Here is a 72,089-nt window from a genome sequence, read left to right on the forward strand (position 1 = left end):
AACCTATTCAAGAAGAGCTGAAAGCAATAAAAGCCCCTCTAGCTAGATATGTAATCACCATGTTGTCTTTTGCCATTTTGTTAAGGAAATTTATGGTAAAAGGCACTTGGTGGGAGTCTAGATGAACTACTGTCAAATCGAATAGGTGCACCCTTTTTGGTTATTTCTTCTTGGAGCCATTGTAGTTTGGCTCCAAGGACACAGTTTAAAGATTTATTTTATCATAACCCTTCAAATCGTGGGAGACTCATCAGATTTTCAGCTGCAGTGGTGGTTTGACTGTGTCTCTTGGTTCCCTGAACTACAAAGAAGTTTCTTTTCTTGTAGAAACTGGTGATTCTAAAATATGTTGATGATTCCTTTCAGTTTATTGAGGTGATTTTTAAAACAGTCTCTTGTTAGATCATATGTATTAATCTGGTGTCTGCAGAGACAGCTGTCAGGAGCATGGTTATTGTTTCTTTAATATTCTAGGGATGCACAGCATGTATTTGTGTCACACAGTACTTACTTATTTTGCACCTGCTTGTGCAAAATACTTAGAGAAAACATTCTGTAGAAACAACTTGAACAGCATCATCATCATATTTCCTACACCACGGACTCTGCAAATGTCTGCGTTGCTCAACCAGTCCCTGAGTGTGACTCCACAGGGCATACATGTAAATGTGTGGTAATAATAAATCCTGGTGAACACAACGCGTTTTCTTGTCTTTCTGAACTCAAAGTGAGAAATCCTTCTGCTGCTCTGCCATGCAAAAATTGTGAGTGGTCAATGTGAAAGCGTGCAAAGAACACAACCTTCAACTGACCTTTCTGTGTGTCCATAGCATGTGTCCATTTGTTTTGGCAGCTGGTATTTGTGTGGAATGCAGCATATAGCAATGAAAACAATGTCATTACTAGTTAGTAAGATCTACCATACACGACTCCACACACACACGTTTCCCCTCTCTCAGTCTGTAAAGACATGTTTATGTGAAACATTATATAAAGTTAGCCAGTAGCTGTACACATGAGTAAATCTCTACATTCATACAGCACAGAATTCTTTCACATTTGAAATGTACACTTATATGTTACAAGTATTCAGATCTTCTTTAATTGGCTTGTTTCTCCCATGCACATAGAAGGTGGACCTCGACATCCCTCTCAACATTTCTGTGCTTTATCTTTTTGATTTTTTTGGGAGAGTGGAATGCCAAGTTATTTGGTGGGGCTAGCAGGCTTGGTTAGCAAACTGCATTCATATACTGTATGGATCCTACGTAACAGACTAATAAATTACTGAAAAAACCAAGTACACACTTCTTAAATGGGGTGTACAACACAGCAGACCATATTGCTTGTCATGAATTTCCTTTAAAATGTTTCTAAAAGGCAGCAACACACAGTCAGAGTTAAGAGTTTCTATCTACTCATCATGGGTGAATGTCATTGGGCTTTTTATGATTTCTTTGAACGGTTCTTTTTACATGATGGAATGATCGTACAACACACACATTTTCATTTTAATTAGCTGCAGAAGTTTGATACCATTTTATGCCACTGGAAAGTGTCTCTCTCACTGGCAGAGCAATTCTTGTTATCATAGGAGGCATTTAGATGAGATTCTGCAACCATATCTCCACAATCTGCAACCGAACTCTGTCCTCCAAGATGAGAATGCTAGCCCCCGCAGAGCTAGCGTAATGAAAAACTACCTCCAGCATTTGGGAGTAGAAAGGATGGAATGACCTCCCTACAGTGCTGACCTCAAACCCATTCACCTCCTGTGAGATCGGCTTGGGCGTTACCAACACAACCACAATGGCAGACTTGTGACAAATGCTGGTTGAAGGGATGCCGTCCAACAGCCATGTGTGACCAGTCTAGTGGCCACTATAAGGACCCCCACGGTGGCTGTAGCTTAGGAGGTAGAGCAGGTCATCTGCTAAATATATATGTATATTTTTGCTAATAAATATACATATATTTATATATATGATATATATCACCTGCTAATTGGAAAGTATGAAGTTACGAAGGTGTCTATGTTAGAAATCACTTACATATCTTTACACTGATTGCCAAGAAGCACTGTAAGAACAAAGAAATAGTTGAACAAACACAAATGTCCTTAATTTCTGTGCGAAGTACAGAGAAGTACAAAGCCCACAAATCATCTTGACCACCATAGGTTGGTGGAAATTTCCACCATGCTGTTCATCCATCCATGAATTAATCCATCCATTCAGTGTGGTCTGTGAAAGCTCACAGCCTTCATGGAGTCGGTGTCTTCAGCAGCTTCTGAAACTGGTTAAAGCTTTGTCAGACAGCGACAGAGAGCATGATTCTGTGATTTTTATTTAGAAATCTCAGTTGCAAGAATAAAACAATAGTGGTGTGAGCAGCTTCTTAACCGAAACTGTAAAGAACAATGTCCAGTATACATCTGTCCCAGGCCTCATAAATCATGTCTGTAAAAATGTATAAATGCTTTGTCCCCTCCAACTTCTGGGAAATCCATCTCACCATTTTCACCGATGGTTGAAAAATTTGCAAATACTAAATACAGTTTTAATAAGAGGCTACAAGATTCCACATTATTTGCAGTGGTTTGTATTACACCAGTTTATATGATCCACAATATGGGCCTGTACATTTTTTATATTGTTTACAGTACAATGCATTATGTTATCTTTGTCAGTGAGAGATAAATCTGCTGTGCCACAGTATGCCCACACCCAGCCTCTTGGCATGGAGACACACTCATGAGTGAAGCTTAGTCATGGTGACAAGTATGCTCAAAAGTTATGTGACTGCCGACTCACTGATCCTGAGGGATGACTTACAATGTTAGAGCTGTTTCATTTGGCTATTTTGTACATGTGTTGCTACAGAGAGGTGACAAATGAAAGAAAAATAGGATTAGATATGTTCTATGTGCTGCTAGAACAGTTTGCATTTGTTTAGATTTTTTGAGAGTAAAACGTGATTTTTCCTCAGTTAATGTTTTGATGAAGCTGCTTTTTGCTGGCTTGAAATCTTTGCTCTGAGAACAGAAATGTTTAATAAGAGGATAAAGAGCATTTTTGTACTTTTGTACAGCAGACCCAAACCATGTCAGCACAAGAGGCCCACTAGGTTGTCGCCTCTTTTTCTTAACTTTGTGTACTTCTGTGAATTCATCAGTAATATCTGGTCTCAGAATTTTATTTTTTGCTAAAATGTGTCATAAAAAAACAACCCCAAACGAGTACAATCATTTGAAAAAGGCTTTACTTGGTGCTTTGTGACATACTGCTGACAAAGGCTTTCAGACAAAACCACAGGAGACACCCCCCCACCCAAAAAACCAAAATCCTACATTGTGCCATCTAATGATGACACTTCCTCAAATGACAGCCAGTAAATAGCTAAAAGTGGGCTTTCCAGTGACAGGCACTGCTATTAACCACACAGATGACTCAAAATAAAGACTGTGACAATATAATGAATGACAATAAATGAAGGATGTTGTTCCATCTTTTACTTGAGGTTCTCTGGTGACTTAGTGGCAGGTTAAATTTTGGTAGACTGTCATGTTTGGACTTGTCCACAGCTGACTGAACCTTTTCTTTCTGGCATCAGTTTGAGAACCACTGAACTACCGGAACAAATCCTCTGCACTGTGAAAAATATCCCCAACAAAAGCTTTGTTTCTTTCTGTTTTACATGAAAGCTAAAGCTGGGAAGGTGTTTGCCCATTTTCAAATTAAAATATGCAGTAGTGCAGAAGTAGATGTTATGTTTTACATCATTTAAATCTCACTTAACTACAGGTCAATGTACTGATGCTAAAATAATTTTAAAAAAGTACAAAGTATGCGTATTAGCGTATTAGTTAACATTGTGTTCATGAATAATGCATTTCAAACAGCAGACATTCAGTTGAAAAGGGTGGAGATGCAGCTGTGTTATGTCTTAAATTAGATCTCTCATTAATGACTAATAATATGTTTTGGAATGTTCAATCAATACATTGTTCATTATAATTACAGTTACAGTTATAGTTGCAATTATAATTAGATTACAACTTGGTTTATGACAATAAATCGGTGAAATGACAGATTTAAGGAGCAGCCAGTGTGTCCATCTGCATCCCCGACTCCTGTACAGGAAGTGTGGATTCGGCTCTCTGATAAGAACTGTCACGGTCCTGGGTCGGTGACCCAGTGTTTTGAGTTTCTTGTGTCTCTGAGTTTTTGTATTATGATCTTAGTTCTCTTTGTTGCCCCAGTTTATTCTTTAGTCTAGTGTCTTAGTTTGGCTTTCTTGTATTCTCTTTAGTTTTCTGAGTATTTAGTAGCTGCCCTCTGTGTCTCCTTGTTATTGTTCTCTGTGTTTCTTAGTTGCTCTGTCTCCCCTAGTCAAGTCTGCATCTATGTTACATTTCCTGTTTTACTTTGAAGGTCTGTGTCCTACGTGAATGTATTGAGTTCCGCTTCCCTTGGGTCTCATTATGTCCGATTTCTCCCAGCTGTGCTCCCCTTCTGTGTCTCATTCCCTTCGTTATTTCCCAGTGTATTTCAGCCCTGTGTTTCTCTGTGTCAGTGTCGTGATCTCCCTCATAGCTGTGTGATTCTCCCTGTGTTTTCACGTATGATTTGTTTGTAGTTTTCCCAGTTTAGTTTTGTTCTTTGTTTCCCTTGAAGCCCGCAATAAAGCAGTGTTTTGAGTTCACTTTTGTCTCGGTGAGTTTTGCATTTGGGTCCTTCTCTTGCCTGCACACAGCCGAAACATGACAAGAACTTCCTAACCTCCGATCCTATCAGTCTTACCCAGGAGGCAATGCAGGGCTGGGTGAGGAGACTCTCCCACTACTCGTCCAGGTGTCTCCCCTGCTCACTCTGATCAGATAAGCAAACACCTGAGTCGCCTTGCAGGTCAAATCCTATTAGTCCCATGTGTTAGCGGTAGCTCCTCCAATGATTGTGGCGCTTCTTATGCCTGGGCTTAACTCTAGTGGCCTGGAAAATAGGCCCCAAGGGAAGATCATAATTACAGCACTAGAGTAACCTGTAAGAGCTATTTGCACTCACAGGTTAGAGAAAGGATGAGCACAACCAGACCTGCGGATGCATTTATGCTGCGGTCCAAGTTGATGATAATCACCCAGTGGAAGTATGATGTATCCTGAATGAACCATCTAACACAGCTCAACTGGAAAGTCCAAAAATATACAACCAGTTTGCAGGTTCACAGGTTCTGGTGTCACTTTCAGCTGTGGACGTCTTAGATCCTTATCTTGCAGAAGAACCCTTTCTGTCCCCTCTCTTATTGGACGTCACTTTATTAATGTCTACTCACCTAATGTCCATCCAGTCTCTGTCTATCAGACTGACATGATTTAAAGTTTAAACTTTAAAATCACTTTTTTTTTCTTTGTCAATCTTAACACAGAAAATCCGTCACATTTAAACATTGGCTCATACATATATAGAATTCACTTCATGTTTCATTCAGTTTATTTAACTGTACTTTGACACATTTATTGTAACATAATCCCTTTTTTAACAGATGAATTCTTTTACTTTTTAAAACTGTGTTTTTGTCAATCACAGTTTATTTAATGCAATTTCTTTTTATTAAATCAAACGGTTTACAAGTCAGACATTCAGAAACTGGTGTGTGTCTTTCATCCTGCACCGCAGACACACACCAAGGTCAGACTCTGTGCAGGCTCTCAGTGGCTCCTCTTATCAGAATCCCTTCAAAATATTATCTTATTTATTGGATGTAGTAAAATTCCCATTCATGAAACACTGTGTTATTTTCTGATCAACGTTAAGCATAATTTAGTAAAATTCACATATGAATTTCTTTCATGTAAAATCATGTATGATGGTCGTCTGGTGACAGAGTTCTTATCTTCTCACATTCCTACTGTCACCACTAATCTGCCAAGGCTGAAGCCCGATCATGTACACGCACAGACATGTGAGCAGTCATTGTTACTACTTGAACACATCTCTCTTTTATGCATTGATCAAACTTATATTTATCTTTGATTAAGAATAAAAATGCTTTATTATTAGAAAGGGGAAAAACTGTGTTTTAGTACTCTGATCACTTTTAATCACCTGCAGCTTTTACCCCTCTCAGCTGACGGGGGGGAGGGACCACACTCTCTCCTGACCTCACAGCACCTGATAGGCGATAACTTTATGAAACCAGATATCAGAAAGAAGAACCGTGCAGCCAACACAATTTTCAAGCTTGGCAGAGAAAATAACATTTTGGTTTTGATCATTTTCTTGGAAACAGAGAAGCAGGATTGTTTCACAAGGCAGCAAAAGGAGAAGAGAAAGATGCAGAAAGCCTTTTTATTCCTGTGCCTTTGTTTTCTTACCAGATAATTTGATTAGCAGTGAAAACAATGATAGGCATATTCAGAGCAGTGTTTCACCAGCCCTTACAGGGTTTCTAATACTTCCTTATTTTCTGTTCCCTTGAGTACCATGGTCACCTCGAAGTAAAGCAGTTTGTATAGCTCTTTGAAGTTGCTGCTGTCCCAAGAAAGCTGGTTTTACCTGCTCGCCTTGATTGAAATCATCCCAGGGCAGGTTACAGACCTGTGTCGTCATGTTAACAAAAAGAGGAGGAAGTTATATTACAAGAGGAAATTAGACAAAAGAGAAATTGGATAAGGAGTGGAGATGAGGAAACGGGTAAGTCTGTGTTGAAAAACAGGTTGCTGTGTCATGATTACCCAACAGAGCAACACCTCACTGACGTGAGCCAGGATTTACACAAGAGGGGCTGCAAGAAGCCAAACTCAGGGTGAGACAGCAGTGCAGAGAAGAAAGAAAGGAGAGAAAAGTTTGGTGATGTCAAAGGGTAGACAGCCAGGCAGGAAAGTGAGACGTAAGTGAGAGAGATGAGAGAGAGGGAGGGCAGAGTGGAGGTTGGTAGGTGGGAGGAGAGAGAGATAGAGAGAGCGGCCTGCCTGGCCTTTAGTCTTAACTCAGAGTTTTGTAACTTTCAGTCACAAAGACTGAGAGACCTAACCTGAGCCACACGGGGTGTCTGCAGTCACAGACAGCGCATTCATAAAGAGAAGAAGCGTGGTAGGCACTGTGTACAGAGATGACTGGAAGCTCTGCATCTGCTCACAGAGAAACTGCAGCAAATGGACACAAAGTTTCCTCAAACGGGACAGAACTCAAGCGTGAAAAGGACAGGAAGGTAGAACTGGGGAAGAAGGTGACCCTGCTCCGAGGCATCTCCATCATCATCGGGACCATCGTCGGAGCCGGGATCTTCATCTCACCGAAGGGAATCCTGAAGCACTCGGGCAGTGTGGGAGTGTCCCTGCTGGTGTGGATTGCCTGTGGCGTGCTGTCCCTCTTTGGTGAGTTGGAATATGAGCAGAGGAGTTCTGCTCTTGTAATAAACTGGTGGAGGTTCAGAAAACTGTTTGTGGCTGTAGAGATTTAACAACAGACATAAAAAGAAGTCAGAAAAGTAACAGACAGAAGTCCATCATTTGTTTTCTGTATAAAGTAAGATTCAACAATAAGATATGGAACCATCACTGCCAAAAACACTGTCAGTACTGAAACCCTCGAGTAAGCTTCCTCTGTGCTAAAGCTGCTATTTTACAGTTCACTAATGCAAATATCAGAAGTGCAGTGATGATGTTAATATGAAGGCTCATCTCACAGCCACAGAAATCTGCTTCAAACCATGAGTACTTATCAGAGTAATGTTTTATGGCAGCCATCAGGGCTGAACTCACTAACTTGGGTCTGATGTTCAAGTCTCAGTCAAACTTCAGTCTGCTTCACAGCATCGCTGTAAACATGGCTACACATACACAGTGACCTGATGACTCACTGCTGGAGACTGTCACACAGCATCAACACTTATAAAACTTTTTCCTGCATGATTGCTGTGACGCTGCGACTCATTCTGAATATTCTCACACTTTGTGTCTCGCTCCAACAAATATGGACCTAACTATGTGTATTTGTAGCTTTGTGTTCAGCACCACAGTGGATTTCAAATCAAACAGTCAGGATATGATTGAAATACAGAGTTTCAGTTTAATTGAAGGGTTTAACAAAAACATTGCACTGACTGTTTAGAAGTTACAGACATATTTATGCACAGTTTCTAGAAATTTAAATGGACAAACTCATTTTACACATGAACATAACTCATTTGCTGTCAATGATTATCTCGAGTATTGAAACCCAAGGACCATTACTGCAGCACTTTCACCTGTTATCTGTGGGTCTGTGCTTTCACTTTTCTCTTCATTAACTGAACAGCTGCTCTGTTGGGTTGGGAGCAGATGACTTACACTTAGCATTGGCTCGTTATCATCTGCTCGGTGAAGCTCTGTGTGACCATTTCTGCAGCATCAGTCTGAATGATGCCGGCAGTATGGCTCAGTTCATTCTGCTGCTTCTGTTAGCACTCACTGGTAGCATGGTTCAGCCATGCATGTCCATGCCAAAATGTGGCCTCTGCCATGTTACACAGAGGATGTGCTATGCCTACAGGCTGTTTAGTCAGGTCAGAATCTGCAGTCTGACCAGTCAGAACTGAATTCAGGATTAGAGTCTTATTGGGAACAAAAAGACATAAAAAAACACTGGAGAAGAGCAGAGTTTGTTGTTGAATATCCACAGCAGTGCAAGTCCAACAAAGGAGAGCTGAAGCTCCACTGCGGTCTTTGCCTAAAGCACATGCAGGCCAGAGGTCAACAGAGATGGACACGGGCGAACACAGACAAAACCTCTGCCTGGGGGCTCTCCTGGCTCCACCTTCAACCGTCGTGCAATCCTTCACTTCCTGATTTTAATTGTGTGCAGCTTTAATTCTGTGCACTAATGATTTCTCAATTCATTTTCAAATCTTTGAAAAAAAATGACAGATGTGCTCATGGATTTATTACCTTGTGCAACATGTGAATATACATAATTGCTTGGTTTCTTTGAGAAAGATAACACTTGAATTATGTAATTTCTCAGACTCTCAGTGAACTTAAAAACCACCAGGACTTACGAGATATATCAATTCTGATTTGATCATTAACCACAGGACATATTAGCCAATCATCCTGACATGTAACAATGAACACCACAACTATTGCATGACCTCCTTTGAGCAAGCAGGAAGTAAAAACGTCCTTTTAACATGAAGAAAGCTCCGGCAGAACTGGGGGTGGGGGGGGTACGTCTGGTTGGGGTTGAGGGGAGGAGCACAGGACAAAGACATGCTGTGTGAGAGAGTCAGAGATTAATCCAGTCCCAATAAACTTTAAGACCACTTGAGAACTGGCTAAAAAATCCAAAGTTCCAATTAGAGCTTCAACATGCTACAGGAAGAAACGGGAGTGAGACAAAACCTTTTTTTGAACATGCAATTTATTGAAAACAACGCTTCAGCTGAAACAGGCTGTTTTACAGCTGATCAGAAGTTTAGGACCACACCTCCAACAACAGAAATCACAGTTCCAAACGCAGCTCCACCGTTATCGTTGATCACTTCAAAATTTTGTTGCAGCATCCTTGATTCTAGTGTTTCCATGAGGTGAGTGGGAACATTTCTCCAAGTGGTGAAGACGGCCACATGAAGGGCATCTACTGTCTGAAGCTGTTGTCCATTTTTGTAAACTTCCCTTGCCATCCATCCCCAAAAGTTCTCAGTTGGATTTAGATCGGGAGACCACACAGGATGGTCCAAAATAGTGATGTTATTCTCCTGGAAGAAGTCCCTTGTCCTGCAGGCATTGTGTTCTGTAGCGTTGTCTTGCTGACAAACCCAGTCGTTACCACACAAACGAGGGTCCTCAGTCATGAGGGATGTTCTCTGCAACATCTGGACAGCGTTTGATGCCTCTGGACCTCCTGAAGCTCCATTGTTCCACTGAAGGAAAAAGCACCCCCAACATTGATGGAAACAGAGCATGCATTTGTATGAGCATAAATTAATGCAGTGTTTTGGACATTATTCAAAGAAAGTGAACACTTTTCTTAAAGGTAATGCAATGCGTCATTTAATTATGCCCAGGAGAAAGTAATATGTTATTCTACTCATTGCACTATGACCTGATGAACTGAAAATGACCTGAAACCCACTCTCACATAATCTCACATTTTTAATATAAACCTACAGGCTACAGCCCCACATACCAACACAAATGCCTATCCTAATGAGGACACATGTGATCTTTCCCTTAGTATCTAGGGATGACCACAAAGTTGGCAACACAAACACTGTGTCGGTCGCTTTGAAGTCTCTGTGCTGCTTTTCATCTTTGCTTGTATTGTAGAAATATGAACAGGTAGAAATAGAGGCTACAGCCTTACATCACTGCCTTTATTACCTGTTGAAGTCTAGGATTTGGCTGCTGGGCTGGGGTCAGCATTCATTCAGCTTTAACATCATTCTGGGTTCTTGGCTGGCATGCGGTCTGTGCAGATGTTTCCAAAGAGCCAAAGTTGTGTTAGAAGCATAACGCAGTTGTTTGTGACCTGGATGTCCACTTCACTATTGCATTCTTGTTCTTCTGTGCAATAAAGGTAATCTCCAGATTCACACTGTAGACTGTGCCAATATTTTCCACCTCTGGAACACATCCTGAAATCAGCTGATTGTAGCACAAGTGGAGGTTGAACCGATAAGTGGGATCGATAGTCAAGCAGCTGAACAATTCCAAAAAATAGAAACGCATTTCTAGTGTTAACTGAACTTCCAAAACAGAGCTACCGAGATCACTTAAATTACACAATTGAAAGCATGTGTGTATTGTTTGTGTATTTATACACAAGCACTCATTTATATTCAAATAATTTAAAAAAAAGTTAATTTACCTGTTACTACCACACACCATATCCGGGCATTGGTACTTCCTGGCTTGTGTATCCACTAGGTAACAAAAGCTCAACACTGCCCCCTAGCATCCTGGAGCACTTCTGTTGTGTTTTGTAGATGTTTTGGAGTTTTTACGTGTTTTGGAGTTTTTACGTGTTTCGGAGTTTGTACGTGCTTTGTCTCTCGGGGCCACCGTAAATATACTTTTATTTATTCACTCCACATAGCAATGTTTGGTTTTCTTCCTGAATACTATCGTTGTTTTATAAGGAAAACGCTCCAAAGCACTCTCCGCCTGTGAGCAAAAACAAAACCAAAAAACCCCACCCTTTCCTATTGGTCGAAAAAAGTACCATGTTGACCAATCAAAAAATGATATGGCAACATGGCATTTAGTTGTTTAGGAAGGGGGGAGTTTTAGGAGTGACGGCGGTGTTTTGAGATGTGAGAGATTTGCGACATTTAGCGCAAATCTTGTGTAGTTAGTGTGTAGTTAGTGTGTAGTGTAGTCAATAGTTTGTTGTGTGTGTCAGAACAATGAGGCGACTGCTGAATGTTACAGGTGTTACAGCAGTGATACATCTCCTGTTGTCAGGCCTGCAGGTATCAGGCTGTTGTTCTCCTTTATCTCATAGTGGACAGAAATTATTTTTTGGAAATAAAAAAAGAAAGTTGTGTTTTCAAAATTGGAGTTCAAGTTATTTTTACTTCCAATAGTGTTAACATACTACACAGGTCATGAACAAGATTTTTTTACATTTTCATTGTAAGTGGGCTAAAGCAGTTAATTAAAAGTAGTCTAACATAAATGTAAATGCTGTGATTTGATTATTTTAATAAACCATGTAACTTGGATGGATTAGATGCTGGCGTGACCACAGTGCACACGTCTGCTGTTGCTCACAGTGGTCCAGGGGACCGCTCAGGGAGTTTGTGTGTTCGCTCACACACATGAAAAATTAGAGGGAACATTGGTTGTAACTAAGTTTAAGAATATAATCCACCCACTGTTATCATCTTCAATGCCCTGTACCAACACAGAGCAGAGCAGCTATCTGAACGCTACTCCAAGAGAGGTCGATCATCTTGTTAATAATTTTACCTCCTCACTACGTACGACTCTGGATACTGTAGCTCTTGTGAAAACTAAGGTCTCAAATCAGAAGTACCTGACTCCGTGGTATAATTCTCAAACACGTAGCCTAAAGCAGATAACTCGTAAGCTGGAGAGGAAATGGCGTGTCACAGATTTAGAGGATCATCATTTAGCCTGGAGAAATAGTTTGCTGCTTTATAAGAAAGCCCTCCGCAAAGTCAGAACATCTTATTATTCATCACTGATTGAAGAAAATAAGAACAACCCCAGGTTTCTCTTCAGCACTGTAGCCAGGCTGACAAACAGTCAGAGCTCTGTTGAGCCAACCATCCCTTTAACGTTAACTAGTAATGACTTCATGAACTTCTTCACAAATAAAATTTTAATCATTAGAGAAAAAATTACCAATATTCATCCCACAGATGTAATATTATCTACAGCTACTTTCAGTACCATTGATATTCATTTAGACTCTTTTTCTCCAATTGATCTTTCTGAGTTAACTTCAATAATTACTTCCTCCAAACCATCAACGTGTCTTTTAGACCCCATTCCTACAACACTGCTTAAAGAAGTCCTGCCATTAATTAATTCTTCAATCTTAAATATGATCAACCTATCTCTAATAATCAGCTATGTACCACAGGCCTTCAAGCTGGCTGTAGTTAAACCTTTACTTAAAAAGCATCTCTAGACCCAGCTGTCTTAGCTAATTATAGGCCAATCTCCAACCTTCCTTTCATATCAAACATCCTTGAAAGAGTAGTTGTCAAACAGCTAACAGATCATCTGCAGAGGAATGGCTTATTTGAAGAGTTTCAGTCAGGTTTCAGAGCTCATCACAGCACAGAAACAGCTTTAGTGAAGGTTACAAATGATTTTCTTATGGCCTCTGACAGTGGACTCATCTCTGTGCTTGTCCTGCTAGACCTCAGTGCAGCATTCGATACTGTTGATCATAATATCCTATTAGAGCGATTAGAGCATGCTGTAGGTATTACAGGTACTGCAATGCAGTGGTTTGTATCATATCTATCTAATAGACTCCAATTTGTACATGTAAATGGAGAGTTCCACAGGGTTCAGTGCTAGGACCAATTCTGTTTACATTATACATGCTTCCCTTAGGCAGTATCATTAGAAGACATAGCATACATTTACACTGCTATGCAGATGACACCCAGCTCTATCTGTCCATGAAGCCAGATAACACACACCAATACCAACTGCAGGAATGTCTTAAAGACATAAAGACCTGGATGGCCGCTAACTTTCTGCTTCTTAATTCAGATCAAACTGAGGTTATTGTACTCGGCCCTGAAAATCTTAGAAATATGGTATCTAACCAGATTCTTACTCTGGATGGCATTACCTTGGCCTCCAGTAACACTGTGAGGAACCTTGAAGTCATTTTTGACCAGGACATGTCCTTCAATGCACATATTAAACAGATATGTAAGACTGCTTTCTTCCATTTGTGCAACATCTCTAAAGTTAGAAATATCCTGTCTCAGAGTGATGCTGAAAAACTAGTTCATGCATTTATTACTTCCAGGCTGGACTACTGTAATTCATTATTATCAGGAAGTCCTAAAAACTCCCTGAAAAGCCTTCAGTTAATCCAAAATGCTGCAGCAAGAGTACTGACAGGGACTAGAAAGAGAGAGCAGATTTCTCCTGTATTGGCTTCCCTTCATTGGCTTCCTGTTAAATCCAGAATTCAAAATCCTGCTCCTCACATACAAGGTCTTAAATAATCAGGCCCCATCTTATCTTAATGACCTTGTAGTACCATATCACCCTATTAGAGCACTTTGCTCTCACACTGCAGGCTTACTCCCTGAGCCTGGTTCTGCCGGAGGTTTCTTTGTGTTAAAAGGGAGTTTTTCCTTCCCACTGTCGCCAAAGTGCTTGCTCATAGGGGGTCATATGATTGTTGGGTTTTTCTCTGTATGTATTATTGTAGGGTCTGCCTTACAATATAAAGCGCCTTGAGGCGACTGTTGTTGTGATGTGGTGCTAAATAAAATTGAATTGAATTGAATTGAATACCTATCTGGAAGCACTTGGCAATGGTGAGAAGCAATATGGGAGGGACAGCCTCCACTGTTTGGGTGTGAGTGTAAGAAAAGAGACCAAAGACACGCTGTGGAAGAGAGACAGAGATGAGTAATAACTAATGATTACATTCAAAGTGGTTTGAAAAGAGATGAACGAAGAAAAAATGCCCAGTGCATCATGGGAATCCCGCAGCAGCCTACACCTATTACAGCATAACTAAGGGAGGATTCAGGGTCACCTGATCCAGCCCTAACTATATGCTTTAGCAAAAAGGAAAGTTTGAAGCCTAATCTTAAAATAGTGTTTAGTGTTTAATTTTAGAGATATTATCAATATGTCTAATTTTAGAGATATTATCAATATGTCTAATTTTAGAGATATTTTGGCAGTGAAGGAAGGCAGACCTGCATGTTTGTTTAATTTGTCTGCTGAAAGACACAGAAGCAATAAAGTACAGAGTTTAATTCTATGTTTACATGCTACATTTAATTGAGCTTCAGTTGTTGACTACATACAGACAGTGATACATCTACAAGGCTACTTTAAAAATACATTACTTTGAAATATATGAGAAACATTATGATGTTCTAGGCCTCTGCTTGAGGAACTGGACCTCTGTAAGTTTTAATTGAATACCTGATATTGGTCAGGTTTGGTGTTCTCAGCATCAAGTCTCTGCTTTTTGTAGATCATACAGTCCTGTTGGCTTTATTGAGCAATCTCAAACTCACATCAGTGTTAGTAAATCAAAATTGTTCTGAATCAACGGGGTTGTGCAATCTTCAATCTACCACGTCCCTATTTCTCTGTGAAAGAGGAATTGAGCCCAAAGAGGAAGCCAGAAAAGGGACAGCATCACAGAAGAGATGACTGCGAAATAATATATTCCCTGTCTGATGACAGGGAATGTAAAAAAAAAAAAAACTTTGGGAATCAAAATTAATACGAAAAAAGAAACTGTGCATACGAAAAAGAAGTTTGGGAGCAAGTGATCCTGGAATATGTTAAATCTTAAAAGGTTGAGGACTACACATTCCCAGTTGGTCATTGTTAATAGCTGGTGTAGGCTGCTGGGGGATTCCCATGATTCACTCACTATGTGTTAACAGACCTCTCTGCATTGAATCATACTTGTTATTAATCTCTGTCTCTCTTCCACAGCATGTCTTTATCCTGTCTTCCTTCTCTCACCCCAACTGGTCGCAGCAGATGGCCCCGCCCCTCCCTGAGCCTGGTTCTGCCGGAGGTTTCTTCCTGTTAAAAGGGAGTTTTTCCTTCCCACTGTCGCCAAAGTGCTTGCTCATAGGGGTTTAAATGATTGTTGGGTTTTTATTATTGTAGGGTCTACCTTACAATACAAAGTGCCTTGAGGCGACTGTTGTTGTGATTTGGCGCTGTGTAAATAAAATCGAATTGAATTGAACAGAAATGACCAATTATTATTATTCCTACTACTACCAGTAGTATAATTGGTATTCATTTCAAAGACTTATGTTTACATTTGCTAAGACAGCCAGACCTTTATTTTGTTGTATGCATTGTCAGAGGCACTTCTAAATTTGTTTGTAAGAACATGATTCACACTCAGACTTGTCTCTCTGTTGACTTTGGAACACCTCAGTACTAAAGCAGGAGAGCCAGCGGCGCTGCCAGAGAATGATTAAAAAAAGGATTGATGAATGCAGATGACAGAGCAATGCCTAATCCGTCTATTTAGGGGTGCAGACTTTAAAGACAAACTTAAACCTGAGCTAAGTCAAAGCTACTTCACAGCATGAACAGAAACATGGATTAAAAAGGTCTGGGAATGGACAGTCTGTATATTCACATTTTATCAAAGCCATCATTTCTTTCCAAACCCACTATGCCCAAGTATGGTTCTTCAAACCAAACATGGGAAAATGAACTGTGTGTATCTTATTTGAATGGTCTGGTTAAAGGAAATGCATTATAATTCAGTGCAATATAGCTTAAAGTATGCTGATACACTGCTCAGAGACGTTAAAGAAATACTTTTAAAACACACCCTATCTCAATGGGGAAAAATTCATGCCTGATATTTATATTGATATGGACTGGATCATGTGTTAGGAACAAAAGAATGCCACATCGCTCGATGGAAAGGAGAATTATCAGCCTACACCAGGCTGAAGTCAAAGACAGCCCAAAAGGATCTGAGGTCTGAGTTGCAGTCTGAGGTGCAACCCGATGGTGTCAGATGGACCGAAACATAACTTTCTAGAGGTGTTCTATGGATTTTTATTTCAGGCAAGCATGGGGGCCAGTCGGTGGTATCAATTCCCTTATTCTCCAGGAATTGCCTGCATGCTCCCACCACATGAGGCCGGGCACTCTCATGCACCAGAAGGAACCCAGGACCCACTGCACCTGATACCTAATGGCTGTTGCCAAGCCTGTACTGAAATGGATAAATGTGATGCTTTTTTCCACTCAAAAATGTTGCTACAGAACTGAGGCAGCTTGCGCAATAATACATTGCTCTAACCATGGAGACAAAGGGGAGAGTACACCTCTGAGACAGTTTAACAGTCCTGGGACTGGTGGGCTTCCGGTGACGCCATGATCTAGTCAGGCAGCATAGGGAACGAGCTCCGTCCAGATTAATACATTACTCCTAACTACAGTTTTTAAAACTCGGCAATTTCCATTCTAACCAACATGGCATCGTCCCTGAGAGGCAAGGGATCCAGCAAACAGGATCAAAATAAAGATAAAGGCGAGCATATGAAGCAACTAACTCTGTCCTCGAATGCAGATGCTAATGCTACTGCTAGCACTCGTGATGCAGATACGAGGATATTAGCAGAACTGGAGAAGATAAGAAAAGATAACAAAGACGGGCATATGGAAACACAGCAAGCTCTGACGAGATTGGAGGCGTCTTTTAAGAATCTGAGAGAAGATATGACAAAGCTGGAAAACAGAACAACGGAGATGGAGGAGCGGATTGGCGACAACGAAGACTCCACCAGGCATCATGAACGAGCCCTCCGGTACTTGTTGCATAGAGAAATGGATCTCAATGCACGATGCGAGGACATGCAAAATAGACTAAGGCGAAACAACTTGAGGATCTATCGTGTACCAGAAGGGAGTGAGGGGAGAGATGTTAAGCTGTTTGTGCTGGAGCTGTGTAAATCAACTCTTCAACTTCCCGCTGATCTTAACATTGGAATAGAGCGAGCACACAGAGCCCTCGCTGCTAAACCCAAGAACCCTGACGCAGCACCGCGCTCACTGGTGGTCAGATTTTGGGACTTCTCTGTTAAAGAGACCATTCTACGACAAGCCTGGGATCAGAAGCGTGTCTTATATAAGGGCACGCAGATATATTTTGACCATGATTTTTCCCCGGAACTGCAAAAGAGGAGGGCACTGGTACGAGATGCGGTAAAGCAATTAAAGCTGAAAAACATCAGAGCCAAATGTGTGTTTCCAGCAAAACTGAGACTGTTCAAGGATGGTGGTGAGAAGACTTTCTCCAGTTTGACGGAAGCCCTGCCGACGCTTCAAGAGCTGGGGATACAAGTGCGAGTCGACCAGAGGGAGCGCATGGAAACGGAGATAGCCCGGTCCCGATGGTCCGCTGAGGGAACTAGGGTTGGTGTGACCCTCGCCCTTGCTGACATGAAAACTTTCTTCATGGAGGACTGAGATGTTACTCCCGCCGAGTTAATTTTAGTTTTTCTTGGACATAAATGTTAGGAAAAGATACCGAAATTTTGCTTGTACAATGGATGGAAAGTGCGCACACAAGTGGACACCAACTTCCCCGCTTATATAGCCGCAATGAGCCGCTCTGCGAGCGGGCAACAGCGACGGAGTAACACATTGTGTTTTTCCCCCACGGAGGACTCGTCACCACCATCCACCCAGGATACATCGGGGACTGGATTACTCAGGTTGTTATTGATCCAGTCGGGCATGTGGAAGCTATTGTTCTTAATGTTCTTTGTTTGTTTAATTCTAAATGTTTTTGTTTATCTTGGCCTGAGACCAATTGTGGACCACTATTTCATTGAGTATAATAATTTAGTTTTGTCTGTACAGGATTTGAGCCTAAGATATGAAAGATCTAATTTGTGTCTCGTATAACATAAAGGGTTTGAATAGTCCAATTAAAAGGAAAAAGGTACTGAACCAACTGAAAAACTTTAAGTGCTCCATAGCAATGCTCCAGGAGACTCACCTCTCTGAAAAGGAACATGGGAAGTTGAGGAGGGAGTGGGTTGAACAACAATATAGCTCTACCTATCAGGATGGGAGAAAAAGAGGAGTTGCAATTCTTGTTAGCCGGTCAACATATTTCCACCATGAAAAAACATTTGCGGATAGGGAGGGGCGCTATGTAATGGTGATTGGCTCTGTAGGGGGGTCTAAAATTACATTACTGAACTTATATGCACCAAACGAGGACTGTCCACAATTCTTCAAGAATATTGCATCATTAATAGCAGAAAAATCTGAAGGAATGATCTTGGTGGGAGGTGATTTCAACTGTACTTTGAAAGCAGCTGTCGACAGACTCCCGGCACACAATGGCCCCAAATCCAAAAAATCTTGTAGTTTAAATACAATGATTAAGGAACTGGGCCTAGTGGATGTGTGGCGCCAGTTGCACCCCCAAGAAAAAGATTTTACTTTTTATTCACATGTACATCGCAGCCATTCAAGGATAGACATGTTTTTAATGCCCAGGACGGACCTTTATAGGGCTAGACAGTGTAGCATAGAAGCAATCACTATCTCTGATCACGCCCCGGTTTGTCTGAAATTAAGAATGAATCCAAACAATCATTTTAAATATTGGAGAGCCAATGTATCTATCTTGAATAATGAAACAACTCTACAATTCTACAAAGAATTCTGGACAATTTTGGCACCAGTATTCCGCGGAATGTTGCAGGAAATCAAGGAAAATGGCAGACTTCCATCAAATATGAATTCTGCCAACATTAGTCTCCTACTAAAACCAGGCAAGGACCCTTTATTTCCCTCAAGCTATCGTCCAATATCTCTTATAAATGTAGACCTCAAAATAATCTGCAAAGCTCTCTCAAAGAGACTAGAGAAAATAACCCCCCTTTTAATTCATCCTGACCAAACTGGTTTCATAAAAGGTAGACACTCATCAACAAACACTCGTAGATTACTTAATTTAATAGACTACTCATGCAGTAAAAACATTGAAACCATAATATTATCTCTAGATGCAGAAAAAGCATTTGACAGAGTAAACTGGAAATTTCTATTTGCAACTTTACACAAATTTGGTTTTGGAACCTCTTTCATAAACTGGATAAGAATATTATACAATTCTCCAACAGCTTGTATCAGGACAAATGACCAGACATCCTCCAGCTTCTGTCTCCTGAGGGGCACCAGGCAGGGATGCCCACTCAGCCCCTTCACTTTTTGCAATTTTTATCGAACCACTAGCGGCAGCATTTAGACAGGCCACAACAATTAAGGGCATAAAATGTGAGAACGTAAGACATAAAATCAGTCTCTATGCAGATGATGTGTTGCTTTTTCTGCAAAACTCACAAACCAACCTTTCTGAGGTAATTACTCTAATAAACTGGTTTTCAAGAGTTTCAGATTATTCAATTAACTGGTCAAAATCTACAGTTCTTCCCATTAACTGCTCCTTCCATAACTCTTCTTCTGCCCCACTACAATCTGGAAACATTAAATATTTGGGTATTAATGTTTCTCCTAAGCTTTCAGACTTAACTAAATTAAACCACATCCCACTTCTTAAGAAAGTAGAAGGTGATCTGACTAGATGGAAATCTTTACCCATATCACTCATGGGAAGGGTCGCCACTATAAAAATGATGATCTTGCCAAAAATAAATTACTTATTTTTAATGATCCCTAACAAACCATCACAAGATTGGTTCAGATCTCTGGATTCATATATTTCTAAATTCCTTTGGAAAGATAAACCCCCGCGTATCAGCTTAAAAACGCTACAAAGAACTAAGGATAAAGGAGGATTAGATCTGCCTAATTTTCAACAATACTTTTTAGCCAACAGGCTTCAGTTCATCTCAGAATGGTTAAAACATACCCTCTTAGATGAGCCCTGGCTAGATGTTGAACAGGCACTATGCAATGATCTAGAGATTTCAGACCTACCATTTATCAGCTCAAACATCAAAAGATATGAATGCTTCAAAAGTGTTAACATCAGCTCTTCTCTGACAGCATGGTGGGAGTTTCTAAAAATAACGGAGTCTTCATTAATCCCATGCAAACGTACACCTATCTGGAATAACCCTGACATATTACAAAACAATAATATGATTAATTTTCCAGAATGGAGTTGTAAAGGAATTAAATACTTAGAACATATATTAGAGGGAACAGAATTTATTTCATTTGACAGACTAGTTGCACAATATGGGATCAACAAGAAAAGGTTTTTAGAATATCAACAAATTAAATCCATAGTAAAAAAGAAATTTTACCCCAGTCAAGCTGAATTACAAACACCACCAAGTGTGGTACATTTTCTTACTCTTAAATCCCCCAAATTATTATCTAAAATATACAGAACACTTTCTAAAATAGATGAATCAGTATCCCTTCCTATTGCAAAGTGGGAAGCAGATTTATCAGTAAGCTTAGACCAAAACTTCTGGTCTCAGGTATGCTTAAAAACCTTTAAATTGATTAAAAATCCCAGTCTGCAATTAATACAATACAAAATACTACATAGAGTGCACTATACTGGTCATCGGATGTTCAAGATGGGCTTTACATCTTCCAACAACTGCTCACACTGTCAAGGCAATACACCAGACAATTACATCCACGCTCTTTGGTTCTGTTCACCAGTTCAGAAGTTTTGGCGTGAGATATGTGAAGACTTATCAAAGTGTCTGAAATGTAAAATTCCAGCCTCCCCTTTAGTGTGCTTGTTGGGAAAATTGGATGATGTCACTACAGAAACTAATACAGTCCACATGGTTTTTACTGCCCTATGCATCGCCAAGAAAACGATCCTCATGAACTGGAAAAATAAAAATAATCTTAATTCTAGCCAATATAGAAACCATCTAATAGATCACATTAGTCTTGATACAGCCTCTGCCACCACATTAGATCAATCCCTCTGGGCTCCTTTGATCGGCTCCGTCACCTAGAGGGGGTGGGGGGTCGTGGTTTGGTCCCGTCTTAGCTATTGTGGTTGATGTGGAGGTTGGGACGGGCTTAGGGCGCCTGGAGGACCCCTAGAGACGTTATCCCGGGAGGGCTCAACCCGGGGGGCTGTGGTCATAACCTGGTCAGTGGCTCTGGTCGCTCTTAGAGGGTGTTCTCCTTGTGGCTGCGTGCAGCGGGGGTTGGGGGATGGTCTGTGCTGGCGGACGTAGGTTACTGGCCTGGTGGCCTGGCTGCCCCTGAGTGGATCCGGGGCAGGCGGGGGGGCTTGGGGTTCGGGGGTGCTTCGTCTCCGTGATGGGGCTCTGGCTGGGCCTTGGGGCTTCGGTCCTAGTCGGTGTGTCGCCGAGGTTGTGGGCGGGTGGGTGCACGGGGGCTCAGCCCTGGCGCAGGGGGCCTCTGGTGCATCGGCCTAACTGGGGGGCTCTTTAACTGGCGGGGAGGTTGTTCCATCCTTGCAGAAGTCCACTCTGCAGGTGGGGGAGAGACATAGGAGAGGTGGAGAACAAACCTAACCTGGGTGTCTGTTGTCTTGTGTAGTCTGGGAGATGATTGAATGTTAGGGTGGGTACAGTTTCCTCTGCGGTGGGGTAGGGTGGGCTTCCCTGGGTCCTGTGGGGCTTGGCGGTGCTGCTGCCGTAGGCCCCGGTCTGGATGGGCCTGGACTCCCTTGCCTTGGTGGGTGCCAGAGGACGGGGGTGCCTACTGGGGTCAGCGGGGGAGCTGGCCCTAGGGAGGAGCATCTTGCCCCTCCTTTCTTTTCCTCCCCATCCCCGGCTGCCTCCCTCTTCCCGCTCCACCACACCCACCCACACAGGTAGGGCCTTGGGGTGTGGGTGTGTCACCAGGGTGCAGGGGAGCACCATGCCCTCCCCTGTTTTAAATGCACTTTAGAACAACACGCAGCAACACTACACATGAGCGGGAGGAGGGAGGTATGGGGTCTTCACACACCCCCGTTCTCTGCCAGCCATCGGGGCGGGGGGCTGGGAGGAGGTGTTGGCTGACAGATTGGCCTCCCTGCTTCTGCGAGGCCTGGGGCGGTCTGCTTGCCTCCACCCCAGGAGGAAAGGGTCACATCTCTTGGGTCTGGGTGCCGTTTCCCCCTCTGGGGGCGAGGGTACCTGGACCCGGGGTATAGAGTATGTTTGGGGAGTGCGATTGTGTGTACATGTGCATATATGTCTATTCCTACGTTGGATGAGTGCTGAGTGTTTGTATATGTGTGCATGAGGGTGGGAATGCATGTTTGTGTCTGTGTGTGCCTGTTTGTCTGTGTTTATATGTCAGGTCAGGTCTTAGACTCCACCTCCCTGGGAACACCCAGGTCCTCCAAAGTGTGGAGGCTTATCTCCCCTCACCACACTCCCTGCCGGTAACTGATGCACTCAGGGGTCGGTGCATTGGTGGTTCTTGGTGTCCGGGGCTGGGCGCTCAGGTATACACCAGCTCACTCCCGGTGGCTACTTGGCGGGGCCTGGTGCCTGTCGCTCGGTCAGGCATCTTCCGGGGCAAAGGGGGCCCTCGAACCTCCGGCCTCGGGGCCTGCAGCTCGGTTCACTCTGGCACAGCTGGCTGCCGGCAGAGTGGGCGGGCACGCCAGTGCAGCCCCCTCTGGCTTCTGCTCCGTGGCTACTGGGTGACCCCTTGTCTGGGGATCTCCTCAGCCCTTCCCAGGAGGGTGGCACGGATGCCCCTCCGGTGGTACTCCTTGGGCTCTCGCACTCTGGGGTCCCTGGATGTCTGGAGCCTGGATCTCCTCCATGCCTGCTTCATGCCCTGGGGGACGGGGCTATGGCCCTCCACACCCTCTAGCAGACCGTTACATGGGGAAACCTTCTGTATACAAGCGCGCTGATCCACACGGGTGTGCACATGGGTGTTCACTGTTCGTAGACATAAACTACACCTTTCTTAGCTGCTACTTCAAAGCACATTGTGCGCTGTCTGTGCTGCACAACAACATTCAATATTTAGTATTTATTGCTGTTTACACTTAGCTAGATTAACATGATGGTGTTGTGTTTAGTATGTTGCTTTGTTTTTTTTTTGCTTGTTTTCTATTCTTTTTCTCCCAACAGGTGATCCAGGAGATTTTTTTTTTCTCTTTGTCTTTGTAAGTGCCCTTTCTCACTGTCCCTCTTCCCTTCTGTTTTTCTTTTCCTTCCTCTCTTTCTTTCTCCCTTTCCTATCCCCCAATCATGTCTGTCTCATCTGTAACTACTGAAAATAAAATAAATAATAACAACAAAAGTTGATCAAATGGACCAATACGGCAATGCCATGATGATCCATTTGGTATCCTTGTTGGTCTTCAGACAACAATTCTGACGGCTAAAGAACCAAATGGGACAGACAAAAAAAAAAAAAAAATGTTCTTTGTTTGTTTAATTCTAAATGTTTTTGTTTATCTTGGCCTGAGACCATTTGTGGACCACTACTTCATTGAGTATAATAATTTAGTTTTGTCTGTACAGGATTTGAGCCTAAGATATGAAAGACCTAATTTGTGTCTCGTATAACATAAAGGGTTTGAATAGTCCAATTAAAAGGAAAAAGGTACTGAACCAACTGAAAAACTTTAAGTGCTCCATAGCAATGCTCCAGGAGACTCACCTCTCTGAAAAGGAACATGGGAAGTTGAGGAGGGAGTGGGTTGAACAACAATATAGCTCTACCTATCAGGATGGGAGAAAAAGAGGAGTTGCAATTCTTGTTAGCCGGTCAACATATTTCCACCATGAAAAAACATTTGCGGATAGGGAGGGGCGCTATGTAATGGTGATTGGCTCTGTAGGGGGGTCTAAAATTACATTACTGAACTTATATGCACCAAACGAGGACTGTCCACAATTCTTCAAGAATATTGCATCATTAATAGCAGAAAAATCTGAAGGAATGATCTTGGTGGGAGGTGATTTCAACTGTACTTTGAAAGCAGCTGTCGACAGACTCCCGGCACACAATGGCCCCAAATCCAAAAAATCTTGTAGTTTAAATACAATGATTAAGGAACTGGGCCTAGTGGATGTGTGGCGCCAGTTGCACCCCCAAGAAAAAGATTTTACTTTTTATTCACATGTACATCGCAGCCATTCAAGGATAGACATGTTTTTAATGCCCAGGACGGACCTTTATAGGGCTAGACAGTGTAGCATAGAAGCAATCACTATCTCTGATCACGCCCCGGTTTGTCTGAAATTAAGAATGAATCCAAACAATCATTTTAAATATTGGAGAGCCAATGTATCTATCTTGAATAATGAAACAACTCGACAAGATCTTCAAAAGAGTCTGTCTGAATATATTCAATTCAATGATAATAATGAGGTGTCTCCTTCAATCTTGTGGGAGAGTGCCAAAGGTTATTTGAGAGGTAATATTATAGCAGTTTCATCAAGACTGAAAAAAGAGAGACTAACAGGACAAACAGAACTAGAAAACAAAATTAAGAAATTAGAAAAAGTCTATCAGGTAACTAAGGATACTGGGACTTTGAACTCATTGAAAGAGCAGAGGCAAAAGTTGGATGATTTACTAACGTATAAGGCGGAGGGACAACTACGCTTTGCTAATCAAAAGTACTACCAGTATGGCAATCGGGCAAGCCGACTGCTGGCATTTCAGCTGCGTAAAGAGCAATCAAGTAGGGTTGTTCATAAAATCAAATGTCCAAACTCCGGAAAAATTGTGTGCCAACCTAAGGAAGTTGCAAAAGCATTTTCTCTGTATTATCAGGAATTATATAAAGAAGAAAATGTCCCAAATAAAACTGAAAAGATTGAACAATTTCTTAACCCGATCAATCTTAGTAAACTGTCTCAGGAAGAAGCTGAATTAATAACAAATCCAATCACCAGTGAAGAAATAAAAAACAGTATTGGAAAACTGAAAAACAACAAGTCTCCCGGAGTGGATGGCCTGCCAGGGGAGTATTACAAATTTTTTGAAAAAGAGCTAACACCATTGTTATGCAAAGTTTATAATTATGCATTATTTAAAGGTGATCCCCCCCGGTCATGGTCTGAAGCTATTATTAGTGTCATCCACAAAGAAAGCAAGGACCCGACTTTATGCATGTCTTATCACCCTATCAGCCTGCTTTGTGTTGATTTAAAAATTCTTACAGCCATCATTGCAAATAGAATCCAAAAACATATAAAAAAACTAGTGAAACTGGACCAAACAGGTTTTATTTCCCATAGGCAAGGTTCAGATAATGTTAGAAGGGCCCTCAATCTTCAGATTATGGCACAGGAAAGGGACACCTCATCAATGTTCCTGAGCCTGGATGCGGAAAAGGCCTTTGACCGGGTAGATTGGGACTTCCTGCAACAGACTCTCAGGCACATGGGCTTCAATGAGACTTTTATCTCATGGGTCCAAACACTATATAAAAATCCCAGGTCTCGGGTAAGGGTTAATGGGCACTGCTCCGACTTTTTCTCTCTAGGCCGTGGTACTAGACAGGGTGAAGTGCTATCGCCGTCCTTATTTGCTCTTAGTATTGAACCGTTAGCTGAACTGATCAGATCTAACCCTCTCATACAAGGGATTAGAGATGAAACCAATACACAACATAAGCTGTCACTTTTCGCAGATGATATTCTGCTATTTTTAGAGAATCCGGTCACCTCTGTCCCGGCCCTTCTGAGCAACCTTGAAGATTATGGTACAGTGTCAGGTTATAAAATAAATACAAATAAATATGAGGCGTTAATGATTGTTGGCAACTGGCCCACACAGCTGGATCATCTTGTGTCTTTTAGACACTCCAAACAGGGCTTCAGATACTTGGGGGTAATTATTACTCCCAAAACCAATCAGTTACTTGCACTCAATTATGATCGGTTGTTCGGGGAGATTAAGGGGGACTTGGACAGATGGAATCTACTCCCACTCACTTTTATGGGGAGGATTGAATGTATAAGGATGAATATTCTTCCACGCCTATTATTCCTATTTCAGAACCTACCCATTTTGATCCCACAGTCTGCATTTAAATTATTAGAAAGCATTACATCTAAATTTATCTGGCAGAATAAACGACCAAGGGTCAGACTCAAAATGCTAATGTCTGGAAAAGAAAAAGGGGGCCTCAAGTTGCCTAACTTCAGAATGTACTATTGGGCAGCTCAATTAAAATCAATGACAGCCTGGATTATTCATGATCCAGAAATGCAGTGGGTATCTATGGAAGATTATTCATTACCAGGTATCTCCCTTCGGAGTCTCCCATTTCTCAACCCACAATCATGGAAAAAAAATTAAAATAACTAACCCATGGGTCAAGCACACTGTAAAGATTTGGAACCAAGTGTTAAAAATGTTAAAAGGGAATCTGACCATGTCTCGAGCGATTCCCAAAAATGGAAATATTGAGTTCCTTCCATCATTGTCAGATCGGAGTTTTGAGAGGTGGGCGGAGAAAGGCTTGATTACAGTCAATCAGCTGTTTGAAAAGAATACTTTTAAAAGTTTTGCCCAGTTAAGGGCTAAATATGCTTTATCCCCAGGGGACCATTATAGATACTTACAGTTAAGGGACTACATTACAAAGCACAAAGATTGGGACAATATTAGAAGAGAACCAATCGGATTGGAAAACCATTTTATAAAACTGCTTGAAAAGTCGGGTACATTGAAAAACCAAGTGTCTTTAATTTACCAGACACTGCTGGTTGACATGTCTGATAATACCTATCATATAAAACAACAATGGGAAATGGAACTCAATATAATTTTGGAGGATGTCACATGGGAGAGTGTCTGCTGTAGCTGCCACAGAGGGGTGGGTAGTCAAATGTGGAAGGAATTCGACTGGAAGGTTAAATTAAGATTTTTTAGAACTCCACTGAAAACCTTTCTATCCAAAAGTAGTGTCTGTGATAAATGTTGGAGAGGGTGTGGGTTTGTGGGGGACCAGACGCATATCTTTTGGGACTGTGTTTATATACAACAGTACTGGATGGATGTTAAGAACATTATACAAAACATATTGTCAGTCAACCTCCCAATGGATCCTCTGATCTTTTTGTTGGATATCTTTCCTGATGGTTTTTCCTATGAGCAGTGCTTTCTCCTACATCTCCTCCTCATGATTGCAAGAAAACTGATAACAATCCACTGGCTCAAACCAGAAACGCCCACAGCTGCCCAGTGGCTTCTGAAAACTAGACATGTCTATACGATGGAACGGATAACAGCTCAACTACAATTAAAAGTGCCAACCTTTGAGAAAAAATGGAGACTAATTGTAAAATATCTTGAAAGGACACTCAAGCCTTAACCTTGTTACATCTGTGCTTAGGTATGTAGGTATTGATATGTATGTATGTATATGTATATGTGTATATATGTTTTTCCTTTTAAAGTTTTTGAATTACCCTCACCATTATATACTGCAGATTTGGTCTCAGGTCATGTTGTTGATGTGAATTGCCTTGTTATTTTTGGCAATAAAAGTTCAAAAAAAAAAAAAACCAGTCCTGGGACTGGTATGTACCTTGCCTCTTGTTCCTGAGCTAGGACTAATATGTCACCTCTGTCACTGCAGGAGCCCTGTCCTATGCTGAGCTGGGAACATGCATTAAGAAGTCTGGCGGGCATTACACATACATAATGGAAGCGTTTGGACCTCAGATGGCTTTTATAAGATTATGGGCTGATCTCATTGCTATAAGGTAATGCTTTTTGCCTTAAATTAAGTCTGAATCTTTAGCTCTACAAATCATTGTTTTTTGTCACAAAGTATAATATAAAGGATGTTGTTTGTGGTGGCAAGAGTCACTGCTTCCAGCAGTAAGCAGCTATTTTCTGTAACAGTGTAAAGCCTTAGTACAACGCTAACTCGGCAGCAAACAGAGAGACAGATGCAGTCAGTGACAGGTCAGTAGTTGGTGGAGACCAAAAACAAAGCTAAACAAGAGCAAATATTGGACTTAAGTGAGCATTAACATGATTCCAAAAGGAAGCTGATGTTACTCATCAAACCTGATGGGACCTTTGCCATAACATCTTTATAAGTGTTATCTTTCAGTTCGATTTACAGATCTGTTGCTCATTAGTGACCACATAGTATGATATACAAACTGTGCAACTGGTGTAACCATGTTCTTTTCTCAACCGCTGAAAGGAGCAAACTTTAGAGACCATTAACCTCCTGAGACCCAAACTCTTTCATAGCATGCATTTTTAATTTCTCTTTGCTATTCGGGCTGATTGGGACCTGATGAATGTAAAAACTAAGAATTATGTTTTTGGTTTTTTTTACCTGATTATTATTTCTGAGCAAAATGAAAAAATTTTGATAGAACAGTGGCAGTATAATGTCCTCGTAAGTGGATATCAGGCCCTCGTAGAGCAAAATTTAGTATTTTGGTCTAGACAACCCAAAATATGATGTCCACATATGTGGACGCCAGGTCCTAGGAGGTAAATGGATGTATCTACTCAGCCAATCACATGGCAGCAACTCCATGCAATTAAGCATGCCAACACAGACGACATGACCTGGTGAAGTTCTGCCAAAGAATCAGACGAAACATGAGTGAAGTGACTTTAAATGTGACATGTTTAATTGTGCCAGGCTCTTCTGAGTATTTTAGGAACTGCTGAAATACAATATGAAATAAAGATAATTATGCATATACATGCTAAGAAACTGATGCATTCTAATAAACACAACATTAAGTGGAATAATGGTTTGTGGAAGCTTCCATGTTGTTCAAACGTCTTGGACAGTGGAGCTGGACATCACTGTTCAACCTATTTTATCGACGTGGCTAGAGATCACAGTGCACGTGTTTGCTATAGAGGCAAATTTGAATTCCTGTTTGTGCATTCAGACTCAAGACATAAAGGATTAAACCTTTAATCACCGGAGAAAAGATCTCTTTCAACAAGGAAGGGAAAACATGAAGGAAAGAGACAATATGACTGACATCTGAATAAAATCTAAACTCTCTTCCTCCTCAACTCAAGACTCATCTCATCACACCTCTAACACATGCAAACATGCGTTAATATGCGTATTTATTTCTGATATTGTCACAATTACTTATTGTCAGCAGGTTAAACCTTCGGTCTCTGGGCTTCTGACAATGAGCTAAACAACAGTTGGTTATAAGCTAACATAATACCAGCTAATGTAAGGCTAAAGTCAAATCATACTTTCCTTGTGATAAACAGTTTGATTACATTCAGACATATAAAAGTGTCTGAGTCAAATAATGTTGGATCTACTTCAAAGACAGTTTTGATAACATTGGCTAGCAGCTGTTATCCGAGGGTAACGACAACTAGCAGCAGCAATATCTGCAATGCTTACTGGCAGAAAAGTTCATTATATCCTCAGCAACTCCAGATGATGCCCCTCAGAAGGTGAACTGTCAGCAGAACAAGTCCACCTTTCTATAGAAGGAGTCAGTAGAAAACTTAAAGACAGGACAGATTTTGTTTTAACAGGATGAATCCGGATTGTCAGATAGCGGTTGCTTGTAGAGCCATGGATGGACTTGCCAGCTTGAGCCAGCATGGCCACAATCTACACTGCAGTTCAACACAGGACTTTGGTTTAAAATTAATAGCAAATATTAGGTCATGGTATTGTCAAGACTAGCTTTCTATCCAGGTTTTAAATCTGCCTAAGGTGATCTAAATAAATAAAAAGAGTACAATTTTTACAGGACATTTATTTCAGATTCCAGATTTTAACTAATATAATTAAAAAGGAAGGTCATTCACTTTTCCTCACAGAAAGTTAGGAGACACATGCTGTCTCTCTTCCACAGCATGTCTTCATCCTGTCTTCCTTCTCTCCCCAACCGGTCACAGCAGATGGCCCCGCCTCTCCCTGAGCCTGGTTCTGCCGGAGGTTTCTTCCTGTTAAAAGGGAGTTTTTCCTTCCCACTGTCGCCAAAGTGCTTGCTCATAGGGGGTGATATAATTGTTGAGTTTTTCTCTGTGTCTATTATTGTAGGGTCTACTGTACAATATAAAGCACCTCGAGGCAACTGATGTTGTGATTTGGCGCTATATAAATAAAACTGAATTGAATTGAAAGTTTAGACTCGAGGTGTCACATGTAACCACGTGTTGACGATAAATCTGATTATATAAATTGTCTAATTGTATGCGTTTGTACAGTTACAGGGACTTATTCAACACAAAATACAACAAGTTGTATGGAGGTGATGAAAAAGTTTGTTTAAGAAGAAAAGACAAGAAGCTATAGATGAATTTAAATGACAGTATTATTTCTATTATTATATTATATATATTATTGCATTTGGGTGCTCTAGTTTAGATTATACCACATCAGCACAAAAACAATTTCTCTCAATCTCAGACTTTTACATCATCACAAGTCATCGCTGCTGTGATTGGTGGAGGAGCAGAAAACAACTCGTAAGCCTCTAGTCACCTAATGTGGTGCAAATATTGTGTAGTCTGTATTTTACAAAAAAATGATGTGTACATAATCTCTTAGACTGTGTTTGGTGACGCACACCAGGGGAGCAAAGGCTGAATGGCTGCATGTGACACCAAATTTACTTTGTACCACAGAGTTGAAAAAAATGCTCTATGGAAGTGGATCACAGACAAGGTGAAGCAGTACAAACAGTCTACTGGCTATTTGGAGCTGCACAATCTTATGCTGCCCTCAGGCTACAAGGACTGAATGGAAACCATGGGAAATGAACAGAGAGGGAGGCAGAGAATGAAAACAAGAATGAGGGGGACAAAGAGCGATTTCCCCGGCTGCAGCGGCTCAGTGACTGCTGTGGGAAATGAAGAGGGAAATACAGATGAGCCAGAAGATGAGCCTTTGGGACTAGCCAGTATTGTTTCATTCATATTGAAACCAAGCCCACTACTGTGCACACATGAGGATGTGATTATGGGAATGTTATGTCTAGGAAGTTGCCCATCTGATACTACAAACAAACTCACATCATTATACCTGCTACAGCGGGACTTACAGCTGGATGTGAAAGCCGGCTTGGAAATCACCACGATCGTATTCATTTGAGAAAGCTTTTAAATAGTCCAGAGTCTGTGAAATGTGCTATATAAATAAACGTTGTTTTTTTTTTTTACTTATTTATGATCTAACATATGTACCATCACCAAGTAATTTTTTTCTAAGAAGTCATGTCACATATTTCATAAATTTCTATGAGGTCATGTTGGTATTATGCTGGGTTAAAAACCCATCAGACTGAAATCCTTTGATTTCATTTTTGTGACTTTTGTGTTTCACTTGCTTTTAAAAATGTATATCACAAAAACAAATATAACAATATAACAAATATGCTGCCATCTAACAGATGCTTGTTTTCCCATATACTGCATTTGTTTGTTTCATGTCCAGCTGCAATGAATCAAAGTCATGTATTTGCTTTGTATTAGCTTTGACTTTGGTCACCACCTTCAGTGCTAGCTCTAGAACCATGTCTTTTTTGCTGTAATGACTTGATGAGACTGCCAAAGGTGAAGATGCAGAAAATGAAACAAAGCTGTAGTTGAAGGTGACTAAAAAACTCTACAAGGCTGGAAACATAAGTGATAATCTTTTATGGGCGTATGAATGTTACCTAAGGTTATATAAATTAATGTTAATATAAAAACTGACATATTTGGTTGCATCTTGCAGGCCTGCAGGCATGGCGGTCATTTCTCTGGCCTTTGGTCAGTACATCCTGGAACCTCTGTTCATGCCATGTGGTATCCCCCCCCTGGCTGTCAAACTGGCCACAGCCATTGGCCTAAGTATATACCTTTGCTACTGTAATAAGGAGTGTTATAATATGCCCAGATGTTATCTTAGTGAATTGTTGTGAAGTGTGCTGTAAATAGCTCGGGTAAATAGCAGAAGACAGAAGTGTGCATGAGAAGGAAGAGGGGTTTGACAAAAAGACCCAGGACTATCCTCAGCCTATCAACCTTCTAAACACAATCATACAGCACAACATACTAATACAATCTCCAGTATAGTAAATTCACATGAATGAGCATTTCAGAGCATTTTAAACTGGGCCACTGATGATACACACTGATAGTTGCTCAGTTTCTCATATTCAGCCAAACTTTCCTAAGTTCAGCACTGTAAATAACTGAGTTTGAATTCTGTCAAAAGTAGGACATTTTGTTTATATCATAAATGTTTGAACATAAAATATAATTTGTTTTGTCAGCAACAAATTATTGATATTGATAATCGCATCATGGTTTCCCAACTAAAGGATTAGCTGAGTGAATTAGTTGATCCTTCTCATTTATCTGAGGGAACATCAGGGCTTTGCCAGTCTAGTCGAGAGATGTAGTGTCTCTAGCATGTCCTGGGTCTATCTTGAGGCCAGTCAGGAAGGATGCTAGGCAGATGGTCGAGCCACCTCAACTGGTTACTGTCTTTGTGGAGGGGTATTGGCTCTATTTCTGATGAAGCCACCAAAACTACTTTACCCACTAAAAGCAGAGATGAGGCCACCAAAGTTGAAGCCTTGCATAATTTGGCTCCAACTAGAATTTCTGTCCATAGAAATTCTGAACATAATCGGTGACACAGAAATGCCTTAGCGCCGTCCAGCACCCAGTGCAAATTAGTCCAACTTATTTCCGACAAAGCGACCTTCCGACCTTCCGAGCTCTCACTGTAGTTGTACAATGGCTTGGAACAGTGGGTCAGGTACCCCATACTCCTGTAGCACCTGCCACAGGATACCTTGAAAGATGCAGTCAGATAAATTCTCCAAATGTACAAAACATTTGTAGAATAGTTAGAAAAAACACTGATGCACATTAAATATCCTCGAAAGGGGATATTTCTTAAAGATGGTAATTGTAACCACAGTTTGCCAATACAGAGACTCCACCTCAGTTCTCCACTCAATGCAAGAGAGTCCGAAAACATAGAGGAACTCAGTGTGAATCTCATCCAATCCAGAGCTTCTGCCACCAAGTAGTAGTTTAACTACCTCAGGGACCCTGGTCCTCCAACTCTGCTTTCTCTTCTGAAGGCCTGTCAGTGGGATACAAGGCTGAGGGGCCCAAGTAACCCAGTACAGGGTGAGCTGGAGTGAAGTGGAAGACTGAAAAGACACCACTTGATATATTTGTATATAATATAATATAATATAATATAATATAATATAATATAATATAATATAAAGATGTTTTGACAAAAACAAATGCCCCCCACGCCCAAATGTAGCTAAAGGCATCTGTGTATCAAAAAGCTTACAAAACTTTTCCTCCAGTTCTGAACTGGTTTCTTGCAAGGCACAGGTTGTGACTGACTTTAGCACAGAAAACAACATTCAGGGACATCTGACCTTTATTCATTACATAGAAAGTAATCCCACTTACTAAATGTAATAATGTGATTTGACTAGCTTAGACTTTTCTGTTGATGGTGAGCCTTCAATATGGTCACAAACACTGTATGACTGCTTGACACTCTTCCCTCTCTCTGCAGCGTCTGTTATGTACCTGAACAGTATGAGCGTAACATGGACAGCCAGGATTCAGATCTTCCTCACTGTCAGCAAGCTGCTGGCCATTGCCATCATAATAGTGCCAGGCATGTACCAGCTCTTTAAAGGTATCATCAGTAACACCTCTCTAGCACTGCACACATACCACCACCAAGATTCTGAGTGTTCTGGGTTGCACACAGTGTTCAGCTGCACGTGGTTCAACATGAATCCTGCGTGTCACACACCTGCTCACAGCATGCTACAGGTTGAGCATTTATTGGTGTCCACGCAGCAGGATTTTAGAGGTGGAGTTTTTGTCTTCCTCTCAACTGCAGACTTTGCTGTACTTTAAAATGTTATTAATCTAAAAAGTTTCTCTGAAGCAATACTATCTGTGTCAGTGAGTGCTCTTTGCATTCATTCCCTAAAACAGTAAAGTTATACAGTACATATTATGTATATAATGATCTTCCAAGCCCTGGACTGCACATGATCTGTCGTATTTATTCAGTTTATCTCAGTTTTATTGTATGTCTCCAAATGATAACATAAGTCACCTTAAATATAAAAAAGATAACAACTGAGTATATTATGAAGAGAAATCCAAAACTGCCCCTTGAGCAAGCACACAAGCACAACAAGTGTTGCACACAAAGATGTTAGCAGCAGAGGATCTGTGCTGCCTCCATCCATCTTTTTCACTCTGTCCACATTTCTGTAATGTAAGCCCAGATTTGCAACTCATATATGCATATTTAATAAATTAAATAAATCTTCTTCATGAATTTGACCTTTAAATTAATTACACTTTTAATAACCTGATTATACTTTTGGGCTGTTTAACGCAGCATTTTCCTAATGTGAACAAATTATTAATTCAAAGAAATTTCTTAATTAACTTCAGAAAACTAATTACTCATTGACACGCAAAAGGTAATTACTGATTTTTCTTTGTGTGCCCGGCTGAGTCATTTGTGCACAGAGATAATGAAGCACTGTACTCCTGAAGCCTCTGCAGAAGGCAACCTCCAGATTTAACATTATAAAATAAAACTAAATTTGCACAGCTGATGGTGAATTATTGCAATTAATGTAATAACTCAACCATGGAGTTCATGTAGAGAGGCCAGTGTCTCCACTAGCCCTCAGGTATACAGAGAGCTTTGTGATCATTTCTGTGATTGCAATTGTTAAAGATATTAAACTGATTTAAAAATTCAACATAGAAAATACAGAAATAACCCATCAATGCACCTAAATGTACAGTATTGGGTTTTGAGCAACTCCTCATTTCTTAATATTTTGCCAGGATAATTTGAAATAGTGGTTTGTAATGGTGTTTTTATGCTTGAAGGACTCATAGGTTAGTGTTAAACAAAATATAAGGAAATGAGGGGTGGTTCAAGGATCTTGCACAATACTGCAAGTGTGGCAGTTGATGTGTGTGCATGCTTGCAGGAGAGACCAGACACTTTGAGAATGCCTTTGACCTGAGTAATGTGCAGCTCTCTGGTATGCCACTGGCTTTCTACTCTGGGATGTACGCGTATGCTGGATGGTAAGTGTGCACACGGTACACACACATACACATTCCTCCTGGTGACATCCCATTGACATAATGCTTTCCTGAGCCCTTTACCCTAACTCTAACCATCAAAAATGAATGCCTAATCCTAACCCTAACCATAACTACTTTAAAGATGATGATTTTTGCAGGGAGCCCCTCATCCTTCCCTCGGTCTGGGAACCTGAGTGGTGTACATTGAATGATACCATCCAGGACTTGATGCGCTATCAGAGAATTACAAAATAACAGACAGAAAGTAATCAAGCCGGCGGACAAAGGGTCCAAAATAGTTCTAATGGACAAGCAGCAGTATAGGCTGGAAGTGAATAAACAATTGGAAGATGAAAAATACTATAAAAATATTCCTAGCTCTATCCAACCTGTGGTACAGCTTCAAATAAGACAAATCATCACACAGCTTTTCCATAAAAAGTACATCTCAGCTAAACAGCGGGACTATTTATTAGGATCCGACGATCCAAGGTCGAGACAATTCTATCTGTTGCCTAAGATACACAAGCGACCTGATACATGGACGAGACCAATAGTTGCGGATTGCAATAATCACAATACATTGATCTCTCTCCAACAGGCATCCAAGTTATTTAAAAGATACATACCACTTCGTGCAGGTAATCCATCCCATGGTCGTGCCTAACCAAGCTTTTTTATTTACAATTGACATACACAGTCTTTAAACAAGCATCAACACACAGATGGGGTTGACAGGGCTGGAAAACTTCTTCCTGCGTTATCCGGACGCCAAGCGCCCGGATGCAGAAATTCTCGATCTGTTGGAACTCTACCTTACCAACAATGACTTTGATTCTCAGGCTCTCCGAGGTATGGAGGCCTATCTCCCCTCACTACACTCCCTGCCGGTGGCTGATGCCCTCAGACGTTGGTGTGTTGGTGGTTCTTGGTGTCTGGGGCTGGGCGCTCATGTATGTACCGGCTCACTCCTGGTGGCCCATTGGCGGGGCCCGGCGCCTGTGGCCCGGCTGGGCCCCTTCCGGGGGGTGGGGTACCCTCAGTCCTCTGGCCTCTGGGCCTGAGGCTCGGTCCTCTCTGGCACAGCTGGCTGCCGGCAGAGCCCGAGGGCACGTCACTGCAACCCCCTCTGGCCTCTGCTCCGTGGCTGCTGGGTGACCTCTCGTTTGGGGCTCTCCTCAGCTCTTCCCAGGAGGGTGGCACGGTTACCCCCCTGGTGGTCCTCCTTGGGTCCTCGTATTCTGGGGCCTCTGGATGTCTGGGGCCTGGATCTCCTACATACCTGCTTTATGTCCTGGGGGACGGGGCTATGGCTCCCCACACTCCCTAGCAGATCGTCACATGGAGAAACCTTTTGAATACAAGCGTGCTGATGCACACAGGTGTTCACAGACTCAATCTACACCTTTCTTGGCTGCTACCTCAAAGCACATTGTGCGCTGTCGATCTTGCGTGCTGCACAATAACATGTAATATTTAGTATCTACTGTTGTCTACTGTTAGCTAGTTTATTGTGATGGTGTTTATTTATTATGTTGCTCTTTTGTTTGTTTTCTCCTGTTTTTTCTTCCCCCTTTCTCACCATCTCTTCTCCCCTCTACTTTTCTTTCTCTCCCTCTCTTTCTTTCATTCTTTCTCCCTGTCCTATCCCCCAGTCATGTCTGTCCCGTCTGTAACAACCGAAAATCAAATCAAATAAATACATAATTATAATAAAGGTCAATCAAATGGACCAATATGGCAAGGCCATGATCATCCACGTGGTAAAGTAAATCCGCTTGGCATCTTTCTTGGCCTTAAGACAACAATTCTGACGGCTAAAGATCCAAACGGGACAGGCAAAAAAACAAAAAAAACAATGACTTTGAATTTGACAATAAATGCTACTTACAGCTGGAAGACACGGCCATGGGACAGAGATACGCACCATCGTAGGCAAATATTTACATGAGCGAGTGGGAAAGGGGGGCGTTGGCCAAGTGCGCACTACAACATGTGTTTTATCTCCACTTAGAAGATATTATAGGCACATGAGCACGTGGAGAAGAGAGTTTTAAACAGTTCGTGCAGATTTTAAATACACATCACCAGTCGAATATACTGAAATATGAGACCAGTGACTCTGAAGAACACCATGGTATCTAAAAAATTTATTTCAAAGTGGTAGAAGTTCAGAAAAAGATGTGGACCAAGGTGTATTTTAAATCTATGGACATGCATGCGCTTATCATCTGCCCCACACATTTCACGCCATAGTTACAGATTTTACGTTTCCATCGTATATGCTGCAGGGAAATAGACAGGGGTATGTATACCTGTTGGTATATAATATATTTTGAATAGTTTGTTCTTTTTGGACCACTCTCCTCTGGTTGCTCTAATGAGTAAGGGCCTCACAGCCCATTAGTATTTGGACACATTAGTCAGATGGTGAATGTCTGCAGTGAAATTCCAGGACGACCTACGAGGCGACGGAGAAGAGGAGCAGAACAGCTAAGCAGGAGAATCAGGATGTTCCAGGACCGTGCACTAAAGTTTCAGTGGAAAGCAAACTGAGTTAAACTGTCTCCATACCGAACCATAACCCAATTATAACCCTGACACTAAAACCACATTTTGAGTGTGAAAAATGCCTTCAACCCTGTGGGGACTGGGATTTTGGTCCCCATGAGGGTCTGTTGGTCCCCACCAGTGTAGTAACACACACACACACACACACACACACACACACACACACACACACGCGCACACACTGTTGCTGGTCATTAATAAGTGGAGGTAATAAACAAACTCTTTCCTTACTTAGGTTCTATCTGAACTTTGTGACAGAGGAGGTGGACAACCCTGCAAAGTAAGTTTAATCCATGTGCTTACTCTTCTGGTCGTGTAAAGTTATTTATAAATAATAGAATTTAAAATCTAAGGAATCATATTTCTTCATCTGTTAGACAAAAGTGGCTAATTTCACTGCGATCAGTGTTTATAATAAACAGCAGTGGATCACGTGACTACTTTGAAGTGAAATGACTGTCTACTGTACCTGAGCCTTACACAGCATCTTAGTGTGTTACCAGTTACTATGGTTACTCATGTTAGAACAGGAAGGGTCCATCAACAAACCGCTGACTGATTGAACCCACTCTGTGACGTCACATGCTCTACCACTTCATGGCTGAGTTACTGTTGTTCCACTTTGTTACTCTGTATTATTGTAGACTCTTTACAGCATAAGTGCTTTGAGGCAACTTTTGTTGTGATTTCATTCCTATAATATTCAGTATATACTGAACTGAATTGAATTAAAGTGAATTCATCCTGTTGGCATATCTGGCACATGTGAACATTATTAGATACTGTTTCCTCTGCGTTCACAGTGACGTCTCTTCTCTTTTCAACAAAAAAATGCAGAGTACTCTGATTGTTTTGTGCTGCCTACCGAAGAATGAGCACAAAAAGCAAAACTTTGGAGCTGTTGTAGCTAACAGAATTGACCAGCCTGACAGTGGGTGGTACATTCTGTTTACGTCTCTTAGAAAACTGTACAGATGGAGCATGTATGGAAGTAAAACAGACATAGATATACAAGGGAAAGAAGGATGAGTAAGTCTTGCAAGTGCCTAACAGTGTGCTTCCTGTGTCATTATTCCTCTGGCCCTCAGGACTGTTCCACTCGCCATCTGTATCTCCATGGCAATTGTGACTTCTTGCTATGTGCTCACCAATGTGGCATACTACACTGTAATGTCAGCTGAGGAGCTCCTGGCCTCATCAGCTGTTGCTGTGGTAAGTACTTAGAAAAACAGTGTAAGTACTGAACCTTTAAAAGTAACTGTCACTTATCCGTCTGCTTTAAGTATTGTATTAGGATTAAAATGAAAAAGCAAAAACCAACAACAGTAAAACAGCAACACAACTTTATAAATGTACGTTTCCCCCCATGAGTCTTCAATCAAGGCCATACACACTCAAAGTGGGACCCCTCACCCATGTCTCTCATTCACAACATATCTGTATCAGCTTAGTGTATAATTATAGTGTAACTAAATACATCTGTAGTGAAAATGATTCCACCTTAAAGCACTAGTTAGATTTTTTTTAATGATATGTGTTTGGGAAAGAATCAATAGATTTTGTGACAGTGCATTTATTATAGCACAGTCATTCATTTTATAGATCCATATTATTGTTTCTGTCCTGAGCTCTGCATGTACTGTAACATGCCTGTGCACAGATAGGGATGTTATGGGTAAGAATGATTGACATAGAGCAGACAATGCAAACATCCCCTCATCTAAAAAAATATATTCTGTAGAGCTTTGTAAAGCATCCCGATTGGCTAGTAATCTGACTGGCTAATCAGTAATAAACAAGCAAAGCTATTAACTTTGTTGACAATTTGGTCATAAAGCAAAATATTCAGCAGAAAAAAATAACTTAGAGAAATATGTAAACGAGAGACAAGAGCCATCTATCCCTGAACAAAATGTAACAATTCACACATAAAAATGTAGATCAAAAGCTCACGATTCACTAGAATAATCAAAGAACTACATTTTGTGGCATTACTTTGGGTAAACACAAATAACTAACAGTCACAAAAATTCAGAGCTGTTTAAACAAGTGTTGTAAAACGCCAATCAGCATCAAGGTGGTAGAAATACGGTGCGCTCCCAAGTCAGAATTTCCAAGTTCCCAGTTGAAACGTGAATCTGGAATAACTCATCAACTTGGATTTCCCACTCGTAAAGTCAGAGTAGCCACAATCCACAATGGCAGCACTGAACGTAAACAGCGGCAAAACTGTAACATTTCCACTGTTGGATATTTGTGACTCATTAAATAAGCCATATCCAGACTGCAAGGTATCTGCAAAGCAGGAAGACGCCATCAGGGTAATTCCCTGCTGGGCAACTATTGTATGAACTAGAAACTTTTGGGGGCTATTTTGTGTCTGAATTCTCACCACTATTGGGAACGCTATGTAGCTCTATTTCTGAGCATTCAGTGGCCACACAGTGGAAGATCCCATGACTGCAGCTTTGTGTTTGTTGTCATTTTATAAGGACAGTGGATTAGGAAGTTAAGTTGTTCTAATAAATTAATCTGTTACGGTAACCCTATCTCTCTAAAAATCAGAAAAACTATTTTGAAGGCTTTTTGCAGTTACTGTTAAACTAATCAGGAAATGTGAAGCCAACCTTTATGGGCTATAACAAAAACTTGTCACAGACAGGCAGTGCGCAGAAACAGGGAAAGTTCAATGAAGCAACGAGAAAAGCAAAACTTTGTTATGTTATATGTGATATCAGTAGCTTATATTAAGCTGAAATTATGGCAGTGGCTCCTTATTTGATAGTGCAATATCTCGCAGTGTTTTTCACTGTAAGGGCTGACCTTGGCTCTCTGCAGTAAAACGTTGTGCATGCTACTTGAAAGCATTTAGTTGAGGTCTCACCTCCGTGGTGTTTACTTCTGGCTTGAGCAGTGCGGTTGCCTTCCTGCACTTAGCATGTCATTATCAGCAAAGTGTCTCTGACAGCTTGGCTTCCCAGCAGCTGTTAATGTGATTGTTCCATCCCAGCGCTGTTAATGTTAATCACATCACAGACATTCCCCAATAATAACCACTGTTGCTTATTAGACTGAGGATAGCGATCAGAGATCGCTGGTCTTTTGTAATGCAGTTAGTTTTATTGCCCTGTGCACAGTGAGTGATAAAAGCACCTTAAGACAGGTGTTAAGAGCATTTATCTGTTCTTAGAAGGCTGTGATAGGATAAAAGAATTAAACTATGTTCTTCCTCTCTCATAGACAGCGGGCAGAAGTTTACATCTCAAACTTGATTACAGAGTTTAACTGGTGTCTAGAACTTATCTCGAAGAAGCTTGGCTCGAGGCACGATTAGTCATTTTAGGCTTTTTGAATTAGAGGTGTGTTCACATAATGGAAGAGTGATGAATGGAATAGGCTGAAGTCATATTTAAAGATCCTTTTTATTTAGCATTTACCTCAATACACTACCACAAATGATTGTGGTGTAGAGAACAAAAAACTTGGACATTTTCAAACGTACAGCCAGGGCTCCTAAAACTTTGGACAAAGGCATAAGTGCAGCAAATGTTTAGAAATGAAACTGTACTAATGTGGACCTTGTGTCCTTCAAAACGTTTACTACATGTATTTAAACAGAACCTTTAGAAATAAATGTTCCTCTTTCATTTAGTTCCTCTCATTAAAGATAATCTCTCTGCTTTTTAAACAAAGGTCTCGCACACCAAACAACTAATAGTATCTGTTAGTTCTTCAAAGCTCTGGTCATGCTACTGTATGAATCCTGCATGAAGGGTGCAGCTTATCTCTGAAGGGTGGAGTGCTGCTCCTGCTTGGTCAGTGTTTAGTTGATTGGCTGCAAGTGTAACCTTACATCCAATGGTGTGTTCAGTTACAGTCTGCCTGACTATGCTTCAGATGCAACTGATCCGTATTCCATGAAGTGTTTTAAAGAAAGGCCGTCGTTCAGCTCTGATGTTTTCACATCATTTCGTTGGCCTGTTTCCTTCTACCACAGTGCTGCTTCGTCACCAACATTGTACTGAAAATATTAGAAAACTTTAGTCAACACTTCCTGCGAGTTGATTTATTCGAGCCAGCCTCAAATACACCTGTCACCTGAACACTGTTTTCCATCTGACATTTAATACAAACAAATGACCTACAAACACTCATGTGTCTCCCTTTCTGTCCTCTTTGTGAAATCCGCAGACATTTGCAGAGAGGCTTCTGGGGAACTTCTCTATCGCCGTCCCAGTATTTGTAGCCTTGTCCTGCTACGGCACCATGAACGGCAGCGTCTTTGCCCTGTCAAGGTACAGATTCTGTGTCACTGCTAAAACACCTAGAGTATGTATGCCTATGTGCTCACGACAGAATCCTGTAGCATTTAAACAAAAGTCACCAGGTGTTTCTAACTTTGCAATAATTTGTGGTATTAACTATACTTAAGTATACTTATACTGTGTGTGTGTGTGTGTGTGTGTGTGTGTGTGTGTGTGTGTGTGTGTGTGTGTGTGTGTGTGTGTGTCATGTGTAGGGTGTCAAATACATCAGTTTTGTCAAAGTTGCTGGTGGTGCACACAAGGTGTCCTTAAGCATCTGTGCTACGGTGCAACCAAAGTGACAATGATTTAATGAATTTAAACTTTTCCTAAACCTAATCAAGGAATTTTCAGAGTGTCACATTAACCAGCAAGTAAAATCTGAACTACTCAGAGAGGGAAACAAAGGACACCTGTATCTTTTTCCTTTTTTTTGTAAACTAGCATTTATTGTAAAATATGCAGGCACAGTTAGTCAAGCAGGTTGTTTTTTCAAATCTTTGAACCTACACACTTGAGGCATTGTTAATGGGAATGAGAAAACTGCCCATGGGAATATGTTTCATGTTGGAAAAGAGCTGATTTTAATCATACAATGTGACTGTGTTGATTATCAAGTGAATGTCATGGTCTCTCTCCTCATTTTGTCTGTCACAATGTGTGTGTTCACCAGAATGTTCTACGTAGCTTCACGTGAAGGCCAGCTCCCTGAGGTTTTGTCTATGATCCATGTCCGCAGACACACTCCACTTGCAGCTGTCCTCATAATGGTCAGTTTCATTTCAGACAATATACTAAAGGTCACAAAAACGAATCTTTGAAACGGACGACAACATGAGCTGATAGATGTCATGAGTCCTGAAAAAAATTCTGTGGAAGCTTTCTGCACTTTTTTGGACAAAAATTGTAGGATGGTTAGAGATTCAATTCAATTCAGTTTCACTGATATAGAACAAAATCCCAACAACAGTTGCCTCAAGGTGTTTTATATTATAAGGCAAGACCCTACACAAATACAGAGAAAATCCTGATACTCAAACAACTCCTTATGAACAACAGTGGGGAGGAAAAACTCCCTTTTAACAGGAAGAAACCTCCGGCAGAACCAGGCTCAGGGAGGGGCGGGGCCATCTGCTGTGATTGGTTGGGGTGAGAGAAGGAAGACAGGATAAAGACATGCTGTGGAAGAGAGACAGAGATTAATAACAAGTGTGATTCAATGCAGAGAGGTCTGTTAACACATAGTGAGTGAGAAAGGTGACTGGAAAGGAAAAACTCAATGCATCATGGGAATCCCCCAGCAGCCTACGTCTATTGCAGCATAACTAAGGGAGGATTCAGGGTCACCTGGTCCAGCCCTAACTATATGCTTTAGCAAAAAGTAAAGTTTGAAGCCTAATCTTGAAAGTAGAGATAGTGTCTGTCTCCTGAATCCAAACTGGAAGCTGGTTCCACAGAAGAGGGGCCTGAAAACTGAAGGCTCTGCCTCCCATTCTACTTTTAAATACTCTAGGAACAACAAGTAGGCCTGCAGTGCGAGAGCGAAGTGCTCTAATAGGGTGATATGGTACTACAAGGTCATTAAGATAAGATGGGGCCTGATTATTTAAGACCTTGTATGTGAGGAGCAGGATTTTGAATTCTGGATTTAACAGGAAGCCAATGAAGGGAAGCCAAAACAGGAGAAATCTGCTCTCTCTTTCTAGTCCCTGTCAGGACTCTTGCTGCAGCATTTTGGATTAACTGAAGGCTTTTCAGGGAGTTTTTAGGACTTCCTGATAATATGATAATAATGATAGATATTGTGGAAATGGAAGAAAGCAGTTCTGCTTATTTGTTACCCACCACAAGTAAACTAGCAACCAGCAGCGTCTTTAAGATAAGATGAGGATAAAATGATAAGATGGGGCCTGATTTATTTTCTAGAATTCGATTCTCATATTAAAATATCAATATTTTAGTAATTTGGGGTAAATTTGTAGTTTATCATGGAGCAGGAACGTAGTGGACAGTAACTAAACTACCGGTCAAAAGTTTTAGAACACCCCAATTTTTCCAGTTTTTGTCAAGTCTGACTGAACGGACTCAGGCAGAGACTCGGGGAAAAAGTTTAATGAAGGTTTATTTACAAACATCAAGTGAGCAATATACAAATGCATGGGAATCAGGGGTTCCAGGGATCCACGGGAAGGATGGGAGAGGGACACCACACTCAACCGTTGACCCACACAGCTCGCTCCACTTTGGCCACACCACAAGCTCCGCTCTAGCAAACACTACACGCTCCTCTTCTGACACGCCACGTCACTCTACCAAACACTCACGCTCAGGAATCCAGGGCAGGGAAACAAGGACGGGTCCAGAGAATATATATATATACAATAAACAGATGATGAGATCAAAATCAGGAAATCACAAACAAACACGAGAGAAGGTTAAAGCTGGGACTACACTAATGTGAGTTGTACAGCGTTCCAGTGACCAGAAGCACTGAGCCACTGCCTTAAATAGTGGCTGTGAGTAGCAGGATAATGAGCCGCAGGTGAGTAACTGCTTGCAGGTGTGTGGCTTCTCCCATATCTGTAGCAGAAGTTCCCATAAATGTGGACCTTGTAGGCTGCTTTGCTTTCACTCTTCTGTCCAGTTCATCCCAAACCAGCTCGATGGGGTTTAAGTCTGGAGACTGTGCTGGACACTCCATGTTTCCAAGCTCACCATCTTGTTCTTTGTTCCTGAGGTGGTTCTGGCACAGCTTGGACTGTTTGGGGTCTTTATCCTTTATCCTGTTGTAGGATGAATCCCTGACCAACTAGGTCCATGCCAGAGGTGGCATGATGCGGCTTTTTTTTATGTCCAATACCGATATCATAAATTTAGATATACCGATATGAATCCGATATAGTCTATTTTATAATCAATAACTGTGTTTTAATATCTTGCTGCACTTTGTAAAAGTTCATACTAAAATTTTAATTTAATTTTAATTTAAACTAAATGCTAAAGCTATTCTATTATACTTGTATTTAAAAAATACGCTCCACCCAAAATATTTCACAGTTCAGCAATACTGATCTTTTTATTTAAACTTTTAGCAGAACTGCAGATTTCAAAAAGTTTTTGGTTCTGAAAAAAGTGCAATATCAGCGCAAAATAATGTTAATATTCAACAACGTCAAAAAAACAGGTGGTATAATGGACCCTTTTATAATTAAAGCTGAACATAAATAGACATCCAGAGTGGAAAGCAGTGCAAATAAATGCAAACACGGCTTTGTGACACTCATCTTTTATTGAGATGGATGTCAGTGTAAGCTGTTTCTATCACTCAGACTGAATTTTGCGTAATTTCTATACAAAACACAAGTATGGAAAAAAGTGTTTTTCATTGTTTTGTTTTGTTTTTGAACCATGAAACTGTTTGACCAGCAACACAGTTTTTTTTTCAAAGTAAAACTTGAGTCTATCCATTGTATGGTCAGACTTAGCAATGACAGTGCACAGACGTCCGAGCTCCATATATCGGTTGTTAAGCTTAATGTAGGAATGCTTCACCAACATTCAGAGATGAACTTACACACTTGCTTTACTTCTCTGGGATAGCTTTCTTGGAGATTAAATGCTGGTTTGGAAGCATGTAGCGAGGCTCCAAATGCTCAACCAGACCGCCGACAGGTCTCGCACGCCACAGCTGCTCTATCACGTGACGCATACTGCTCCGACGTGCTAAGGTTATGAGCTGGGTTACGCTATGTTGCAAGTTTTGTGAGGTGCTTTTGTAATATTTAACGGATCGGATTACATTTTTTATTTCTCTACGATATCCGATCCAGTAATTTAGGTCAGTATCGGACCGATACGTAATATCGGATCAGTTCATCTCTAGTCCATACCAGAGGGTATTGCATGGCACTCCAGAATGCTGTGATAGCCATTTTGTTTCAAGGCTCCTATCACCAACCCTGGATCCAGTAAAACAGCCCCAGACCATCACCCTTCCTCCTGTGAAGAAGGAACCAAAGATTTCAAGTTTTGATTCATCAGTCCATAAAACCTTCTTCCAGTCTTCAGTAGTCCAATGGTGGTGTTTCATGGCCCAGACAAGCCTCTTTGTCTTATTCTTTCAAGCTATTCATTGGACTTGATGACTTGAACTGCAATAAATAACTGGAAAAATTGGGGTGTTCTAAAACTTTTGACCAGTAGTGTATACTTTTGGGATTGTCTAAATGAGTTCTTCTTCTTCTTCTGCCTGATATGTGAACTACGGCTATATAAAGTATCAGCATTGGATCCATATCGTCCATGCCAGCCTGAGGTTTTACTTGGTATGACATCAGAATTGAAATCAGTGGTATCACACATCACTACATTCTGCATTAGCGGTTTTGGATCTATTTATAATTAATGCTCATTTAATGAATACTTATGTAGCCATCATAGCACCATAGCTATTGACAGAAGAAAAACCCTTTATTAATAATTCAGTTCAATTCAGTTTTATTCATATAGTGCTAAATCACAACAACAGTCTCCTCAAGGTGCTTTGTAAATGTGTAAGCATAAATTACTTTATGACATTATTTGTTTTAACTGATTCTGAGTCTTGTAACTGATGACATTATTATTATTATTATTATTATTATTATTATTATTATTATTATTGTTGTTGTTGCTGCTATAATTTTGGAAACAATCAAGTTGGTTCATACAGCAGTGAGTGCTGCAGATAGAGGTCTACAACTTGCATGTGTAAATTTGTATTACCGTTATTATGGCTATACTGTAAATCTACACTGTAAATACACAGTCTTGACTGATGGAAATACAACCGTCTTTGTACGTGTGTGTGTGTATTTGGATGTGTATGTGAATGTACAGTACCCTATGACCATGCTCCAGCTGTTAGTTGGAGACATCTACAGTCTGTTGAACTTCATGAGCTTCCTGCGATGGCTGTTCATCGGTGTGGTGGTGCTGGGTTTGATCTACCTCCGATACACAAAGCCGGACCTCCCCCGCCCTTTTAAAGTCAGTATTTCCACACCACTATGCAGCTATATCTGAACTTAGACACTGCAGTATTAACAATTATATATGCAATTAACTTTTCATGCATCCAGATACAGTGCCGTGTCAAAGTATTTGCCCCGTTTCTGATTTCTTAGTGTTTTCTACATTTGTCACACTCATGTTTCAGATCATCAAACAAATTGCATATTATATTTTCTAGGGTTATTTTTGTATTATAATACGGTTTTTAGATTATGGCTTTATTTATGAAAGGAACAAAGTTATTCAAACCTACCTGTCCCTGTGTGGAAAAGTAATTGTCCCCTAAACCTAATCACTGGTTGTGACACCCTTCACAGCAAGAACTACCATCAAGTGTTTGTGTTGCCATGCAAAGCATCGCAGTTTTCTCAGTCCTGACTTTGACAAGGTAGCTCCAAAACCTTCATTTATTAATTTATTTTTGAGCCATTCGGGGGTGGACTTGCTGGTGTGTTTTGGATCATTGACCCACTGCATCATTCAAGTGTGACTGCTGAACATTCTCCTTCAGGATTTTCTGGTAGAGAGCAGAATTCACAGTTTGATCAATCATGGCAAGTTGTTCAGCTCTTAAAGCTGCCCCAGACCACCACACTACCACTATCATGTTTGACTGTTGGTATGATGCTCTTTGTATGCAATGGTGTTACACCAGATGTAACCAGAACTCGAACCTTCCAAAAAGGTTCAGCTTTTGTCTTGTCAGGCAACAGAATCTTTTCCCAAAAATCTTGGGAAAAGACTCCCGTCAAGTTTGAGATGAGCTTTTGTGTTCTGTTTGGTCAGCAGCTTGGGACTCTCCCATGAATAGCATTTTGCCTGGTCTCTTTCTTGTTTTTGATTCATGAATTGAGGCCTGCAGTCCTTTAGATGTTGGGGTTCCTTTGTGACCTCCTGGATGAGTCTTCAATGCACTCTTGGAAATTTTGGTAGACCAGCTACTCCTGGAAGGTTCACCACTGATCCAGGTTTTCTTCATTTGTCCATAATGGCTCTCTCTGGGGTTCACTGTTTTCTCAAAGCCTAAGAAATAACTTTAGCCTCTTTTCCACTAGTACCTACTCGACTTGACTCTACTGCGTTTCATTCATTTTCCATCACAATTGAGTACCACCTAATGTGCATGGATTCACTATAGCAACTGTGTTTTCATTTGTATGAAACAAAAACCACCACAACAATAGAGGATGTCAAGGCGATTGCATATCTGCTGCTCGATCTGTGGCTTTTTGTCGGGGACCACTTTGTTGATTTCTGTGTAGCCATTTTCCTAGTTTCAAAAGTTTTTGTGAAGGAGTTGCTCTCATGACTGATTGAGTGATGCCATAGATTGGCCAACAGCTGTCATGCAGTCTGTTGAAGTCACAGTTTCGGATTGACTTTCTTGGAACAAGCAGGTACTAAGAAAGTACCTAATGGAAACCTCTAAATGTTGGGTCAAGCTGAGCCGAGCTGAGTTGGTACTAGTGGAAAACCATTTCCCAGACTGATAAGTGTCACTGAGTTTGTTCCTTAGCTCTGATGTGTTGGCCTTCACATCTATTAGCTTACTTTACTTTGTCAGACAGGTTCCAATTACGTGATTTCTTGATTCAGCGGGTGTGACAATAATCAGGACTGGCAATGAAAATTCACTCACATTTAATTGTGGTTAATTACAGTTAATTCGTGATTTACCAAAGAGTGCAATGACTTTTTCACAAAGGGTCAAATAGGTTTTGCCCTGAATAAATAAAATCATTGTTTAAGAGCTGCATTTTGTATTTACTCAGAACATATTTGTCTAATATTAAAGTTTGTGTCATGATTTAAAACATGAAATTGTGACATAAATACTAAGGAACTGTGAAGGGGACAAATAAACAGCACTGTAGCTTTTACATTTTCCTCTGAAATTTTAAACACAAAACATTCAATCAGTTCTGCAAAATCCTGACTTTTCACCATCTTTGTGTGTACAGTATATAATTTCACTGTTGATTTGTCCACAGGTTCCACTGTTTGTTCCAGTGGTGTTCTGCATCACATGTTTCTTCATGGTCTTCCTGTCTCTGTACTCGGACCCTGTTAACACAGGAATTGGATTTGCCATTTCCCTCACTGGCATCCCTGCGTACTACATCTTTATTTACTTCAACCACAGACCGAAGTGGCTTCAGAGGACTTTAGGTAACACATCATTAACAGCTACTCATGGGTCACTTGATTCAGCTGCAAACATGAAATTAATGAAGCACTATTTTTCAATTATTTATTTAATAATGGAAGTGATCTGTAGTGTAGTAGTTAATTCACCTGAGATGGAAAAGATCCCCAGTTTGGTGGGGAGGAGGCACAAATTCCTAGGAGTGTTATCATCCACTGTAAAAATCTGTCAGATAAAACATGTGCATTCATCCACAGGGCCAAGCCCCCTGTGAAAAATATCGACCACCCAAAAGAAGTTTTTCTTTTTGCCTCATTTAATACTGAAGTAATTAAGGTCTCAAATACATATTTCATGGTTCAGATTGAAGTGAATGTAATTTTTGCATTTCATTTTTAAATTCAAGGTTCTTGAGTCTGACGAGATACTGGAGAGGCACAAAATCAAACTTGAGTGTGAAAGTTTGGACAGTCTTTCATTACTTTTTTTTTTGGGGGGGGGGGGGGGGGGCATGTCATCTGCTGGGGTTGGTCTTTGTTGGTTGATTGAGTTTTATCAAGTCCATTCATCTACTGAAAAAGTTGGTTATTAAAAAGGACGACCGGTTATTTACAAGAAGTGTTATTGAACTGGATTCAGTGTTACTCTCCTGGTGTGATGCTTCTGTCTTGAGCTGAAACTTTTTCTTCAACAGGAAGAGGCCTCCAGCACTACAGACTCAGGAAATAAAAACTGTAAAGAAGCGCAAAACTCAAGGTCAAGGAAGACACAGTAAAGGATAGAGTACAAATAAATATGCACAATGTATCACCAAGTTCCGTATCTGTAAGAAAAACAAACATACATATCAGAATCAGAATACTTTATTAATCCCTAAGGAAATCATGTGGGTTACAGTGTCTCCAGTACAGTAACAGTAACAGAAACAGACTAGACTATTCAACAATACAATATATTACAGATTTAAGAAAAAGCACAATATATACAAATCACTCAATAATTATGTAATAATAAATATCAAGGATTGACAGAGGCGATTATAAATAAATATCAAGAATATTGACAGCAACATTACTGAGTTGAAAAGAGCGTGTGCAAAAGGGTGTAACTATTGCAGTGTTTACAGTGTGTTAGATGGAGGAGTTGTACAGGGAGATGGCCACGGGCAGGAATGATTTCCTGTGTCGGTCAGTGGTGCTTTTTGGTAATCTCAGTCTCTCACTGAACGTGCTCCTCTGGCTAGCCAGCACATCATGGAGTGGGTGGGAGGTATTGTCCAACATTGTCTTTAACTTGGACAACATCCGCCTCTCAGACACCACCTTAACAGAGTCCAGCTCCATCCCCACAAAATTACTGGCCTTGCAGATCAGTTTATTGAGTCTGTTGGCATCTGTGACCCTCAACCTGCTGCCCCAGCATGCAGCAGCATAGAGGATAGTACTGACCACAACAGACTCGCAGAAAATCCCGATCATTGTCTGACAGATGTTGAAGGACCTCATCCGCCTCAGAAAATAGGGATGACTCTGGCCTTTCCTGTAGAGTGCAGTGGTGTTTTTAATCCAGTCCAGTTTATTGTCTATGTATACTCCAAGATATTTATAGTCCTCCACAATGTCCATGTTGACCCCCTGGTTGAAACAGGGGTCAGGGTTTTCCTGGTCCTCATAAAATCCACAATCAATTCCTTGGTCTTTGCCACGTTGAGCTGCAGATGATTCTGCTTGCACCACGTGACAAAGGAGTCAACCACGGCCTGGTACTCTGTCTCATCATCCCTGCTGCAAAGTCATCAGAAAACTTCTGAAGTTGTCAGGTCTCTGTGCAGTGGCTGAAGTCTGTGGTGTAGAGGGTGAAGAGGAAGGGAGAGAGGATGGTCCCTTGTGGTGCCCCTGTGTTGCTGATTACCTTGTCAGACACACAATGTGGAAGATGCACATATTGTGGTCTTACTGTTTGATAATCAACAATCCAGGACACCAGAGAAGCATCCACCTGCATCACTGTTTGTTTATCACCCAGGAGGGTCAGCCTGATGGTGTTGAAAGCACTGGAAAAGTCAAAAAACATGACCCTCACAGTACTCGTTGGCTGGTCCAGATGGGTGTAGACATGATCGAGCAGGTAGATGATGGCATCCTCAGTTCCGAGGTGGGGCTGGTAAGCAAACTGAAGGGGATCCAGATGTGGTCTGACTATGGGTTGAAGCTAGTCCAGGATGAGTCATTCCAGGGTCTTCATGACCATGCAAAACATATAAAACCTGGAACACAATAATTGGAAAATGCACAGGTACATTAATCAACAAGCTTTTTGTGGTGTGTGTGTGAGTGTGAGACAGAAAAAGGGAAAGAGTGTCAAGTGTGAGTATGTATGTGTGTGTCTTTGTCATGAAATGTAGTTAAAAATGAGGGGGGAAAGCCACAATAACACCCCCCAGGAACCAGAGGCAGAGATGGATCTGGGAGAACCATCCCATCCACAGCCCCCAGGATTATTAAAGACTCAAGACTATGCCTGTGCACCCATCCCAGCAAGAGCAGGAAGGCCCTAAATGTGGTGCCCATGGCCAAGGGGTGAGAGTCGAGGAGCGAACCAGAGGAGACAGGTAGCTGACCCCTCTACAGACAGGCTACCCCGGTGCAAGCCAAGATCAGGGTTCTACGGCTCCAGGTGCCCAAGAACTGACCGGTACTCAGCAGAGTCCGAAGAAGAGATCTAAGACCACCAAGGGAGTGGGTCAACAACCACACGAGAACCAACAAGTACTACATCCCAGTAAGGGGGTAGCTGTCCCAGGTGGGGAGCGGTGGGGAGGGTGAACCCTTCATCATTTGTCTAGACTCTCATACCATGAGAAGCAAAGTTCTCTAGAAGAAAGATGGAATACTTGGCCTGAATGCCAAGCATCATGTCTGAATACAGGGACTGTTCATCACCTGGGCAGTACTATCCCTGAAGTGAAACATGGTGGTGATCATGTTGTGGGAAAGTTTTTCAGCAACAGGAACTGGGAGACTTGTAAGGGTTGAGGGAAAGATGAATACAGCAATGTGCAAACACATCCTTGATGATAACCTGCTAAAGAAAGCTCTTGACAATGAACTGGTGGCGCGGCAGTAGCACGCAGCTGCCACTCCAGATTAAATAGTGCCGGCTTTTGTTTGTTTCTTATTGCCTTTCATTGTGACTTCTGAGCCACATGGACACCAGAACGAGCAATTTCATGCACGAGGAAGCGGAAGCGTAGCAAACGTGCTAAAAGCAAATGCAAGCTGGCTGGCCCTGCCATCAATCCTGCTCTCAAACATTTCCTCACTGGACAGTAAACTTGACTGCATCCGACTTCAGTGGACTACACAATTTAGGGACTGCTGTGTCTTTGTTTTCACAGAAACATGGCTCACTGACAGTGTTGGCTTGTGTGTCTACATCAACATGCAAGAACTCTGTGCTAGTTTCTAATTACTGCTCGCTGGTAGAGTTTGTGACTGTCAGATGCACACCTTTTTACATACCTCAGGAATTCACTACTGTGCTCATTACAGCAGTGCACATTTAAGCCAGTGCTAATACTAAAGAGGTGCTCTGCAAGCTGTACAGGGCGAATTCACATCCCGATGGACTGTTTGTTATCGCCGGAGATTTCAAACACGCAAGTCTCTAGTCAGTGCTCCCGAAATCAACATGTGGACTGGATCTTAATTACACAATCATTCCCAGCATGCACCAAGTGAAGCCCCGCCCCCACCTGAGATATTCAGACCAGGGGGCTGTCCAAATTCAAAGGCTGCATCCTCCTGAGGCCGCATTTGTAGGCCGATTACATCACAGTGACGTGACGAAGGCTGTCCAAATTCGTAGACTCCTACGAATGCAGCCAACAAATGCGTCCTCCTTTTCCCCGAATTTGAAGGATGGGTCGGGTGTATCCTTCGCCCAACCAATTCCAGTTTCCAACAATGGCGGCAACTACTTAGTTTTAGTATTACTCTTATTAATCTTTCTGGGTCACAAAATAAACTTTTAACATACTTTCAGGCGAGAATGTGGGTGTGTAAACTTCAAATATCTGCTCAGTTTATCAAGATATCGCATATTTGCAAAAGTGCTCCGATGTTTTCGGAGACGTCTGTTACCCACCAGCTCGATAGCTAGCCGGGGCGATAACAGCGTAGTCCCTGCACACTGTTTTCAAACCCCCCGCGGTCTTTCACAGCTCAGGTTAAACATGATGTATAAGTCACTTCGATAACTTAAAAATGTTATTGTTTGGCTTTTTTCAGTGTTTTATTTGTTCCTGAGTAAATCGGTTTGGCTGAGATTAAAGTTTTAGTTTTCACACAGCTGAATAAACGTCAAACAGAAAACTGATTAAACAGAAGTGTGAGACGGTCGAGAATTTACGCCAGCGTCCGGTTATATTTTAGATAGCAAGGAGCAGACGGCCGAGTGTATTAAACTCCACCGAGACAGCTGGTGACACAAAACTGAAGGCTAGACCGTCCAATTTCACAGCCTCGCAATTCCGGCCTACCTGGCCTTCGGAGGACTCGGCCCACATAGGCCGCAAAGGCTGGGTCCTCAGGAGTATGTAGCCTACGAATTTGGAAACCCCTGACGTGTCTGTCAAGCTAATCCCGTCAGACAGACCGCTCGTCAGATGCTGCAAAGCGGTTCAGAGACAGGAGCTCTCTCTGCTCTTCAGGACTGTTTTGAGTACAAATATTCACCTTCCAACAGGACAATGACCCTAAGAACACGCCTAAGAGAACAAAGCAGTGGCTTTGGGACCACCCTGTGAGTGTCTTTGAGTGGCCCGGCCAGACCTGAACCCCGACTGAACATCTCAGGAGAGATCTGTCAATGGATGAAGCCAAACATCTAAACTCTGTAATAGGAGGACTTTTTGACATTTTTCAGTCTTTTTTCTTATGTTGCAAATCATATCTAACATCATTAATCAAGTTTTGGCCTACTGCAGCATATTTTCAAATGGGTTATATACTAGACATAAAAAAAATAGACTACGAAAAAATTCTTTCATATTTTTCTGTGTTCCATCCTCAGTTTTTTGACATAGTGGTATCTGCTGTGATACTTACACCTCACAAGTCTCACAAGTGTTAGCTTTATCTTGGGTGGTGGTGGTTTACAGAAGCCCCTGGGGGCTGAACCAAACTCCTGACAAACAACTCAACTTCAGCTCAACCCCCCCCAAACAGTTGTCCATCCAGTTGCCAGATGGAGAACTGTAATTTATCACTCCAGAGAACACATCTTCATTGCTTTAGAGAGCTAATTGTATCTGCTTTGTATAATGTGCTGATTTCCAATTGTTGCACTGTTATCAATGGTTTTTGTGAAACAATCACCTTTCATTTGTGTTTTAACTGCAATCTTGTTAGGTTGTTATCTTGATGGAGCTTTACACGATTTTGTTTCTGTCATCAGATTCCTTCAACCGAACCTTGCAGATCATCCTGGAGGTTGTTCCAGCTGACCAATGACAGCACACAAGCACCAGCTAGTCAGCACCAGCACAATCAGATAAATGCAGATGTTTTTAAACTGAAATTCAAAGTTATTTTATTTTTACTTATTTGTCACTGATCTTTGGGAACATTGTGATTATTTATGTAAAAGGAGAAGAAATGTTGCCTTTTGCTTTGTACAACCTATACATTATACATAAATGATACTATTGTGTGTTTAATATGTTTCAAAGAATTTAACGAGTTGCCTAATTAGTGACTGAATGCTCATATTATCAACATTTCAGTAAATGGGAACATTTGCAAACATAGAACACATTGAACATATAAGCCCCACCCACCTGCCCAACCAGACGTGTTGTTTACAAGGACAGCCAATCAGAAGGTGAAGAAAGAGAGTAAGGAGATGTCTTGTTTCAGCAAAGAATAATGCATTGTGGCCCAATTTATAATAAATAAGAATTGTTTTGAACTGGGAATCATGCATAGCTACTTTAGTCTAAGAATAACATCTTTGCTTCTGTGACTGCTTAGAGTTTAAAGGGGACTTACAGTATTATGCTTATTTCTTGCTCTCTAAGCTTATTTAGGTATCATGGGACAACAGTCTGTAATGAGTGATTTTATTATAGATGTGTTATAGTTATTTAAGATAAGAGTTTTTGATCAGTAGGTTTTTTTTCATTGTTTGACCTTTTACACATAACGCAGTCGTTTGATCATCAGTATTGTTACCTCTTAGAAAAATATTAATGTAACACAGCAGACTGAATGATTTTTTTAAAATATATGCTTTCAGCTCATGAAGCAGAAAAATCATCTCCCCAACTTTTTGATGTGGATGCTGACAGCATGTTCACTGCTAATAACTCTGGGCCTGTTGCACCATAATAAAATGAATGCACAGTTCTCATTCTTCTAACCACCTGACATGGACCCCTCAGCTTGTTACACCAATGGCAGACTCTCAACTCCAGCTGAAGCTCAGAAATTAACTTATTACAGCTGAATTCAGCTACAAATTCAAACCACGGACTAATGGGGAGGATAAAATTGATCATCTCCTTACAGTGCAGGGCTTTGTAGGAAACCTAGGGTCTCTGCATTTATTGGCTGTTACTTTGATACAAACCACCAAACCAAAATGTTATTGGGAACCTTGCAGGCCATTCATGGAAGTATGGATGGACCATTTGATCCATCCAGAACAAACATAACTAGAGGATCGTGGATGTCCAGTGACAAAATAAAGTTCTGGGCATATTCAGTATTAGGTGGGTTTTAACGTTGTAGCTGATTTGGTTCAGCCTTAACATCTGGACCTTTGCCATTTGACTCCATCATTTCATTACTTCTCTGACTTTATGTATATCTCTGCTCCCCTGGCACTACATTCACATTTCACATTTCCCATTCAGACTGCATCAGCACCGAGCACTTCCCTCTGCCTGCATCAGGAATGAAGGGGCTCTGTGTGTCCTGGTGTTATAATCTTATTTCAAGAGGTGACTGTGTGTGTGTGTGTGTGTGTGTGTGTGTGTGTGTGTGTGTGTGTGGTGTGCAGACTGCAGATGTGGCTGCTCTGAGTCCCCTGGGTGGGATTTGCAGGTAATCTGTCTGTGTAACTGCTACCCTGTGGCACCCTGCATCCCCTTTCAGCTCTGTGTCCTGTAAATGGAGGGCTTTTACTGCTGATGAGAGGATGGCAGCATAGAGACAAAATGCCCGGGAGCTTTCACTTTAGCTGTGAAACATTAGAAAAATCTGGCTTAAACTAAGATAACACCAGCCTTTTTGTTGTCTAGGAGCAGCTAGATATGGATGCAGTGCAGGCATTTGGACAATCACAGAAATGCTAATGCTTCAGGATCTACCTGTGCTCCAGCTGGAGTGTTAGTTTAACAGTTAAATGGGTTTAAGATTCAGATGTAATGAACACCATGAAGGTAACCCAGTCTTATAATACCTGTGACATATTATGAGACAGGGTTATCTCTGCACCACCACGTGCTGCTGTTATACAAAAAAGGAAAATGTGATTTTACGCTCATGAGAACAAATGTTATGGTAATGAACTTTTCTTACAGTATTATAGTGTGTTCAATATTATACATGTTACATATTGGGTAATAGTGTTTTGCTAAATCCTTCCAGGACTTAAATAGATTTTAAGTTACCTAATAAATAAAGTTCTTTTCAACACAGTATGGCTGTGCTCACATGTAATTGCATCTGTGTATTGTATTTGATTACTGTGGTTTCAAAGGAAGCCTAACTTTGGCCTTCAGTTTTTTGCAGGGTGTGATCCAGTCAAACATAAGTAAAGATAGTTCCCCAGCATAGTTCTTCACAGAGAACTATGCTGGTTTTACATGTCATGGTGTGTTTGCAGGGATGTAATGAAGGCAGTATAAGAGGTCAGAAAAAAAACAAGTTATAGAGAAGTGAGCTGATCTGAGCTCTGCAGGAAATTGGAGGAGAACCATGATCTAATCTCCATAAGACAGTTTGAGAGGGAGGTAGGTGGGAGGGATGAATTGGGTTTAGAAGAAATGTAGGGCTGGATGTCATCGGCATAACAGTGAAAATGTATATTATATTGTTATATATATAATAATTTCAGAACCAGGTTGAATCTGTGCCACAAAGAATTCAGACAGTCCTGAAGGCAAGATAGGGTCCAACACAGTCCTAGCAATGAAGTAGCTGGACTGTGTTTGTCTGTATTTAGAGCAAGGTGGAAAAATTAGCATTAAAATCCTACTCAGCTGAAATTTGAAAGAAGCATCCCAGGCCTTAAGGGCACTCGGATATTATCATTGCATAAAGGCATATGTGTTTTTAAATGAGGCATAGCAACAAAGCGCTACTACAGAATGTGTCAGCTGCAGGAACAGTCATGATGTTGGACAGCACATACACACATATGTCAATTCCTGGCATTTTCTTTGCATCAAAGGCTTTGTGTCACACACAGACACACACACACACACACTGAGGCACCAGGTTCCTGCCTGTGGCTTAGAGAAGAGCAGGAAAACAAAAAACGGAAAAAAAGACTGGACTATGTTGTGAGGACCCCTATGATGAAACTATCCTGCATTCTGAGCGTAAACTGTCCAACCCAAACTGTGTCAAGCTGCCACAGCACACACACACAGTTGCCCTGCATTAAGATCCAGCTCCACTAACACACTCCTCCAGCTAAAGCAGCGGTCCCCAACCTTTTTTGCGCCACGGACCGGTTTATGCCCGACAATATTTTCACGGACCGGCCTTTAAGGTGTTGTGGATAAATACAACAAAATAAAACTAGTACCGGTACCGAAAAAAGAAGATTTATTCATAACACACGTGAAAAGACCCAGGAAAACTGTGTTAACGATAAAAAACGATAACAAAATAACGCTGAAAACCGATAAAAACCCTGAAAACCATACATTTTACACCCGAGCCTCAACTCTCGCGGCCTGGTACCAAACGACTCACGGACCGGTACCGGTCCGAGGCCCGGGGGTTGGGGACCGCTGAGCTAAAGGACACGGACGGCCTGAACTCTTGGTATGGAGGTACAGAGGAAGGCGATGACCCTTTCCCTGGACTATTCAACCAGCCTGGATAGAAAGTTGTCCCTCCCTAAGCTTGGTCCTGCCAGAGGTTGGTATGGGGGACTGTGGAGTATTCTCTTTATTACTGTCAGATCTTTATCTTATATCATAAAGCACCTTGAAATGACTGCTGTTGTAAATTTAAGCTCCATATAATTAAAACTGAAGTGGCTTCAATTTATAGCATGAAGCCTTATTAGTGGTTGTGTTAAGGATGTGAAATTGAAGGCAACCAAACTCCCTTTGGTTTGTGAAAATGTTTCATTCTCATCCTAGAGGATTCTTCACCCCTCCGTGAATCGCTACCTTATCATGGTGGAGGGGTTTGTGTGTCCCAGGCTTCTCAGGGTCTATGTTGTCGGGGGGCTTTTGCTCCCTGGTAGGGTCAGCCATGGCAAACTGGTCCTGGGTGAGGGACCAGATAAAGAGTGATTCAGAATTTAGTGGGCCTTAGTCCATTGGGCCCAGCCGGGCACAGCTGGAAAAAGTGACATGGACCCAACCTCCTGAAGGTCCACCGCCTGCTGGAGGTGGCTGTAGGGGTTGGGTGCAATGTGTGTCGGGCGGCGGACAGGAGGGGAGGCCCTGGTCGACCAATCCCCGACTACCAAACCTAGTGATTTGGACATGGAATGTCACCTTCGTGGTGGGGAAGGAGCCTGAGTTAGTGCGTGAGGTTGAGAGAGACTAGATATATTTGGACTCACCTCATCTCACGGCTTGGGCTCTGCTGGATAGGGGCTGGACTCTGTCTTAGTCTGGAGTTGCCCTTGGTGAGACGCGGCGGGTGGAGTGGGTACTCTAGTATCCCCTTGGCTTGCTGCCTGTACACTCTGGTTTCTCCAGGTGGACGAGAGGGTTTGTTCCCTGTACCTTCGGGTCGGCGAACAGGTCCTGACTATCGTATGTGCTTATGCGCCAAAAAACGGCTCAGAGTACCCGGCCTTTTTAGAGTCCCTGGGTGGGGTGTTTGAGGGTGCTCCACCTGTGGTGAACAACAATGAGACTGGGACGGGCATGACTGGGAGGAACAGCCTTCCAGATCTGAACCTGAGCAGTATTTTGTTATTGGACTTTTGTGCAAACCACAGTTTGTCCATAATGAACACCATGTTCGAACATAAGGGTGTCCATAAGCACATGTGGCACCAGGACACCCTAAGCCACAGGTCGATGATCGATTTTATAATCATATCACGGGACCTGAGGCCAAATGTAAAATAGTAAATGGAATGATTATATGATTAAATAGCGCTTTTCTACTCTCCTGGAGCACTCAATGTGCTTTATACAATATCTCACAAAAGTGAGTACACCCCTTACATTTTTGTAAATAATTTAATATACCTTGTCATGGGATAACATTGAAGATTTGGCACTTTGATACAATGTAAAGTAGTCAGTGTGCAGCTTGTATAACAGTATAAATTTGCTGTCACCTCAAAATAACTCAACACACAGCCATTATTGACTAAATAATGCAAATGGGGAACAGGTGTGTTAAATTTGGTGTTGTTGATCTCACACTCTCTCATACTGGTCACTGGAAGTCTAACGTGGCACATCATGGCAAAGAACTCTCTGAGGATCTGAAATAAATGACTGTTACTCTGCATAAAGATGGCCTAGAATATAAGAATGATGCCAACACCCTGAAACTGAGCTGCAGCACGGTGGTTGAAGCCATACAGCAGTTTAACAGGACAGGTTCCACTCAGAACAAACTTCGCCATGGTCGACCGAAGAAGTTCAGTGCACGTGCTCAGCTTCATATCCAGAGGTTGTCTTTTGAAAATAGATGTATGAGTGCTGGCAGCATTGCTGCAGAGGTTGAAGACGTGGAGGGTCAGCCTGTCAGTGCTCAGACCACACGGCGAACACTGCATCACATGGCTGTGGTCCCAGAACGAAGCCTCTTCTAAAGATAACACACAAGAAAGTCTGCAAACAGTTTGCTGAAGACAAGCAGGATAAGGACATGGATCACCTGTGGCCTGCTGAGACCAAGACAAACTTATTTGGTTCAGATGGTGTCAGGGGTGTGTGGCAGCAACCAGGTGAGGAGTACAAAGACAAGTATGTCTTGTTTACAGTCAAGCATGGTGGTGGGATGCCAGTGATTGGGGCTGCATGGTGCTGCTGTCACTGGGGAGCTGCAGTTAATTGAGGGAACCATGAATGCCAACATGTACTGTGACATACTGAAACAGAGCATGATCCCCTCTCTTCAGAAACTGGGTCACAGGACAGTATTCCAACATGATAACAACCCCAAACACACCTCCAAAAAGACTAGTGCCTTGATAAATAAACTGATGGTAAAGGTACTTGGCTGGCCAAGCATGTCTTCAGATAGTTGTCCCTCAAGTTTTTCCCACTTCTTTGCACGTTCCCTCATGTCCATTCTAAGGTTTTGGCAGTCTCCCTCCCGGAATTTGCTGACATCTGTAAGTCATCATATTGTGACAAAGATTATTATTGTTTAGCAGAAAAAGTATCCAGAAATGCATTTAAGGAACCTGAACTGAACAGAGCAGCTGAGCAGTTTTGTAAAGCACCCTCTCCTCCCAGTTTATCTTGTCTCATCTTTTTCATCCTCCCTGCTTTGCTTTCTCAGCTCCTCCCACCTATTGCACATCATTATGCACATCCACCCCTTCAAGTGGATGACCTTTAATTGCATTATCCAACACACACACACACACACACACACACACACACACACAGCAAAAAACAAAACAAAACAAAAACACATAGCTGCAGTTGTCTGGACAGACACATGGGGGCGCTGCAGTGCTTCATAACTATTAAACAATGTCAGTGACAGTTTGAAGCACAAGTCACCTGAAAACAGTGAGGCACACCCAAAAAACATTCAAATGATGACTTTGCACACACTGGAAGGAGATGTAAATGATATGAGGAGGAGGAAGAAGACTTGGGTGCAGCAAAAGGAGCAAAAATTATGGAGAGAAAATAAGAATCTTGACCTTTGCACACCAAAGCCTCACTATTAAACCTTCACTGGAATAAAAGCATACGTTTTCTCAGACTCAGTGCAATATAGCACTTTAGGAATATGTTCCAGACAGTTTGATTGTCTGATTGAGTAAAGCTTCCTGCAGTGCAAAGGCCATTTTATAGACGCAGTGTGCAGGCTTTTCAACTTCAATGATACCAACAGTTTCTGCAAGCCAATGTTACTAAATGTTTGAGAAAGTGAATCTTTAAACAGACAGAAAGCTTTTCCTCTGTTTTGTCATTTTAACAGCAGCAGTCTTTGTGATAATTAAAATACAGTCGAGTTTGGATACACTCTTTTACCCAGTTTATCTATTCACTGATTTACTTTAATCTTCTTTAATGATATGTTTGTTTTTTGTTTTTATTGATTATATTTATATAATAAATATATATTTATATTATATTTATTATATTTTATTATTTCATTTGCTGCCTTGTTAGAAACACACAGTGTTTATCTGCTCTATATGCTGTTGGTTAGTTTCATTTGTAACAAAGCATCACAGGAATGGTTAACAACCCTCTGACATATCACACAGAAACTGAACAATTTAACAGTGTTTCCTAAATTTCATGTTTTGTCTGACCAATTCTTTGATAGCATCTAATTTTACAATAATGGATTACAGAGCGCTGGACAATAAATTTCATTACAGTCGATAAGCTTCTGGAAGTGCTGTGAGTGAGTTTGAGGACTGGATAAAGCTTATAGTGAGGGCTGGATCAGGCGAGACCGATCCATCTCATGATGCCCTGAGCATTTCTCGTTCACTCACTTATTTTCATTCTGTTTTTGCACCACTTTGCATTTAATTATTATTTATTATTAATCTCTGTCTCTCTCTTCCATTGTTTGTCTTTTGTTCTGTCTCTCTCCCCTCACTCCCAAAGAACGGCGACAGATAGCCCCGCCCCTCCCTAAGCCTGGTTCTGCCGGAGGTTTCATCCTGTTAAAATGGAGTTTTTCTTCCCACAGTTGCCAAGTGCTTGCTTAGAGGGGGTCATCTGATTTTGGGAGTTTCGTTCTAATATTGAAGGGTCTTTACCTTATGATATAAAATGTCTTGAGGTGACTGTTGTTGTGAATTGGTACTACCGAAATATAACTGAATTGTATTTTACATTTAAAATCTCAATCTGAACCTTAATGTAAATCCTTGCTCAGTTACAGAGTAGATGTAGAAAGTAGAATCAAATGGAAGATGTGGCAGATTTAAAAACCCTCTACAGTAGATTAACAGAAGTTTTGTCCTTAAGAAACAGGGAAACATCCAGTAAAGCCCTGACACAGAACCTGTGAGACGTCCTTCAGTTAATCCAGCTACTGTTCACCAAAGCTGCATCAGAAGTGGTCTCAGTGGAAGGCTGGCTGTCAATAAGTCAATTTCTAAGGGAGAAAAAGCTGTAGTATGTCAAATTATTCAAAATTGAAAATTATTTCCCATTTTTACAGTAAAGTATAAAGAAATGAGGGTGGCTCAAGCATTTACACAATATTTAATAGGAATATAGTTTATTTTTATTTAAATATTTTAAAAAAACTAAAAAGAATCCAGGAGATAAAATCTAAACACCTAAATGGGTGTTCTGGAAATTTTCTGTTCCCAGCCCCAAAAGAAGATGTAATGGATCAAAACTGCTTTTCAACATTATAGAAGTATTTACAGACGAGTGCAGCAGTCAGCCAGGTCAGCATGTGTGTGCTTGCTGGTAGCTGTTTTTTTTCTCTCAAACACACAAAGGACAAAACTCCAGGCCTGATGCCAAGAATGAGAACTTCTTTGGTAGAGACTGAGACTGAGGTCAAAGGTTGCAGTCAAAGGTTAGTAAGGCAAATATATTTATATATTTTATATATTTATATATGTTTTCATGAGCGTGTTTATGTTTATCAGTTCTCTATACTGTCTCTGACTTGTCTTAGTACTCTGGGGTTCCTCAGGCAAATGGTGGCTAATTGGTCATGTAAGCATATGTGTGTGTGTGTGTGTGTGTGTGTGTGGTGGAGCATAAAGTTGTAAGGTCATCACCATTACCAGAACGTATCAGACACTCCCCCCCCTCCCTCAGGTAACAAGCGTGTACCCGTGGGGTTACTCACGGCCCAAGTGGAAATGACAAGACAGTGAGTGTGTGAGTTTATGTGTGTGTGCGTGAATCTGTGCGTGTGTTATCTTCTTCTAAAAAGCGACCGATGCACATTGATGCTGTTTGTTTTTGCATGTAAATGTAAAGCAGAGGAGGCTGAGTGGCCCCAGGCAGCTGTCAGACATGCTGACTGACAGACATACACGTAAACACACACTGACACAAAACTGACAGTATGTGTGTGTGACTCAGGTCTACACAGCAATACTTGACATAGCAGTTAGGTACCAAGGATGGCTGAACATACAAAGCTACTAAATCAAACTGACCAGTCAAACTGGAGATGCTGCTCATTATTACTGCTCAGTGAACACACACACACACACACACACACACACTGCTGTGTGTCTGGATCTTAGTGAGACTGAGGAAACCTTTGAAGTATTCTTCCCATTCATGAACAACCGTATGCTTCTGTATATGCACTCACCACACATTGTATCATGTACATTAGAGTTGCCCTAATTCTTTGTAGAATCAACAAGGTGCTGCAAACATTTTGTTCTAAATTGATATTGTTGCATCACATAGTTGCTGCACATTTGGAGCTGCTCATCCATGTTGTGAATCTCACGTTTCACCGCATCCATACGGCGCTCCGCTGGATTGAGACTTGATGACTGGGGAGGTACGGTGAACACATTTTCCTGTTCCACAAACCAATTTGAGATGATTGTAAGTAAGACTCTATTGAACCCAGTTCTTTTTATTCTTCTACTGGACAGAGAAGACGCAGACTCAGAGTGGTCAAAGTATTTATAATCATTTTATTCAATCATCTTCCAGAAGGAGAGATGTGCACAGCGCTAAGCCACTTGCAGATCTGAAGCATTAGAAGCCTATAACCTATATGATAATCAGGTTCCTCCTGTGTTATTCTGGTACTCACGTCATACACAGTTTCGATCAAAACAACTTCTACACTCTGCCCTTACTTGATGTGTGTGTGTGTGTTGCTGGTGGAGTGATTACATGTGCTACCCTCTGCCTAGTTCCGCTTTTTCTTTCTGCATCTGTTTCCTGTTCTTAATATACCTCCTCTGCAGCTCTGCACAAGACTCCCTGTTCTGCACAGCTCCAGTCTGGCTGAGCAATTGGTTTGTGAGTCAAAGCTGACCTGTTATTAAAATACATAAACAAAATAAGCAGAAAATAAGCACTAAGAAAATATATATATATATATTCCTCAACAACTCTTATTCTATTTACCCTTTTCCTCACCTCACCACACTTACCTTGTTTCCTCTTTTACTTTCTCATCACTGATTGGCTCTCCCATAATTGAACTCACCTGGCACACATTATATAAGGACTGCACTCACTTTGACTCACTCTTTTCACTCCCATATGGGGTGGCAGCTGAGGTGAGTTTGATTTGTGCTTCTGAGTTTAATCCTTTGAGTTAATGACATAAAATCCAACCTTGTGTATTCTTTCAGAGTTTAGCAGTCCATGTGTGTCTTCCTTCAACCATCTGGGGTCCGAGTATACTTGATAACTGTTAAGAAAACGCCATTAAATCAACAGTAGTCTGAACCATGATACAAGACAAGGTAAATCTATGCTTTCTTGATGTTTACTCCAAATTCTGACCCTATGAACAGAATGTGTCAGAGTCATCAAACCAGGTAACATTTTTCCAATCTTCCACTGTCCAGTTCTGGTGACCCTGTGTAAAATTTACCCTTAGCTTCCTGTTCTTAGCTGCCATAAGTTAACCTGGTGTGCTCCTCTGCTGCTGCTGGCCATTTGTTTCAAGGTCCAATGTTTTATGCATTTCTAGATTACTGTTACTTTGCTACCAGCACAGCAGTCTAGCCACTCTCTTCAATCACTCAGTCAATGGATATTTTTTGTGGATCATTCTGTGAACCTAGAGATTGTTCTGTGGGAAAAATAGACTAGTAGATTCTGAAGTACTTAGAAACCCATCTTTCAGAGTCTTTTAATTAACTTGTCTTTCCCATTCAGATTTTCAGTTTGTACTTGAGCAGGTAAGTAGTTGAGCATATGTACCCAATGAAATTTCCAGTGGCATTTGTTATAGACAAACTGTGCATAGAAGTCCAGTAAAAGAACACACTCCAGTTCAGATTGGGCAGCTGGTTCCGCTGAATTGGTGCCCATCGAGAGCTGAAGTCCCCAACCTGCCACTTCTCACTGAAGGCAACTCTAGAATGGTGAAGAGTCCCACACTTTCCAGAAGACTGGTTACAGAACCTGAACACATTGGTTGTGAACTAGGGCTGAACGATATGAGGAAATCTAGTATTGTGATATGTTTTGGCTATATTGCTTTAGAACAGCTCAATTTATCCAGTTATTTATTACAATTCAAGTGGTTCAAGTCCAGTGAATAGCTTGAAATGGTACAAAGGTAAGTGGTGAACTGCCAGAGGTTAAAAGAAAACAAAGATAAGGTTACCACAAACTGAAAAATACATTTCAGTTATACTAAAAGTCAATATCTCATCTCTGCTTTTTGCAGATGATGTGGTCCTGTTGGCTTCATCAGGTGAGGGCTCCAGCTCGCCTTGGAACGGTAATGGGATTTTCTCCCTGTCAGTTACCGTTCAGCAGGAAGCCGCATGGCATGTTGGATCTAATTAAAGAAAAGTGTGGAAGGTCCGAAGCTGGCTAAAAATGAAATGCAATATTTTCTGGACTTGAGAGGAAAGCTGCACACATTGGGGAGGTTATCATGACATTTGCCCTATGCCCAGGAACATCAGTAGTGCCTGTACAATACAGGGGCCTGACTCAGGGATGGACTCAGATAAAGTGCTTGTGTTACTCCCTTCCTCTAGTTCAAAGATTACCCACAAGTAGCAAGGACCCTTCATGGTCACATGGAGGATGTCAGCTATGAAGTAGTACAGTCAGACAGGGAAGGAGCCACACATTTAGCACCTCGACCTCCTCAAAACATGCAGAGAGCCTGAAACGGCCTCTCTGGTGAGCCTGGTGAAAGACAGATGAGTTTGGACCGGAGGTACCAAATTCCACCATTACCACCTTTCTCCATTGTAATAAACATCTCACACAGGCCCTCTGAGATCAGATGTTGCTACATTACTACAGCAGTTTGCAGATGTGTTCTCCCTCTTCCCTGGCTGTAACACTCTCATAGAGCACCATTTTGAAACACGCGCTGGTGTACTGGTGCGTTTGCAGCTCTATAGGTTACCTGAACATAACACAAATTGTCCAGAAGGAATCTGCTGACAGGCTGAAGATGAGAGTTACTGAAGAGTCACACAGCATGTGGTGCAATTGTTGTGGTGAAAAAAGTGAATCAATACAGTTCTGTGTTGAGTACCACAAAGTGAATGAAGTGTCACGGTTTACTGCTTATCCCATTCCCCGTTTAACCAAGGCTACTGGCAGACTCCCTTATTTACAGAGTCCAAGGAAAAACCGCCTTCTCCACTCCAGAGAGGGCTCTCTGTGGGGAGCCCCTGCTTCATACCTAACTTTCCCTCCTGTTTATTCTGCAGACTGATGTCTTGAGGGATGGGGGCTATCTGGCCCTGCAGGTAAGGAGGGTCTGCCGGCCGTGTACATCAGCCAAAAGCTATCAGAACGAGAAACCCGCTACAGCACAGTGAAGAAAGGGTGTTTGGCAATCTGGTGGGTGGTCAGCTCCCTTTGTTATTACCTCCCAGGTCACCCTTACACCACTTTTCTCCAGTTATTACTTCCCCAGCCTATGATCTGAACAGTCCAAATAAATTGGTATCAAAAGTAGCTGTACATAATGTTAAGTCTGTGGGTGGTTATGATTTTTTTTCTTAAAATGTCATTCGTGAAGAAGTTTGAAGTTGTAAATGTTGTAGTAATACTTGGCTCCACAGAGCTCTGACTGCTGAAGGGAAACCAAAGGTTGTTCTTTTTGTCAGTCAGTGATGAATAGTAAGACGTTCAAGCTTTACCCATGGTTTTTAATAGAGCAACAAACTATTTTTCAAGGATAAATGAAGATCTTGTAAATTTGTGAGAAATCGTCTTGATGCATTCTCAATCATCCAGGAAAGTAAATCTCCAAAAGTTGAATCTGTTCTTCTGGACGTAGCGTTTTGTGGGAGAAACGTTTTGTCACTCATCCAAGTGACTTCTTCAGTCTCAGCTGACTGCAGCCCCCCAGTCTATTTACACCTACAGGCCAGTGGACACTCTTTCAATGATGAGGATGTACACATCCTGGACAGGGAGGAACGCTGGTTTGAGGGCGGAGTCAAGGAGGCCATTTACGTGAAAAGGGAAAGACCATCTCTGAATCAAGGAGGGGGCCTAAGGGCACATCTGTCTCCATCTTACAATGCTGTGATTGCAGACATTCCCCAACTCTCTGTGAATGGTACTCATGGCCATTGATCAGTGGTCTTTGATCAGTGGGTTTTGGTCAGTGATTGTTGATCAATGGTCATGAGAATTTGCATAATTATGATTAAGGAACTGACCTCCCAGCCCATTGTTCCTTCAGTGGGCTGGTTTCAGTCATTATGCAAATGTACTGTTTATATGATTGTGGAAACCTGCAGTCAGCTGAGACTGAAGAAGTCACTTGGATGAGTGACGAAACGTTTCTCCCACAAAACGCTACGTCCAGATGAACAGAATCAACTTTTGGAGATTTGTGAGAAATCATTTCCTCTCCAGCCAACAAGTTATCTGCTTCACAGTGCACATTTGCCAGTTATACCAGGGAGTCAAGTACTTCTGATCTGAGGCTTTAGTTTTTTAGAGGAGACATAGTAACCAGAGCCACACATACTGAAACTGTAATACTAACAGTGTAAGTAAGTAAAGTTTATTTATTAAGCGCTTTTCATAGACAGGTAGTCACAAAGCACTGTACACAAAGATTAAAATAAACAGTACGATAAATAGCAAAATGTACAATATACACAATATAGAGTTTAAATGTAAATTAAAAATTTAAAAATGTAAAAAGCATTGGTCAACAGAAAGCTTGTTTAAACAATAAAGTTTTTAACTGCTTTTTAAAGGATTCCACAGAGTCAACCAAACGTAGTTGTAGAGGTAGACTGTTCCACAGCCTTGGTGCCACAGACTGAAAGGCTCCGCCCCCTTTCGTCTTCAGTCGTGTTCGGGGAGCAACCAACAAACTCTGAGTCTGTGAGCAGAGATGGCGAGCAGTAGTGTATTTTGTGAGAAGCTTGGATAAATAATCTGGGGCTTGGCCATTTAATGCTCTGTACGTTAAAACAATAATTTTAAAACGAATTCTAAAATCTATTGGGAGCCAATGTAAAGAACGTAAAATGGGAGTCATGTGAGCACGCTTGCTAGAACGAGTTAGTAGTCTGGCTGCTGCATTTTGTGCAGCTTGGAGGCGAGAAAGAGATGATTTATCCAAGCTGGTAAACAGGGAATTACAATAATCTAAACGCGATGACACAAATGCATGGACAGTTTTTTCCAGTTCAGCTAAGGAGACCATATGTCGCAGTTTAGAAATATTCCTTAAATGAAAGAAACAGGAACGAGACAGAGATTTTACGTGTGAGTCAAGGCCCAAAGAAGAGTCAAATATTACTCCAAGATTTCGAATATTTGGCTTAGCAGAAGAACAGAAAGGGGGCAAGAACCTGACTGATTTTAGAATATACAGGGTGGGCCATTTATATGGATACACCGTAATAACATGGGAATGGTTGGTGATATTAAAGTCCTGTTTGTGGCACATTAGTATATGTGAGGGGGCAAACTCCTCAAGATGGGTGGTGACCATGGTGACCATTTAGAAGTCGGCCATCTTGGATACAACTTTTGTTTTTTCAATAGGAAGAGGGCCATGTGACACATCAAACTTATTGGTAATGTCACAAGAAAAACAATGGTGTGCTTGGTTTCAACGTAACTTTATTCTTTCATGAGTTATTTACAAGTTTCTGACCACTTATAAAATGTGTTCAATGTGCTGCCCATTGTGTTGGATTGTCAATGCAACCCTCTTCTCCCACTCTTCACACACTGATAGCAACACCACAGGAGAAATGCCAGCACAGGCATCCAGTATCCGTAGTTTCAGGTGCTGCACATCTCGTATCTTCACACCATAGACAATTGCCTTCAGATGACCCCAAAGATAAAAGTCTAAGGGGGTCAGATCGGGAGACCTTGGGGGGCATTCAACTGGCCCACGACGACCAATCCACTTTCCAGGAAACTGTTCATCTAGGAATGCTCGGACCTGGCACCCATAATGTGGTGGTGCACCATCCTGCTCGAATAACTCAGGGAACGTGCCAGCTTCAGTGCATAAAGAGGGAAACACATCATCATGTAGCAATTTCAAATATCCGGTGGCCTTGAGGTTTCCATTGATGAAGAATGGACCCACTATCGTTGTACCCCATATAACACACCAAACCATCACTTTTGTTGTTCCAACAGTCTTGGAGGGATCCATCCAATGTGGGTTAGTGTCAGACCAATAGCGGTGGTTTTGTTTGTTAACTTCACCATTCACATAAAAGTTTGCCTCATCACTGAACAAAATCTTCTGCGTGAACTGAGGGTCCTGTTCCAATTTTTGTTTTGCCCATTCTGCAAATTCTGTGCACCGATCTGGGTCATCCTCATTGAGATGCTGCAGTAGCTGGAGTTTGTAAGGGTGCCATTTGTGAGTAGCTAATATCCGCCGAAGGGATGTTCGACTAATGCCACTCTCCAGTGACATGCGGCGAGTGCTACGCTGTGGGCTCTTGCTGAATGAAGCTAGGACAGCCACTGATGTTTCTTCATTAGTGACAGTTTTCTTGCATCCACATTTTGGCAAATCCAACACTGAACCAGTTTCACGAAACTTAGCAAGCAGTTTGCTGACTGTAGCATGGGAGATGGGTGATCTCGTAGGGTGTCTTGCATTGAAATCTGCTGCAATGACCCGGTTACTGCGTTCACCAGATATCAACACAATTTCAATCCGCTCCTCACGTGTTAACCTCTTCGACATGTCAATGGCTGTGAACAAAGAGAAACTTGTAAATAACTCATGAAAGAATAAAGTTACGTTGAAACCAAGCACACCATTGTTTTTCTTGTGACATTACCAATAAGTTTGATGTGTCACATGGCCCTCTTCCTATTGAAAAAACAAAAGTTGTATCCAAGATGGCCGACTTCTAAATGGCCACCATGGTCACCACCCATCTTGAGGAGTTTGCCCCCTCACATATACTAATGTGCCACAAACAGGACTTTAATATCACCAACCATTCCCATGTTATTACGGTGTATCCATATAAATGGCCCACCCTGTAGATCAGGAGGAGCTATGATCATGGTCTCTGCCTTGTTCATGTTTAAAACAAGGTAATTGTTAGAAAGCCAATCAGAGATTTGAGTTAAACACTGGACTAGGGTGGACAGCCTATCCAGCTGATGAGGCTTAAAGGGCATATACAGCTGAATGTCATCGGCATAGAAATGATAAGACAGGTCACTAAAAGACTGAATAATGCCAGCTAAAGGAAGCATGTAAAAAGAAAATAATAATGGACCCAAAACTGAACCCTGTGGAACCCCGCAGGTTAGGGCAGCAGTGTTAGAGGTGAACCTGTCAGCTAAGATCAAGCAAAATGATCACAGAACAATTCCCTGCATCAGATGCCATTAATAGATCATTATAGACTTTTAAGAGAGCGGTCTCTGTGGAGTGCTGCTTTTGAAAGCCAGACTGAAAAGGGTCAAAAATGTGTAATTTACATAACAGAGACCTGAACTGATTTTCAACAATTTTTTCTAGTAATTTGCTTATAAATGGCAATCTTGAAATAGGACGATAACTACTAGGGGAGGTAGGATCTAGATTCTGTTTTTTTAACAGAATAGTTACCTCAGCATGTTTAAAATAAGATCGAACACAGCCTTGCCTCAGTGAATTGTTGATGATGGATAGTAGTGTGGGACCAATGCTGGTGAGAGTCCCAGACAGGACGGAGGGAGGTAATATATCTAAGGAGCATGATGAGGATTTCATTTTACCTATTACTGCAATTAAGTCATTGAGTGTGATTGGAGAAAAAGAAGTAAAAGACCCGGGACAACGAGGGGCATCTTCAAAAGGGGAGGCACTTGAGGAGATTTTGGATCTCAAATCCATCACCTTATTTACAAAGTAATTGAGGAAAGTGCTACAGTCTTCGTCAGAAAGTAACACAGCATGCTGAGTTGGAGGAGAAACAATACTGTTGATAGTATCAAATAGAATTCTTGGGTTATTTTTATGACGATTTAAGAGATTATTGAAGTAAGACGATCTGGCCTCTTTGACTGACTCATTATATAAGTGAAGAAGTTCTTTGAAGTGTTCCCGATGGACAACCAGCCCAGTGGACTTCCAGAGAGGTTCTGTTTTTCGACAGGAGCGTCGAAGACCACAGGTTTGATTATTTAACCAAGGTGTGCAGGAACTAACAGTGCAATGACTAGTTTTGAAAGGAGCAACCTGATTAAGAATGGCAAGACAGTGTTCAT

General features: G+C 41.4%; 1 protein-coding gene across 1 annotated transcript; it reads left to right on the forward strand.

Moving 5' to 3' along the window:
- Positions 1-7,110: 7,110 nt before the first annotated feature.
- slc7a11 (solute carrier family 7 member 11) lies at positions 7,111-54,869 on the forward strand. Its single transcript, XM_063487352.1, has 12 exons — positions 7,111-7,375; positions 27,753-27,879; positions 31,854-31,969; positions 33,675-33,800; positions 35,134-35,233; positions 38,040-38,084; positions 38,893-39,016; positions 41,996-42,099; positions 42,782-42,878; positions 46,987-47,136; positions 49,152-49,329; positions 54,764-54,869. Exons 1-12 carry the CDS (start codon positions 7,111-7,113, stop codon positions 54,817-54,819), a joined length of 1,488 nt encoding a protein of 495 aa, XP_063343422.1. The 3' UTR covers positions 54,820-54,869.
- Positions 54,870-72,089: the final 17,220 nt, after the last annotated feature.

This window comes from Pelmatolapia mariae, linkage group LG2, assembly GCF_036321145.2.
Source record: "Pelmatolapia mariae isolate MD_Pm_ZW linkage group LG2, Pm_UMD_F_2, whole genome shotgun sequence".
Taxonomy (NCBI): domain Eukaryota; kingdom Metazoa; phylum Chordata; class Actinopteri; order Cichliformes; family Cichlidae; genus Pelmatolapia; species Pelmatolapia mariae.

Bases quoted from the DNA above. Each gene is read 5' to 3' on its own strand.
- slc7a11 (XM_063487352.1), top strand. From the start codon at position 7,111: ATGACTGGAAGCTCTGCATCTGCTCACAGAGAAACTGCAGCAAATGGA. The intron at 39,017-41,995 runs GTAAGTACTTAG...TGAAATCCGCAG, and splicing joins CCTCATCAGCTGTTGCTGTG to ACATTTGCAGAGAGGCTTCT. The intron at 42,100-42,781 runs GTACAGATTCTG...TGTGTTCACCAG, and splicing joins AGCGTCTTTGCCCTGTCAAG to AATGTTCTACGTAGCTTCAC.